The sequence below is a fragment of the Zophobas morio genome, unplaced genomic scaffold (assembly GCF_036711695.1).
Source record: "Zophobas morio isolate AGI-343-1 ecotype UQ-CSIRO unplaced genomic scaffold, CSIRO_AGI_Zmor_V1 ptg000023l, whole genome shotgun sequence".
NCBI classification, from domain to species: Eukaryota; Metazoa; Arthropoda; class Insecta; order Coleoptera; family Tenebrionidae; genus Zophobas; species Zophobas morio.
The window spans coordinates 13,027,744-13,091,891 of NW_026972128.1; the positions used below are offsets into that span (position 1 = coordinate 13,027,744).

A 64,148-nucleotide genomic window follows, 5' to 3' on the forward strand; every position below is an offset into this window, starting at 1 on the left:
CAAAAATATGTTGAAATGGCAAATCTGTACATGATTTTTTATTTTTACGCTTCCTGCTGACATTTTCCGTTGAATACCGTAGGATTTATGCCCCTAGTTCTTTAACTGAAGCGGTCAGAACGTCGGTTCACTTGAACCAGCGAAGCTCAATCACAGACACGGATTTCCATGGTTCAGCTCCTATGCTCCTACACATGCGTTCGCTCGGAACTGAGGCGATATCTTCGGTGCTTCTCGGCCAATTTCGGCGTACTCATTAAACCATTTTTCCATTATTTTACAGGACGGTAGGGTTGCGGGGTGCGTGGGTAATTAGCATGAACGTGAATAAAAACCCACGTGTTGGTGTTTTGTGTTATTGTCTCTTTCATAGGTACAGGTGAGTGAAAAATGAATCCCGAGTACGATATCGTCATGTTGCTTCTTGAAACGCCGTTTTCACGGCTAAGCGAGCTAGAACGTCGGCAAATTTTGCTAAATATCGAGCAGTCAAAACCGTTAATTCATTTAACTTCCATTGATAAGCGACAGAATCGTCAGTACTCCAAGTCTTTTAAATCAACTTGGTACCTACGAAACATATAAATGGTTCTGCCGTAATATTTACACAACATCCCGGGATATAACGATTTAAAGAATTTCATCCGAAGTGCAAAGTTACATGAAAGTTCCAAAGTACACATTAAAAATTTCATGGACTTAAAACGTTTAGAAAAGAACACAACAACTATTCCCGAATCCCTCCAAGAAAGTGCTATTTTCAACAAAATTTTGACTTGTAAAAACATTGTTGATTCAATGTGTTATGGGTGTTATTATTATTATTATTATTATTAGGACCTAGCACTGACCCGGGAATGACCGGTATTCAGGCAAGACTTCTATCATTAGTAACTAGTAAGACAAAGTAATATTACTATTATTGTCAAACTTCTAGTATCGCCTCACTACATCAGACAGTCACGAGCCGCCACTGATAATTGGACCCTGAAAACTTCATTTAAATAATTATACTTTAAGTATTTGTAAGTTGTTTCACCCCTTTTTAAAGTAAATCGTGTCTATAAATGTCTTTACCATTGAATTATGCTATCAGGTTGATTATGTTTCTTTTTTTAAAAATAACTCATCGAAGTCAGGTCGATATAAACAATTGCAACATTTTATTAAAAAAACAAAATTTTAATACTAAGTTAAAGCAACAAGTTTTAAGCGCCCTCGTATTATAGATACCTGCTTATGAAATTTTACAACAACTAATTGTTTAAATTCAGCGGACCGTTATAAAAGAATTTTACATAATAAATGCATATAAAAACGTAAAATCGACTCTCTTGAATGTTTCATGTTTATAATAAGCGCAAACAATGTAGAAACAACCAGTTTTTCAGGTGATGCTTACACATTATTTCAACGCGAGACAAATCCGGCAGATGTGCTTTAGGGAAGGAAGCTGAGCGCTTTGCCTTTTTGTTGCTGGACCAGTTACCGACTGACCACTGTCCACTTACTTGCATAATCACATCATTATAATTAATACAAAAAACCAGTCTGAAAAACCGTTAGAAAACTTTGAAGAAGGGATGCTGCTAGCATGAATTTATTTAGTTGGCTTTTAGTGGTGAAAAGGCTAAGAGGTTGTGATTGTGAAAAGTCGTCGAGGCTTTAATTCTTTGTAAGGTAATTAATAAATACTTTCAATTTGTTGATCCTTATAGTAAAGGTTTGAAAATATTCACATAGATGGCGGTTTACCGGCAAAGGGGTTATTATCTATACTTGTTTCAGTTTTCTGTAAAGCGGTTACACATTAACGATGTTTGCTTTTATTTGTTACTGACTTCTGAATTCTTTTGATTTCTGGTAATACAAAAAACGTGGATTAAAAATTGTCTTTAACCATATTTTATTAAATATGAAAATTATTTGCTTCTTAAAAGCAAACTAGATATTGGAATTATACAATGTAACGATTGTTTAATATAGTTTATACTTTTTTTTTTCTTACACTACATGGAGATAACAGAATTAAAAAAATAATGTTAGTTTTTATTCAGTTAAAATTTATGAAACACTTTTATAAAAATATAATATAAATTTATACAATAATGATTAATGCAACTTTTACAAAATAATATACCTAAATATACTTGTTCACGTACTTGAAATTACATTTAAAAAAATCAGAACTACGGAATATTCAGTTTTGTTCAAGGTGCGACATCTAGCGAAAGGAAGCGTAATATAAACCAGTTACCATTACAGGACACAGAACACAAGCTACGTGAAATGAAAACTTCTTTTCATTATCATCTGTTGATAACTATAAGCAAAAAATTAATCGAGGATTAATATATTTATTTATTTTTCTTTAAATAAAGATAGGTTTAATGTTATCATAAAGTGGTGTTCCACAGTTTCGTATTGTAACTGTTAACTCTTTAAGATAGTGATATTGATAACAGATTCTTTTTCAAAATTGTTTATATGAATGTCCTAAGAATTTATTTTTTTTTTGTTTCGTTATTATGTTTACTATGCGTTACTATATTCGGAAACATATCTACCGTAAACACAACAATAACATTTTTATAATTACATTTAATATTAAATAAAGACCCGGGATTAGGAATAATGTATGCCGTGATTGAGAAAGTTTTTTATTTAAAACAATGTTCATTAAAATCTAATTTAACGTCAAATATCGTTCGTGGGCATTTAATATATTGTATTTATTTAGAACAGAAATCTTTTTATTAACGTAGAGTCATCTTACAAGTTTTGCTGTTGCATATACTAAACTCACTTGACATTCACCTAGTAAAACTTTACAGCTCCATTGTGGCAACAATACAGTAATAATCCTTGCAGTTTGGGTCCATAAAGCTTACAATAGCCAGTTTGATTTATAAGGATTGTTTGGCTTAAGCCGTTTAAATTAAAAGTTATACTAGGTGTATGTCGACTGAGTTTAGTATATATTTTATTTCAAATCTCGCTATAGCACTACATTTTGTGACAGAAAACGGAACAAAGCAAGGCAAAAATGTCAAAAAATCTGTGAGGTAATTCATAACAAAGTCCATAAATTTAAAGACTGGCAGGATTAATAAACAAAACTGAATGATAAAATTCAAAGTAATACAAAACAATATAGTGTACTCAAATTTAAAACATACCTACTTTGTCAGGGTCTAAAAAAAATGTGTGCCGCTATGTAAAAATATCGAAGTTCTGTGTTTATTTTTTAATATTTAAAATATCAAATTTAAAACAATAATTATAATTTGTGTCATGCAGAAATTTGCTTTGCTGTTCTATGGTAAAGTGTGAATTGAAAAAGATATGCAAAGACTGCAGGCATTCATATTAAGAATGTATTTAAACAGGTATTAATATTTTAGATACCATAAAAGTTAGAATATTTTATCTTATTATAAACGTATCTTCATAAATTATTAACATTATTACTAAAATGCATTTCTGTACTTATGTAATAAATAAACTATGCAAATCTTTCACGAAACGTGATGAATGGTCTAAAACTAAGTAATTTCGCCTTACAAAAATTTTTAGCAATAGAATTATGTTTAAAGTCTGTGTCACAATATTTTGTGAAAAGAGAAACATAGGTACGCGTCTTGTAATATCACTTAAATCAAATCAAAAATTCTAAAACGTTACAATTTTCAAACATCGATATTTCAATTTTTTTATCCATCTTACATTATTTTTGTTCTCTTTATTAGGATATGTCTATGAAAAAAATAAAAAATAGCAATTACTATAAACTTTAAATACAGAAAATTTTTAACAAAAAAGAAACGGGAACAAAAAACAGAATAAGATGCAGTAATAAAATATAGGGTGTTCCATTTGAAAAAATAAACTGTGGTTAAAAAGCCTAAGAATATGTAAAAACATATAGCCTTAAAAACAGAACATTCTGTACAGTAGAAAATACTTTTAATCAGTGGCGGCTCGTCAGGGGAGGCAGGGGAGGCAGTGCCTCCCCTGGAAAAATTGACTATTAATTTTTGTTTCAATATCTGTTGACTTCAAATATATTTTAAAGATACAGCAAATAACTTTTATGGAACACTGTGATTTATTAAAACGCGTCTTGGTAACATATTTTGAAGTACGCGCTTTCGACAGGAATAAGCGCTGATCATCGCCGTGTAGGCCAGCTTCAGACAGAGGCATGCCTCAGATAGACGGATATCTTCAGTATGATTAGTCAGTGGTGCTAATATGTTTTTGAGAAAGACAATAGTCATCAGTGCTTTATCAAAGCGCCAGCGGAGGCACCAACGCCTACCGTCCCTAAGCCAATCAGATCAAATTTTTTAATCTCACGGTGAAACTGCACAATGCTGAACAGGGATGCTGAATGCATTTAGTGTGCATTTAGTTGTGCGTTAATTAGACGCGAGGAAAGGTGTTCACTGCATGTGCATTGCCAAGGTTATGTATTAAAACTTTTAAGTTAACTTGGAAACAGTAGGACAATAAAAATGTCAGTTTTGCAATGCTGATGGCAACATAAGAATCTATAATCTCCAGAATTTCTTATAAAGTTTAAATATTTAACCACGGTTTCCTTACGACGAACAAGTATGTAGGTATGTTAAAGATTTAGAACTTCTCATGCAGATTTGAGCAGAATTTTATTAATTAATTAATAAGTATATTTAAATCAGCCCTATATCATATGAATTAATATTTAATGCTAATAAAGCAAATTCTGTAGTCTTTAGACCTTCTCGTTGGTTTGTGTGAAGCAGTTAAATGTATTTTATTCGAGAAGTGTATCCATATAGAAATATGTTACTGACTCAGAGCTAATGTATTGTTTTCATAAAAACGAATAAACAATCTGTCTTTTAACAAAAGTAATTGCCAACATGTTAATTAATACCTGCTGATTTTGAAACGAAATTGTTGCCTCACCTAACGAAAAGACCACGAGCCGCTACTGCTTTTAATGTATGGTCCTCAAAGAACTGTACCAGTTTAGTCTTTAACTTTTTTTCTATTTCTAATAACAATTAATGAGATATCGAGGAGCACCCGCTTAGTGACTCTCCCTGTATATAATTTTTTAAAAACGTTTTCAATAAATAAACAAAAGCTTTTAACAAAACTCGGTTCTTTAATTGTGCCTAAACAGCATAAACTATATTTTCGAAACGAAATACACTAAATCTAAACGTCTATTGTTTTGTGAAAATCCTACTAGTGAACTATCTAATTAAAGAATGCAAAGTTTGAAAAAAGGACACTGTAAAAAAATGCAATTTTACCACACGTAATTACCCATATTAAAGAAGTGATTTTACCATAATTTTCAGGTAAAATAAAATTTCATTTGTGATTTTACCTTAATTTTAAGTTGAAATTTTATTTTACCTAAAAATTGAAGTAAAATCACCTCTTTATTTATGAATAATTATTACATACACGTAAGGTAAAATTACACTTTTTCTGTACAGTGTAAGTCGCGGAAAAGGAAATTGACTGCGTTTAAAAAAATGTTTAGAGATTTTTTTTGAACAATAAAAGAATAAAAAAAAGTCTCCCATTTTAATCTTTATAGTTCATATTTTCTAAAACGAAAAAATAAGTCTGTCCGGCAACACTCTCTTTTACCCTATATAGGTACGAATAAAATTATAACAACGTTGTTTAACTACAAGTTATCTTAAGTCAATTAAGCTATGTTTTGGAATAATTTTGGCTTAAAATTACTATTTTAACAGACACAAACGAAAGAGGTTAACATTCAAGACAACTATTAAAGAATTAACAAAAGATATGCAGACTACTGTTTAAAAAAAAACTGTTTGTGACTACCTTGCAGTTAATTAATTTGAACATATCGTTTTTCTGCATCATAGGTATATGAATAATTATAATAACGGTAAATGTCAAATTTTCGTACATTATTAAATTAAAAAATATGACACAATTGCAAAATTGATTAATAATAACGATAAGAACATGAAAATATGTTACGAATAAATGTATTTTTTGAAATAGGTAGATTTATTAGTCGTCGTAATTTAGCTTCCCTTTTATCTATTTAAACTAATTATAAGTAGGGGAAGGGGGCCTAAAGCGGGCACTCTCTTTAGTTTTGGCGTTTCAAAAGATGGTGCGCCCTAACCGCGCGGACATAGTGCATCCCCCCCCCCGCATACTTCACATCAGTCGCCCGGGTCTCCTGCGAGTACCCAATTATGTGCTGTGATAAATAAATAATTTTCACATGATTTTGAAAAATATTGCAAAGTGCGTCACATCTGTTTTTTCTATGTTTGTGATTTTTAAGCTAAAAATGAAATTCGTTAGTCAATTTGTTTTTATCCGGCTGCCATAAGGTAGCAGTGAACTGCTACTTGTCGCATCATTTTGAGTTTAGATGTTGTTTGCAATTTTAAATGTCGAAATGGGCAAAGCGGGCAGGGCAAAGCGGGCACTTGTCCGGTTTGTCCTTCTAGTGTATTTACTAAATATCTATAGTTGTTTCGAAAAGAAGAACAAAGGCAATGTGGAGTCTGTGAAACAAATTATAAAAGAAGAACTTGCTGAAGATAAAACGAAGTCTAAGAAGTGAAAAAACCAAAAAGAAAAAGACGAGATATATCGCTTTAAAAAAATTATATTTCGAATTACCAAACTTCGGTCCAGGGGACCTCCATATTTATATTCATATCTAGTCTACAGTTTTTACAAAAAAAAAATTATAAAGTTGAGCAACTTTTACATCACACTTTAATCGGCACATTGATGCATTTTTTGACGAAGTGCTGAAGAGGCTTGCATTTTGAGATAGAAGGTCCTCTGGGGAAAAGTGTCAGCTTTCTTTTGATACCATTTATAATCCTAAAAAATCCATGACTGAGGTAAATAACTCTCCAAAAGTCAAAATCTATTAAAATGAGCTTACTTAACTTCTGGTTTGGTTGCAGACTTCAGTATTTTTAAAATGCAGTTCCGGAAACCCCGACAATGTTTTCAATGTATTTAGTATAGAGCGAAACCGAACCAGACGCCAGCCTTAACCATTGCCTGGTTTGCCCTAGCTGAATGCCCGCTTTAGGCCTCCCCGTAGGGCAAAGCGGGCAGTTGTAAAGATTTAGTTATCTGCTTCTAACTTTTTTTTTAATAAACTTTCCTCAATTTTAGTTATGCATCATTGAAAAGGGTTAAATCAAGCATTATAATATAAAAATTTAAAGGATCTAGATTATCCATAAACTATTTTTTTTTATATTTTTCCTTATGGTGCCCGCTTTGGGCTCTCTTCCCCTATATTTTATGAAGCTAAGATAATTAATAATAAAATATTCACCACCTGGATATCTTTATGTATTATACATACATGCACTACTTAATTATCTTATTTATTGGCATATTTTGCACAGTTTCCCCCAAACATCTCTAAATTCACCCTTCACATAAATCAAATAACTGTTATTTCCGGTTTCAGCATCGAAAATTCTACTAATAAATCAAATTTTCTTAGTTTGAGGCGCCGCGACGTCGACGTCAATAGAATATGCCTCCATCTGAGATCCACCTCGAATTCATCACACTAGTGAGAAAATAACACTAAATATCGATTTTAAAAAGAGTTATTTACAATGTCAACAAAAATGTTATGCGTAAAAGTACTTCTATATTTCCGATTTTGTTCTCATTATTTATTATCACACTAAAATTTCTTATAGAACTATTAATGTTCTTAAAAAATGTGACACCATAAATTTTGAGGTATGTTTAGAATAAGAAGAAATCGTAGAACAATTTACATGCAATATACATCTTTTTCTTCTGTAAACGTACAAAAAAATTATACATTTGAACAGATTACTGAATTGAGTATTATGATATTTATCCTATACTAATATTTTGAAAATCAATAAAATTAGATGGAAATTTGAAAAATTTACAAATTTTGAAGAAGAATAAATAAATGATTTTTTCCCTTATACTATCTATTTATCTTTTTCACTAAGGTAAAATACACTAACTTACATAAAGTTTTTATCTATAATCAATTACCATGGTTTCAACGAATTGCCGTAAGTAGTTTTCATAATTATTTCGTTCTGTACAATATATTTGTGATCAGGAACTGAACTAAATACTAGTCTAATAATCCCCCAAGTTTCATTTGCAAATTCCTGGTAGAAAATTAAGTAACACGACCAAAAGTTTTTAGCACATAAATCCCTATCGCCAACGTTAAAGTTTTCTTTCTGGCATCAATCAGAATAAAATTAACTTTGATTTGAAATTTAGTAGGTGTAGAAATATTTAGAAATTATTTTTTCAAACACAGTAGCATGTTACACAAATATCTTCAATTTCAAAGTAACAAAGTTAATTAGTTGTTTTATAATATCTCAAAAACGCTACAAATTTTTTCAGTTCTATTTTTCTACTATTCTACGGTGGCACAAAATGGCGTCACTTTTTTTAATCTGATCTAACCTTTTGTAGGTTCCAAGATCGCAACTGTGAAAACGCACCCACAATTACCATGATTGCTTCATAAATAAAAATAGCAATATTTGTGTATAAATCGATATAACAGAGTAAATTCTAGACGTGCTTGGCTTAAAGATGGTGCTTTGCTCACCCTCATTTCCATCTCCGGCATCTTATCTAACCCTCGCCTTATTGCACCCCCCGATTATGAAGGGCGTCGTTCATCTTACTGTTCATTCCTACTGATTATCGTCTTCAAACGACCCCTTAAGCATATGATTCATCTGTTAATAACAGACACGAGGGTCGCCGTTAAAGCAATCTAAACACTTGAAAGATTTAGTTTACTAACTAGGAGATTATATCCATTCAGCAGAGGCTTCTTCGAGAAAATCTCTGCATCAGTATTGATAAATTTCCGTCAAAAACAGTTGTTCTTGGCCAAGACGTCAGCATAAGCAAGCTGTGGTTGTCAAAGCCTGTTGTTGACAAATGCAATGAAGGGAAGTCGCCAGAGACGTCGCCTGGAAAGTAAATTTAATTACATTTCAACACCAAGAAACGATCGGGAGGTTTTATAGCGGACATTTCTGTAACAAACAACCCAATTGAGGCAAACATAAAACTGCGCAAAAAGCATCACAGAACTAATAAAAGTCGACGAAAATCTAGAAGTATTGTAAAATATAGCCACTTTGCTTGAGATTTAGCCAAGTCTCAAGCGAAATTGATCTTTAAGTGTCGGGATATAAGGGTGCTATTAAAAGTGTTTTCTTTATGTGGGGTAATATTTCCAATACATAAACCCCTTTCTTTGGCAACAGCAGCTGTGAGGGGGAAAGAATGAGATTTCAAGGAACCCTCGCTCCATTTTCTCAATGTTATAGCATTATGGATTGTCAGGATTTTCTGCAAGATAAACAAAAATATGTTTTATACAAAAAATGTTTTTACACCGAAAAAGTGTCCAAACATAATAAAGCCAGTTTTTTATGAACTTGTATAACCTGTTTGGTCGGAACAAGTACTTTTGTTATGATCGGTCACAGATTTTATTCACGAGAGATGAACATCTGTCTTTTCAACGTGCGTGGACCCAAGTGTTGTAACGCAGCTTCTGCGGGATTACTAAAGCTAACAGTAGTTATATATTCGTAAAATTTACTGGCGACATAAATAAACAGAAGAATACTATTCAGGAATGAAAGCAGAAAGTTGAACGATGGGAGGAGTTGGAACAATAGTATAAGTAGAAATAAATGAAAAAATGGTCTATTATACATACTCAATACAAGAGAAACCTGCTACCTACTTCAGAAGTAGCATTTTCTACCAGATAAAGCACTTGTTTTTTATTAAAAAGAGAAAATCTTTATTTATTATCAAAAAAACTAAATAAAAGCAAAAGGGCGGAAAGATATAGCAATTGAAATAGAAGGGAATTAATCGACCAAAGGCGCCATGTTAATTATAATATACACTATCTATTGGTCAGTGTTTCGCTTCTAGAATAAGCTTTTTCAGGGTTGGGAGAATTTGTTGTCATGAAATTACAAAATTAATTGAAATAATGTACTAAGGTACGTGAAAAAGAAAATACTTTATTTTAAGGGTTAAAACAGGAGGCACAGCTTCTTATGAAAACATTGATTTAATCTTAAAATTGAATTTTAGAAAGCTTAAATTACAATAGTGGTGGGACATTAAATGATAATTTTATTTTGATGTAGAAAATTAATTGCTATTTTTCTACTTATTTTTGTACAAATCTAAACAGTTCCCATAAACGCTGCTCAAGTCCTACTGCTAATTGGACCGTGAATCAAAGCACTGAGATTAAATGCCGAGTGATTATCAATGTTTGTGATTTTTTTTGTCAGATTGGCGATATATTCAAAATATTATGATGACATACCTTATTGATAAATTAAAATTTATGGCGCGTAGTCAGTAGCGGCCATCTTCTCATTATACATCTGTAAAACGCGCTCATGTCAAAGCTGACAGCTGTGAATTGACATATTAGCATTGCTACCAATAATTCAGAATTGCCAACACAAAAATGTATTTACGATATTCTTGTATCCACTAAAATTTTGTAACACAATTATGAGGGGTTGGATGACACAATAGGGCTAGTTTACAACTGTAAAATGACTTGTGCTGGTTAGTCTTTGGTAAGAATATAGTGGTTATAATTGAGAAGATTAAAACCCACAGAAAAGAAATAACAAAAGAGTATATGTAACTAGTAGAACATAAAATTACTGCAAAAAATACAATATAAAGGATACTATAATATTTACACATAATAAATAAATAAAAGACAATAATAATCTAATCACTTCAAAAAACAAAAGTGATGAATTACCGTTATTAATCGTAATTATAATGTTGTGTGGAGGCGTTTTCATAAAAGTTTACCACAAGCTCTCAAGGTGGTAGTTGTATTTTCTTATGCTTGGCCTGAGGTCGCCCTAAATCAATTCAATTGAATTAAAAATTACTGTACTATCTACATACTTTCCGAGCGGCGTTTCATTAGCACTAGGGTACAAAAAAACAGGTCTCCCATTTCCGTCTGTATATCCGCCGTCTGCCCTCTGCTGTTTGTGGTCTGTCACATGTGTCGATTTTTACTTCCCGAGCGTAAGCAAAGGAAGTATTGTAATCGAGTCCGTCGGCCGACTCTTTACTTTTACATTTTCTCGATCTTTCATGACCCCTAGAAGACGAAGAAATAGGTGTTCCGTTTCTGTCTGTCGGTCCGTCTGTCTGCCGTCCCGGATTTTATTAGACAGATCTCCGAAAGTACTGGGCCGATTGTTGTCAAATTTTGTATTTATATTAGGTATATCATGTAGCTCGTAAAACGCTAACCAAAATTTGTCTAATCATGCCCACCACTAATGTGATGACGTCACTTCAAAATTGTACATAGTAATTGGGTTTTAGATTGTATCAAATAACCTAGTCCTACACATGTAGCTTATGACTCCGAATTGAGATTTTAGCCGAAACGTCGAGATTTTTGGAAAAAAAACCAAAATTATGAAACAACATTTTGACATTTAATTTGGAATCTACAAAACCGAATGCGTTGAAATCTTGCAAATGGTTTACAGTTATAATAAGCATGAACAAATTTTAATCACAATATTTTAGTTATCCCTTCCAAAAAATTGATGACGTCACCCCAAAATTTTGCTGAATAAATCTTATCTAAAATGTACAAAATATGATGAGTCTCTTCTTGTGATTTATCAGTCCATTCATATTTTTTGAGTATGCATATACGGGGTGACCCAAAAAAATTAATGAATGCGTGAATTTATTTTATTGATTTAATCAGGAACTACAGAACCTAATGCTTTGAGATTTTACAAATGTTTTAAGGTTATAAAAAGCATAATAAATTTTTAGTTAAAATATATTTGCCTATCCCCTCCAAAAAATTGATGACGTCAGCTCAAAAGTTTGCCGAATAATCCTATCTAAAATGTACAAAATATGATGAGTCTATTCTTGTAATTTATCATTCCATTCATATTTTTTGGATTTGCATATACAGGTGACTCAAAAAAAAATGAATGCGCATATTTATTTAATTGTTTTAATCAGGAACTACAAAACCGAATGCTTTGAAAACTTGGAAATATTTTAAATTTATCATAAGCATGGTAAATTTTTTATCAAAATATATTTGCTCATTCCCCCTAAAAAATGAATGACGCCACCCCAAAATTTTGCTGAATAAAATATGATGAGTCTCTTCTTGTAATTTATCATTGCATTAATATTTTTTGGATTTGATTATACAGGGTGACTCAAAAAATTTAATGAATGCGTAAATTAATTTTTTGCACTCATGATCTTTTTTGATGGCTTTCGTGCATTCACCAGGGTGCGGGAGTTCGAACTTCCCGCACACGTGCATTTTAACTTCCCGTTGCCATGGTAACCTTAAAATACTCGCGTAGTGTCAACATTGTGATGTGTTGACGGCGCCATTGTTTATAAATAACTCACAGTTAATTTCTTCAGTTTAAAGGTTTATTCGTTGCAAAAAATATTGTACACAACACGTTCGTGAGCCTGCTTCCCGCATTCACGCAAATGCGGCACTCCCTTCGGTCGTGCCGCAAACAAGCGTTCATGCGGGAAGCAGGCTATCCCGAACTAGTTGTGTAAATTACTATTTTTGATTTAATCAAGAACTACAAAACCGAATGCTTTGAAATCTAATGCGAAAAAAAAACATAATAATAAATGCAGTCATCACGTTTTCGACAGCGAGGAAAGTACTGTCTAAACTCTTTAGACCAATTTTTGTACACTGTTTTGGAAATATTTTTTTCCGTGGAATACGAATTCTAAATGTATTGACAGGAAAATAACGTTCAGTCTTTTCAAAACCGTACGGTTCGCATTTATTAAAAAAAATGGCCAAACATTACTTCGACAGAACTTCCCTGGGCCCTAAAGTGCACTCGATCAAATATAGCTTTGAAAAATTATCGAATTTAACTTTTAGAATGTAATTTTTTTTAATGGTGACTCCTATGAGGTAAAATTAATATATGTGTGGATTGTTAAAGTGCATCGTATGCATGTGTTTCTAGTGCGTTTTTCCATATAAAAATTCTTTTATGACGTCAGCAATATTATTAATAACAGTAGCATATATTATTTTTCCAAAAAATCTGTATGTCTAGGGTAATAACTAATAACTTAAGATGGTTTTATAAGTCACACATGCAGGAATATTTTATTTTATAAAATTTAAATAACATTTAGGTACTCAGCAAAATTCTAAGATGAGGTCATCAGTTTTAAATGTTGATCAACGATTTGCCATGTTTCCTATAACCTTAAAACATTTTGAAAGAAATCGAGATTCCTAAGGTAAAAATTCAACACGGATTCATAAATTACAAGTGGAGGGGTATGTTAGGTTATAACATTAAAAAAACATTTACTAATGATAACATAATAATCGGTCCGGTAGTTTAGGAGATTATCAGTTATAATATATTAAGTGCATCGCAATGTTATCGATAATTTTGAGCAACAATAACTCGAATGCTTGTTGCATTGAAAACGCACGAGTGCTTTAGCACGAGTGCATTTTTCTTAGGCAACAAGCATGAGAGATTATTGTTGCTCAAAATTATCGATTTCATTGTGATGCACGCAATATATTCAACAGATTATTGCAAGAACAAACATTTTAAAAATAATTTTATAATGATTTACGAAGTAGTTTGGTGTGCGATACTATGGCGACGCAAGTAAATAAGAACAGCCATTTTGCAAAATTTGTGTGGGTTTAAAAAACCATGTCCAATTTTCGTTTTGGTCGTAACACGCCAAAAGAAATTGATGATTCTATTACAAACATTACGCCGCTAAATACGAAGAACTCACGAAATTCAATCTGGAGGCAATTTGAGAAGTTTTGCGGTGAACGCAAATATGTTTTTGATGGAAACACTTCCACGGAAAAACTAGCATTCATCCTCAAAGATTGGGGGTACAATATGAAAAAAGTCGATGGTAATGACTACAAAGAAGCAGTAATAAAAACGATGTGGAATGTAACGGCAAAGCAGTTGCAAGAACTGTATTTCAATAAATTTGGTATAAAGTTTGATCCTTTTGTTGACCTGGAATTCAAGGGTAGTAGAAATGCACGCGACGCAAAACGCCGGAACCTACAAATACAACCGGAAAAACGCAAAACTAGTTCCTCAATTTTGACTCTAGAAGAATACAACAAGATTCTAAAGATTTATAACGAAGACACGCCAGATGGTTTACAGAAAATGTTTTTTTATGTGGCTGGATTAGAATTAGCTTGGAGGGGATGTGAAGGTGTTAACGTTACTATCAAACATTTTAAGGAAGAAAGTGATAATTGTGGTTTGCCTACGGGGCGAATAGAATACAATTGTATTTTTTCCAAAACAGCTCAAGGAGGTAGCCATAAATTAACAGACAGCAAATGGCTTGCAACAAACACCACAGATCCTAGAATTTGCCCTGTTAGGTAATTAAATACTGTTTCAAATACAAAATAATAATTATTTTATTATTTAAGGCTCTACAAAAAAATGCTGAGCAAGAGAGGTAAACATATAACCACCGATCGTTTATTTTTAACGCCAAATCCTGCATGGAGAGAACCTAGTTCTGTAGGATGGTTCAAAAATTCACCCGTTGGAAGGAATGAAATGGGGAAATGGACAAGAACCGCCGCAGAAGAAATAGGCATCGACATAAAGAAAAAGAAGATTAGTAATCATTCATTACGGTCAACTGCAGTGTCGCAACTTGCAAAAGCGGGAGTCGGTGAAGAACAGCTTATAAAGATTACCGGTCATGCCAATACTTTCTCCATCAAACCATACCTTCAGCTCGATGGAGATCATCATTATCAAATGATTGACAAATTACGCGCCAACTCAACGGCTATGGAAGAGTCTAATAACAAATCCACAAATTGCGCACCGTCTGCTTTGGTACAAATGTCTAAAAATATAGTTACTACTTCACCAAGCACACAAACCCCTGTAAATTACTACAACTGTACCATAATTAATTACAATTCTTAGTTTCATAATTAAATATTTGGTTAGTAACCTCTTGTTTTTTTTTGCAATTAACTGGTACTTGCTTATCTTATAGTTGGCACATCTGGCTAGTGATAATTATCGGTAGTGGTAATTGCACAGTGTGCAATTATCACGTAATTGTATGCTGATTGGTTGAATTTACAAATATTGACGCGTTTGATTGGTCAGTTGACATCATGTGACATGTGAGTGCAATAATCTGTCTAATAAAAATCGACACAGAAGTCAGACAAACGGAAACGAGAGACCTATGTTTTCGTACTCTAGGAGTCATGAAACTTCGAGAAAACATAAAAGTAGCTAGTCGCCCGTTGGACTCGATCACAATATTCCCTTAGTTTACGCTCGGGAAATAAAAATGAATTTTTTGATATTCGACATCTTCTATTTTTCCAATTTTCATTTTGTCCCTTCTGCTTATCGCCTATAAAACTTCCGACCGTTTACTTTTCCTCAAAAAATGTTACCACGATATGACTGTTCATCTGTAATTTAAAACATAAGGCTAAATGTGAAACAAATACTCGTACAACTGCTGCAAAAAAACTTACATGTTATTTTAGGATCTGCGTATTAGACTTGTTTGGAATTTTGACGAGGTCTTGATTTAGTGATTACAGATTACAGAAAACTGACTAAAATTATTTCATTAATCCTCCCTAATAGTTGATGTTTTGATCTCAAAAGGTTACGTACCTATAAATGTTTATTAAAAATATAGCAGTTCAAATTTATCAGTCGCTAACGAGTTATATAAAATTTAAACTTGAACTTTCAACAATTGTTCTAAATAATTATTAATAATAAAAATTTATATACTCCCTATATTTGATAAAATTGTTCATTGTAAAAGTTTACAAAACACGTTATCTTAGAAAAATTGAAGAAGCTGTTAATAAATATCTGATTTTACATTTTTATATATTTGGCGTAGGTATCACTTTATTACCATTTTGTTGAACCAACTATACATTCAAGGAAAAGTATGGATATAATTGTACTAACTGCGCTTACGCATGGTTACATATAGTTGCTCAAAATAAAAGTATTCTTTATTTATTTATTACTTTTCTAAAGAGCAAGAATACCAATACAAAACGAAAAAGGCAGAATAAATAAATAATAATAAATCCATGCAACGCCGAAATCTAAAATCATGGGTTGTTTGTAATCAATAAGAAAACTTAAAATTAATTAAATTAACTGATCTAAAAAGCAATAACTCTTATGCCGTTATATGCAACAGAAATTGTACCACGAATGACGTGTTTACTAGATATTAATATACATGGGTACATGATGGTGGTCATCAAGTTAGCCTTAATTTTTCGTAAACATCCTGAAGTATATCTACAATAAATCTAAAATTTTATCGATGATAGATGACAACGTGGAATGGTACAACTTAACCTCACTTTTTCGTGTAATAAAATGAGAACAATTTAAATGCGCAGAAATGTGAAATAAGTCACAGCATTATTAAAAACATTTCAGCACAGAAGAAACTATTTCAGCATTTGTAAAACTGAAACGACAATAAATAAAATAATGGCAGATTATTTTTTCTATTTGCGCAATAAATAATGAAATTTAGAATTATTTAATTAAATTTGCTCATTCGTTAAAATAACTGTTTCTTTAATAAATCAATTTGTATTTGATAAAAAATAACCTAGCATTTCAAATGTTCCGTAAATTACTAAAATGTGCATTAGTTCATAGTAAAGTGGGCATTACACTCCCACTCTTTAAAAAACGTGTCATGTGCTTCATTTCGCGCCAGTTCGGCAGGGAAGGAATCCGCCCTTGTAAACCCAAAAAAGCATTAATTATTATTATTCAATAAATTAAAAATGTAAATTAATTGAGTTTTTTAATGAAAAAATGTTTATTTTAATGTTCTTTGTTAATTTTTTCAAAACTTTTAATTTGTTTAGCTACTTTTTTGCTATGAATACCTTATGTTTTTGTTAATTTTGTATGCATTCATAAAATACATTTTAATACAGCAGGTCTATTTTTCTTTGTTATTTTCTATACAGTTTCAATAATGTACGCAGTACAGAAAATCATTGCCCAAAACAATAATTTTATAATTCCAATTTGCACTTAATATAATACACAAAATGCAAAAACTTATGGCGCAGCATAGTAAATTTAATGCACAAATGTTATTGGGCATAGTATAAAATTTAATGCACAAAGTATTAAAAATAATCAAAAAACAGTGGCAACTTGATAAATTCTTCAATTGAACACCCGTCGTTGTTTAAAACTGAATGACTTAAAAATTAAGAATATAAGTTTAGATTAAACTTTATTATATTTAAGTTATTAGTTATTAAATATTCTCCCCAGAAGGACAAATATTTTGAACTTTTTTAAGTTAGTTTAATAAACGCTAAAAGTAAAAAATAAATAGAGTTATGACAAGTTATAGACAGCACCAACTGATTTCAAACTTCTTGCCAATTGTTTTTATACAGCGTGTTATTGAAAGGTACGTACAAAATAAAATCGGCAATTTGTCTCGAAGTATGGGTCCTAAAAGTTAAAAAAAAGTCAGGTAAAAGTGTTCTCCTTTTAGAGATAAAAATGATTAAAATTTATATACAAATTCGTTGTACGCCTCTGATAAAAAGATCATCTCTCGTTTCTATACCAACATTTAGTCTTGACAAAAGTTTTATTGTTACAGTTGCTAAGAATTACTAAAATAAATTAATTTTACCTATTTATCCTTCAGTAGCGTCTAAAAAGATTGAATAAGGGTTAATTTTCCCCTTATAATTTTAATCACACAAAACAAGTTTTTCAGACTGCTTAGACTTCGCGAAGAACTGCCCATTTTGTTGTACGTACCTTTCAATAACACCCTGTACGTAAGTACATGTGCTGTTGGAAGTATGTTCTTCATTCTTTTACACTAAAGTTTATATAAACATTATATAGTTATATTACATATTATACCTACATTAAATAAGAATAGTACCTATAAGAATTTGATAATTATCAGTGTCATAATTTTCGAAGTCTTACAGGAATTACTTAAAAGTAGAGATGTACCGACTATAGTCGGCCGACTAGTCGGCTTTGTCAAAACCGGTTAAAATTGGTTTAATCGACCGAAAATTGGTGTCAAAGTGTAGATAATCTTCCGCTAGTTACGATTCTGAAATCGCCGTCACGATATCTGGTCCAATAAACACGGAAAGCGAATTCAAAATTTCCAAAAATTTTCCAAAAAAGTGGTTAAAATTGGTTAAGTATTGTATAAACTGCCCTAAATTGTGTTATTCTTTATTTTTGTAGTGAGTTACTACAAAAAATTAAATGTTAAAATTATCCAAACAAATTTAACACAATTTTTGGAAAACAAAGAAACTTTAGTTATTCTTTTTATTAAAATAAAACAAGTTTTTAAGGTAGTCAGAGAAATTGGAAAAAAACACACTGTCTGTTGCATTTATAAACCGGTTTTAGCAAAACGGAACAGTCGGCCGACTATAGTCGGTACATCTCTACTTAAAAGTTCTATTTGTTTTCTTTTTCTCGTTAAAATATATTTCTATCGAAAAATTGAGTATTTCATTAGCACAACATTTTCGGCATTCTCCAACGTTTTTATTTACATCTCATCAAAAAAATCATTTCTCATACACCAAACTGCCATTTCGTACGTTAGGTACGCAAGCCATCATGAACCGACTAGATACTCCAGAAAAAATATAAAAAACTTTTACTATATGTGCATCGAAAACCCCAAAAAAAATACTTCAATATTACAGGAACTACTATAAATATCTCTTAAATATTCATTTCTAAGAAAATGAAATGTAGCTTTTGTTACAAATCCTATTTATAAACAGACAATGTGAAACGCGAAAAAAGAACTTTATTACCAGACAGCGTCATAAATTTACCCTATTCAAACTGCAATATTTTTTCCTTTTAAGCACGATCCTCATCCTTTTAAGATTCCCACCCAGGATAACATAATTTTAATCGTGCATCATAAATCATGTCCGTTAATCAAGACAAATATGGGCCCGAAAGTCTAAAATGTAATTTACAAGATTAATATCAGAGATTCCCAAATTCATCTTAGAAGTGCAAGAAAGTTGGCACAAACAACCACAATTCTCACGCATCGAGCCCCTAAAAAAAGGAACTTAAACAGCAGACCTTCGTCGTCCCCCATTCCATTTCCTTTGTAAGCGGCGCCCCAAAACCGAGCAATAGAGGGTTGCTAACATCATCGATAGCAATATCGGAGTCCGCATTGGATAAAAATGCCCGTTCCTAACATGGCGGACCCTTAACTCAAACTTGGCAACTATCTGTAATTATAAGAGGGCCCCTTCTGAATGTTATGAATATTGAGACGGCCACAAGCTATAATTAACATAAGATCTGAAATTCCACTTCGGCGGTCGAATTTCAAACTAGCGCATACTTTACGGAATTATCGATTAGGGACCAGTCTTTGTCTTGGAGCTTCTCTTTCTCCGCGCTACCAAAAAGTGCAAGGATTTTGCTTTTAGTGGTGTCGAACTTTAAATTAATTCACCAAGTGTTTGTGTGTATGTGGTATAATAAAGCGAGGAACCCCGAAGCTCTCTATACTTTAGTCTTACTGACTTGCAACTTCCCAACTCTGTAAGCTCGAGTAAGCTTCTCGTTTAGTTCCTAATTTGTACATAAAGCAAGTAAAGCTGCTACCGCAGGGTTCTTACCTACAACTTTGAATCCATCTTAGACCTCAGCTGTGTTTTTGTTGGAGTTTGATCGGTATTATCGAGTCTTGAGCAAAAACCGCCAACTCCAGAACAAGAGTTTCCGGCACAAGCTCGATAGAGGACTCAAAAACATATTCATTACTACCATGGAACATAGGTTGATTCAAATTTCACCTTACTTTTATTTTATAAAATTTCTTTCCTCTTTTACCCGACAAACTATTTATAAAAATTATTTTTTTTACTATACGAATGTATCACAAATATACTGCACAGCTATGAGGTGTTAAAATATGTGAATATTATAGAAAGAGTAATACGTAGTATGTAAACAATGAAACAAACTGTTAAATGTAAATTACCTTTGTTTATTTATAACATATTATTATTTAAATTAAATGTATAAAAACATTTCAATCTACGGTTTCTCCTATCTAATTTTTACGCTTAAAATATACACCAAATTGCAAACTAACTTACACAAGACAAAAGTCTGGTGGTATATACAAACCGTATAAATAATTTAATGTAATGATTTATATTATAATTAAATCATTTTAATTAATACCTCATTATTTAGCTACTTTTGTTTCCAGGGAAAATAAAGCTGTTTAACGGTAACATAATGTTTCAAATACATCGAAATCACGGATAAAACTAATACATTTTTATTCACACAACCATGTGAAAATAAACAACTACTAAGACCCGATTTACAGAAGCTCAATTAAATATTTCATTACGATTAAATTTTTAACAGGGCCTTAAAGTACCACGTGACCCACTCTACCCCAATCCGCCGCTAAACGCCTCGTCAAATGCGTGATTAGGTTAGATAATCTTAGTTAAAATATTGCATAAACTTGCACTAAAAAAATTGTTTACCATAGAAGTGGCCCATCAAAAACGAAACGAACCCAAAACAAAAACATTCTCAAGAGAGACATATATTCTACACTATTTTTGTGGGCTGTTATCTTACCTTTTAACAGGCGTAAATTTTACCTCCAAAACTGTAATTTAAAGCAGTGACAAAAACCACACCACTTGACCGGTTTGAAAGTTTTCTTTACAACGCTTTTATTTTTAAAATTGCTTTATTAAATACTTTTCCAGAAAATGTACTCAACATATCTGAAACTAGGAAAATATTGTGATAAAGTCTTACATGTTTTTTTAACGTTTCGTGATCTCTAGAGAACGAAAAAATAGGTCTCCGTTTCCATATGTCCGTTCGTCGGTACGTCTGCCCGTCTGTCTGAAGTTTGTCGTCTGTCGCCTATAAATTATACGTGTTTGGGAGTGTCGGGTAGATGATAAACGCTAATCAAAATTTGTCTGATCATCTCACCAACAATTTGATGACGTCACCTCAAAATTTTGTATGACAAATCCCATTTGAATTTGACAAAATAACAAAACTCTTATACTTGTGGTTTGCGAATTCGCCTTGATTTTTTTAACTTAGGCATCTAAATTTTCGTAAATTGTATAATAATAATAAGTAAATAACCTTTTATAACAATATAAGAGGAACGCAAACCAGTGACCGAATAGCCTACTGATCAAAGCGTCGTGCTAATAACGCGAAGGTCAGGAGTTCAGCCACTTTTTTTTCTTACACTGTGACTATATTTTTAACGTACCTATCTATTGGTATTTCACAAAATTAAATTTTATAATGTCTGGAAGAAGATGGATTTGTTGGACTGTTCAGGGACGAAGGAAGCTTTAAATGGCCTTAGATATATTTTTTGATTTACCTTAAATCAAATCATTACACGGGCCTGCGATGAAAAACTTGTCTTAAAATAAACAGATGAATCTAAATAGATTTTCGGATACTAATTACCGTAACAATAGTTAAAAAAATACCACCACGAACACTCGTACAGTTTTCCAAAAAAAAATAAATTAGTTTTTCATATTTTTTCCAAATAAACCTTACGTGATGGCAAAAATGAAGTTCATATTCGTAATTACATTTCACTGTTGTGAAAAGATATTAAACTACTCTCACGCTAGCTGTGGAAGCTAAATTAACTATCGGCTCAGCTGTCCTGAAACTACTTGTGTTGCTGGTGAAGTTTGAGGTCCAGCTTGATCCAGTGCGAAGGAATTATAATTCTTCATAATCAGATGGTCTTAAAAGCTAGGTGAAGCTCAGAAAACTGATTTGTGCATATGACGATCTAGCGCTAGCTAAATTTAGTTATTCGTCCCTTGTGGAAATCTGATAACGTCATCTCAAAATATTTCTTACAAAATATGCGTTGAAATTCAGAATTGTTTTTACATTTATAATTAATTTTTATTGTTTGAATTGTTTGTACAGGATGTCTCAAAAATATTGATGAATCAAGCAACTTACTTTGTTAATGTGTTAATAAATTCCAGAAATTCTGAAAACAGTGCTATTTTTATTTAATTATTTAATTATTTAATTAATATACTTATGTATTTACCTACATTAAAATGTTGAGGATATCATCGCCAAATTTTACTGAAAAAAAATCACGTTTTTGTACTTTAATAATCCATTCCTATTTTGATTTTAATATATAGACGTTATGAAAATAGAAAAAATTGTAGAATCAAATTTTACGTTTTGTTTAAGTGGCTAGACTTGCTGAGATAGTTTTAATACATATATTTATTCATGTCCCCCTAATAAAAATTTGTTTAAGGTTATTTAGACAGAACTTCCCGCGCCCCTGAAGTACAATATATCTACCTTTTGCAAGACACTATAAAATTTGATTTTTCTAATTTATTTTTATTATAATCCTTCTAAATTAAAATAAAGATATGTGTGTAGTGTAAAGAAGCATGCTCTACGTGTGAAATTTTCCATTACAAGATTTTGTGATGACCTCATCAAGAACACCTATATCAATTTGAATAGTGCAGTGTAATACCTACTAATAATAACATTACTGTTTATCCCAATTTTCGTGAAAATGAGTGAGTTGTTCTTGAATTGATCGATTAAATGGATTGCTTTAATCATTAATTTTTTTGAGTAAACAAATATTTTGCACATTTTAGGTAGGATTTCTTCGGTAAAATTCTCAGATGACGTCATACATTTTTGGCGGAGGGGATAAATGAATCAATTTTGATTAACGATTTACCATGTTTACAACGTTTGTAATATTTCACAGGATTCGGTTTTGCAGTCTCAAAGTTAATTTGTACTATGTTGTTATTTTAATTTTGATTTTTTTTCCAAAAATCTGGATGTCTAAGGTAAAAGAATCAAAGAGGGAATCATAAACTACAAGTGCAGAAGTATATTATTTTATAAAACTGAAATAACATTTACGCGTAAAAATTTTGAGGTGATATCATCATATTGTTGGTAGGGATGATTGGACAAATTTTGGTTAACGCTTTACTATTTACATGATGTTCTTAAAATACATACAAAATTTGACGACTAGTAGTTTCGGAGATTATTTATCTAATAAAAATCAATATAGACGTACAGACGACAAACAGACCGAAACGGGAGATCCATGTTTTCATACTCGTCGGACTGACTATTGCAACTTATGTCGGGAAGTAAAAATTAAAAAAATAGTTTGAAGTTGCATCTTTGTACTATTTTCTTAATTTTCATTTAGTTTTCACAAAAATGCTTACAGTTTTGAGTTTTCCCAAAAAAGTTCATCCACTTACTTCCCGATCGTAAACTAGGAAACTATTGTACCTAATAGAACCCATCCGGCGAATGGCTAATTTGATGTTTTCTCGACCTTTCATGATCCCTAGAATATGAAAAAAGGAATTTCCTACGTCCGTCTGTCTATCGTCTGACTGTTTGTCGTGTGTCATCCTGTGTCGGTATTTATTGGGCAGACAAAATCCGAAACTGCTGGACCAATTATTGCCAAATTTTATATACAGGAATATCGTGTGGAGGGTAAAACGCTAACTAAATTGTTTGCGATCATTCCCACCAACAATACCATGACTTCACTTCAAAATCGTGCGTGGTAAATGTTATTTAAATGTCACAAAATAACATACTTTTATATTTAGGTATGGTTTATGAGTCAGCCTTCAATTTTTTTATGTTAATTCGCTAAAATTTGTTGAACAAAATAGTATTGCAATAGACATGCATTAATAATTTAATATAAGTATTTATCCTTATCAAAAATTACTAAACAAATCTTTATTGAAGAATACATATATAGTTTAAAACGTCAAAACAACAGAATTCTAAATTTGTATACTTGATAAATAGGTTGTGTGATGACACTGATGAGAAATGTATGTTCCTTCCTTGTAATTATAGCTCTGGTGATAACAAGAACTCGTGAACATTGAATTGTGGTGTTTTGTTTGGTAATTCGAAATTAGATCACGCGTATTTAGAGCAAAAAAAACCGGTTTAAATTTGTGTCATTTCTTTCTTGCGCCACTAGAAAGTTAAGTTATGTTTTAAATGGTTCTAAATGTTGACTACTCTTCGATTGTTGCATTTTTTTTTACTTCCCGAACGTAAGCGAAGGAAGTATTGTCATCGAATCCATCGGACGAATGGCCACTTTTATGTTTTCTCCACATTTCACGACCCCTAAAGTACCATAAAAGTAGTTTCCCGTTTCCGTCTGTCTGTCTGTATCCATTTTTATTAGGCACCTAATCTCCGAAACTGCTGGACCGATTGCTGTCAAATTTTGTATGTATATTAGAAATATCATGTAGATGGTTAAATGTTAACCAAAATTTGGCTAATCATCCCCACCATTCTAAAATGATTTGAATGTTAAAAAAAAATATACTCATATATTTGTAGTGTATGAATCTACATTCAGTTTTTTCGCTAAACGTTCAAATTTTCGCAAGGTATAATAACATTTTATTTCTGACACGATTTGAACGTCTCTGTGGCGCAGTGTATCGGAGATAATGGCGACCTGCGGGACTGCGATTGTGGTTCGATGCCGAACTTGACCCTTTCCTTTTTTTTCTTGCATTGCTATGACGCTGTGACTACTTTTCTTTTATGCTGTGACTAGAATTATCCATGTTGTCATCATAAATTTTTTATTGGTCAAATTAAGAATGAGTCACCCAATTTTCTCGAAAATGTGAAGCATACGCACGTCTTTATATAATAATGATAAAATAAGAATTATAATATTCAGAACATTGTTAGATTGTGGTTTAAATAATAATTTTAGTCTTGTTTTGAGAAGACAAACTCATTCAAATCAAACTAACTTTTACGTGACATTTTTGAGATTACCTACTGCTGAAGAACAAGGGGTGTTAGTTATGACTCTGGTTTTTACTTTACAGCGGTTATACCAATTTTTTATTGATCAAATTAAGAGCCTCATTTTTTAGATTTGCTTATACAGGGTCAAGAAAAATTAATGACTCAGTCAATTTATTTTATTGAATAACTCAAGAATTAGAAAACTGAATACTTTGAAATCTTGTAGACATTTTAAAGTTATTGTAAGCATGGTAAATTGTTAATCAAAATCTAACTGTTTATTCCGAAAAAAAAAGATGACGTCATCTAAAAGTTGCAAAATATGCTGACTTTTTACCTGGGATTTTTCATCGCATTCATATTTTTATATTTGCTTAAACAGGTGGCTCACAAAAATTAATGAAAGTTAATTTATTTTATTGATTAAATCAGGAACGGCTCGCTCCATTTTCCCAGAAAATTTTGAGAAAACAATACTGTTATTTTTAGTATTATACTGCACCAATTCAAACTGATATACGTGTTCTTGCAAAAATGTTGATGACGTCATCACAAAATCGTGTAAAGAAAAAACTTAACTCGAAAATGTTGGAAATGTTTCATTGTACTTCAGGAGCGAGGGAAGTTCTGTCGAAACAACTTTCGACCATTTTTTTTGTAATAGTTTGCGCATGAGAAATACTCTCGTACTAGAGGACTTTCCGTTAGCACGTACCTATATTGCCAGGTAAATAGTTCTCCCATTTTTCGTGATAATAAGTTCGATTTCAGATTATGAATTTTTACAAAAAACGTATCTGACAAAAATCTCATTTTTTTCGAATTGAATATCGTTGGGTGATTATGTACCATATGATCGATAAAAAGTCCTCTAGTATGCCATGAAATTATTTTTTAAAATAATAATGTTGGTACTGACAGTTATTTGAGTGGAACTGTTAAACTAAACAAGTAACACGTTGGTATTGCCAACATCATTATTAAAAAAAAATTCAAAGCCTATTAGAGGGACTTTTTTCGATTGACTTATGCGGAATTAATAGGAAAATTGAAGGATCTTAGTTCTTCCTATGCCTTCATAAAAAATTGGTATTGCAACAAAACAAAAATTTTTTTAGGACATACAACTACTTAAAAAAAATTGTTTTTGAAGAGAGTAATGTTTTCTATTATACCGAGAACGTATTAATAATCGTAATTGTACAACATTTCATACTAACACAGACCAAAAAGACGAACCATGTTCTTTTTCTTGAATACCATTTGAATTGGAACCATTTTACTGTGAAAAAGACGTCGGTGATACTATGATAACAATGGATTTGCAACTTATTTTGTGAAAAACAAAGAGTTTGTCACTATAAATTTTCCTTTTTCATTGTACATTAAAACTATATGTATTTGATATTTTTATATAAATGTTTAACTAGTGTAGTAATCTGTATCACACACTAACAAATGTAACAAATTCCCGGAAATTGTATTTGTTTGCTCTTCAGCCGCTTGACTACATATGCACTTGAGTAGGATAACCAAATATATATATTTAATTATTATTATTAACGTAAGACACACACACACCTTTGAAAATATTGATAAACAACTAACACAAAGTCACAATTCTTAAAATGGTTTCTAAAAATGTATACCTAATCATGATTTTTTTTCCAAAAAGCAGATCTTTAAAACACTATTGTCTTGGAATTTACAAAAACAGTAACAACCGAAGCACTTTCTCAGCTGAATTGCCAATTAATACTTTAATTAAATTATTCGGACTATAGAAAGGAGCGTGTGGTCTGGTTGTTAGGCAGAGTGCCGATATCGGCCCCTTCGGAGGCAACAGCCACTGCAGCAGGAGAAGAGAAATGCTGATGACTGGGCAAAGCAATAAAACTTTGCATCATCTATATGGGATAACGAGAGGAAATAGTCGTAAGAGGACGGGCGAGAAGAGAGACGGCATGCCACGTGATTATGACTGGAGTTAATCCAAGTTGAAATCTCTTGCAAACCGATTCAAACAGTCATGTCGAGGACGGCCATGAATAAATTAAGGCCGTAACTGGTGGGGTGCCCCTCGAGTCTTGTGGATTACTGGGGTCCTTACCGGATCCTTGGGGAACACTTCCCGACTACGTCTTACAACCCGCCCGCTATCTCCCGGTAATTGCCTGCCGGCCTCTCAAATATACATAAAACTAACTGCTTCAGGACGCTTTGTGAACTTGGAAGGACAAAGATATACCCGATGGTATCGCGGATGGAGGAGTATTATTGTCGTGGAATTGCGCTGATTATTGAGGACTGTTAAGCGGTCGCTTTCATGGTTCTTGACGACGGACGTTAAAACCGGGACGGCCGTAAACAAGATTTGCGTGGAGAAATGGAATAATTAGCTATAAATCTGACGATTTCAGCTCTTAATTATCAATTGTTGTAGGAATGCATAAACAATTATAACAAAAATTTCTCTAAAATTGGCACACACTCTTTTGTTTCTCCAATAATAAACTAAAAGTGAACAATTTTAATTTCCTCCACGGAGAAGTTACTTGAACTTTTTTTTCTTTCCATCTGCCTGTCCGTCGTCTGTTGACGATTTGATTACATGTAATCTCTGAAAGTTTCAAAATTCACTACGTGTACTTTAAAACAATCGTCACCATCATTATTTTTATCTCAAAATGTTGCTGTATAGATCAGACTTAAATTTTACAAACTAATAAGATGTGTGTGTTTTAATGTGATTTTTTCATTTTTTACTCCAACCATCTAAATTTTTGAAAAAACATTCAAAATTGTACAAAAAAATTGGAAATATAGTTTAGAAAATACAAAACCGACTGCCTTGAAATTTTGTAAACGTTTTCAGGTTGCCATAAACGATAAATCGCTAATAAAAATTTATCTATTTATCGACTACAAAGACTTGCTGATGACATTACAAAATTTTGCTAAATAAATCGTATCTAAAATGAGCAAAACGCTGCTTCTGAGCTTATGGGATATCGATACACCCATATCTATATGTATATTTCATAAAAGAATCAAATTTGCATAGTTAACTTTTAAAACTTGGCTAAAAAACTCGATTTGTTTTTCGAAGGTGAAAGCAGAACTTTAGACTTCGCTTTTTAATTCGTTATTTTTGTTTATTGGTTTTTTATTACCTATATATATATTTGTAAATGTAATTCACAATGTTTTCAATATTTTAAAATTACCACTGTTATCTCTCAATAATTTCACTATAAATTATTTTTTTAATGATTCGAAAACCCCAAAACACATCCCATAATGAACGCTTGGATTTCACAAGTTTTTAAAAACTTTACATCAAAGTGTCTCGATAAATATTGGCAAGAACTGCATGAATGAATATCAACAAGTTCGAGAATTATTTGGAAAAGAAATATGACAAGTACCTTTAGTTTGTGTATGTTATGTCCCATATTTTTCCGCTTCTTTTACTATAGACTATAAATAGCGCCAACGAATGAGATTTTTAAAAATTCATAAACATACTTATTTAATAACTTTAAAATGATATTAGCATCAGCTATTATTTAACAGATTAACTTCAAAACACAGTTTAACTGAATAGATACTTCAAACTACATATAGTGCCCAAAATAACGACGTATATCATTAAAACACTTGTTTAACTTCAAAGAATCTTTAAAAAGTGATTTAAAGTTGTATAAACAGAAATTCTGTCGGCTCTGAAGTACAGTCGAGCAAATGCAGTTTTTTCGAAAATTAAGAAAATTTAATTTGCATATTTTATTAATTACTTCCTGAGTGTAAGAGAAGGAAGTATTGTAATCGTCGGCCGATCCTCTACTTCTACGTTTTCTCGACCTTTCATGACCCTTATTTTTATTAAACAGATAATCTCAGTACTGGGCCGAAATTTTGTACATATTTATATCATGTAGATGGTAAATCGCTAACCAAAATTTGTCTAATCATCCCCACCAATAATGTGATGACGCCACTTCAAAAATTGTACATACTAAATGGGTTTTAACTTGTATGAAATAACATAATCCTACACATGTAATTTAATTCCGTATTGAGTTTTTACTCAAAACGTCAAAATTTTCAAAAAAAAAAAACGAATGCTTTGAGATCTTGCAGATGTTTTAAAATTACAATAAGCATAATAGCTGTTTAATCAAAAAATTGATGTCAGTTCAAAATTTTGTTGAATAAATCCTATCTAAATTGTACAAAGTATGATCACTCTGTACTTGTAATTTATCATACCATTCATATTTTTTGGATTTGCGTATGCAGGGTGGCTCAAAAAAATTAATGAAGCCTGAATTAATTTTATTAATTTTATCAGGAACTAGAAAACCGAATACTTTGAAATCTTGGAAATGTTTTAAAGTTATCATAAGCATGGTAAATATTTGTTCAAAATGTATTTGCTCATCCCCCCCTAAAAAATTAATGACGTGACCTCAAAATTTTGCTGAATAAATCCTATCTTAAATGTGCAGAGTATGGTGAGTATTGACTCGTGATTTATCACTGCATTAATATTTTTTAGATTTGCTTATTTTTTGTCTCAAAAAAAATTAATAACTGAGTCAATTTATTTCATTGAACTGAATACTTTGAAATCTTGCAGACGTTTCGAAGTCATTGTAAGCATGGTAAATTTTTGGTAAAATTTATATTTTAGAACCGACGTCCAGTTAAATAGATGTATTTTTTTTGATAAATTTCAAAGTCTTTGAATCAATTATGTGATTATTTTTACGAGTATATCCGAAAGTAAAGGCACAACAAACTGCACAGATGGCATTTTCTCATTTTTTTATAGAAATTTGACCATATACAATATACTGCGTCCAGTATACTGGATGCGGTCTGTCAGTAAAAACCACTGTGTCCAATAAACTGGACGGCGGTGGTTAAAGTGTTCTTGTACGGGTTATCATAAAAAAATTAAATTCGCAAAATCAAATGATTTCGATCATTTTTTTATGACGACACCTATAACTTAAAGTAAAGAAGCATGCTACGCATTGTCGTAAACAGCACCTCCTTAACCCCTTCGCAGGACTGACAATATAAAAAACATTTAAAGCAAATAACCAACGGGAAAAAATATATTGTCAGTACATGCTTAATTTCAAAATAATGCAACCATTAGATGAGTACGTACATACCTAGCTGGTTGACCATAATAAGCGGAAGAATTTGAATGATTTAGTCTCCTTAAAACAGAAAAGGCAATTAAAATTATTAATTAAGCTACTGGAGTAAAACATTCTGAATATTATTTTTCGTAAATAGCTTTTATGATAATTCTTATTTTATTATGATAAAATATAGGCAGGAACAACATTACTGTATTCTCAAATTTTCGATAAAATGGGGTGAATCGTTCTTGATTTGATAAAAAAAAATGTGACCAATGAATCAATTGAACCAGCCACGGAGTTCACCACGTTCACATCTGTTATAGTGGTAGTTATACAATGTGATGATGAAATTTAGATTTCTTTGTGAAAATCTAGATACCTAGAGTAAAAAAACCACGGCAGATTAATAAATTGCAAATATAGAAGTTTGTTATTTTATAAAATTTAAATTGTATTTACTAAGCAAAATTTTGTGGGAACGCTATCAAATTGTTAATGTCATTTAACACGTACACGATATTCCTAACATACATATAAAATTTGATAACATTAGTCTGGTAGTTTCGAAGATTAGGTATGCCTCTAATAAAAATCGGCGCAGACAGACGACAGACAGACAGAAACGGAAGTTCTATTTTTTCGTAGTCTAATCGTTATGAAAAGTCGAAAACACATGACGGTAGCCAGACGTCCGATGAACTCTATTACAATACTTCCCTCGCTTATGCTTGGCCTTTTTCTTGCAATATGTGTAGACTTTTTTCCCATAATTACAAAATCCATACTTCCTTGCAAAAATGTACCATTTTAAGATTTAAGTTTCGTGTTGTGAAAGGGGGCTATGTATATTAAGAAAAAAAAGGCAAAATATAGGCCCCACCCACCCGCCCTATCTCGATTGTGATGATTTTTTTTTATTAGTCGTAAACCGAGCGGCGGAGCTTAATTGTACAATGCCTATTTTTCTACAAGAAGTTACCATGTGATATATGTTCTTAAGTAATCGTGTTATACAAAGAAAACTAAATGTATTAATTAAAAAAGAAAACCAAAACCCATCCGTCTCGATCTCAATCCTGTGAATTTTTCTTTCGTTGTCAGACCGAGGGGCGGAGCGTAATTGCAAAATCGATATTTCCCTACACAATTTAACCATTTTAAACATGAAAAAATGACTACACATATTAAGAAAAAAATGCAAAATGTAAGCCCCGCCCACCTGCCCTATTTCAATTGTGATGATTTTTTTATTCGTCGTGGGCCAAAGAGGCGGAACTTAATTGCAAAATCCATATTCTCCTACAAAACAGACCATTTTAAACGTGTTTTAAGTTTTTAAGAATAAAATAAATTATCACAATCGAAATGGGGTGGGTGGGCGGGGTTTATATGTTTTGCTTTTTTTTCTTAATATATATAATATTCTTTATACAACACGATATTCAAAAACATGGTTTTAATTTCTTGTAAAGAAATAAGTATTTTGCAGTTAAGTAGAAAAAATCATCACAATTGAGATACGGCGGGTGGGCGGGCTACATTTGACCTTTTTCATTCAATATGTGTAGACTTTTTTCACAACGTGAAACTTAAAACATGTTTAAAATGGAAAATTTGTATAAGGAAATATCGATTTTGCAACTAGGCTCCGCCCCATAATTGCAATGTTTAAACAATGGGGTTGACTTTTATAAAATAGTGTATAAACACAGTCAAAGTACAAAAAAAAAGGAATTTATTTGTCACAAACGTGAACTGTTAATGTTAACGTATATAGAACGGCGCACGCCCCCGTAATCAGGTGCTCTTCATACCGCCCCTTCTTTTTGAGAGTGAACACGTTCTGTTTTGTACTCGTCTTCAGCGCAAGTTTATTGATATGTTATTCTGAAATTATTTTACCTCTACCCAACCTAAACCTTTCTGTTTGCCATTTTCTTGTCAATACAGACAACATCTTTTAGATATCATCTTCTGTGTGTCGTTGCAGCCGAAACAGTTACGTTATTGGACAAATCTGTGCTCAAGACTGGCCTTGAACGGAAAAATCAAAATCTAGTTCTCTGTAAATGTTAAATACATAGAGTCAACTTGCTGTTCAAAACCTTTTTATATTTGGTCCAGACTTTTAAAAATACCAAAATTACAGTGTTTTATTTAAAATTTATAATGTAGTACACAGTTTTCATAGATCTTTAGTTGTGTATTTTTATATTTCAATTTTTGGCATAACCGTTTGGCTACTCTCATGAAAATTTTGCCAAATGGAATCATAATAACAGCATATAACGACTGCGGTTTATCCCCAATGCAGTAGTCGTTGGCTTTTACAAAAAATATTCGATTTTACTGCTGCCATATAACTTTTGTAAATGTGGACTAGTATTTTCAGATAAGGGGACAGTCAACAATCTGTGTAACTTTGAGGTCGAACTTAAGAGAATAAAAATAATAGCTAAAAACAATGGTTATTCGGACGAGATCATAGATAATATGTTAAAAAAGAAAATTAAAAAAATCACATCAGCATTAATATATCCTTTAATTAAAGAAACCAATCAGTATAACATTTTAACTCATTTTGGAAAACTTTCTATTAAAACTGCAAAAATACTGCAAAATGCAGGCTATAAAATTTCCTTCCGTACCAACAATTCTTTACATAAATTAATAAACAATAGTAAAGACAAGTCACCTAAGAAATCGAATTCTGGAGTTTACATGCTAAGTTGTAGTGACTGCCCCTTAGTATACATCGGACAAACAGGGAGAAAATTTGAGGAAAGGATAAAAGAACATAAATCAGCATTTGTCAACAAAAAATCAAATTCTACGTACGCGAACCACCTTATCCAAGAACAGCATAATTTCAACGACGAATTCAAAATTTTACACATAGAAAATAAAGGCACAAAATTAAACGCGTTAGAATGTCTGGAAATAAATAGGTACAATAGATTAAATACACTAATGAACGACCAAACCGAAATAAACAAATCTCCCTTACTTAACATAAATTTGAAAACACCATTGTTAAATCAGGTATAAATTCAGGAATAGCTCTGTAAAACCCCAGTTTCTCTTCTGCCTGAAGACGGTACTGTGTACCGAAACACGTGTAGCAGTGACTACAAATATATTATTTAAACTCTGAAAGTTTTTTCATTATTATTAAAATTAATATGGAGTTTAAACACGTATCAGCCTCATCAATACAAACATTCATAGCTTACTTTTGTCTGAAAACATCCTGAACGGTTTATGAAAGAAAGTTTCGCACTGTAAGTACATTTTCAACTTAAATTTACTACAATGACACAAATGATTTTTTGAAGAAGTTAAATAAATATCCAATTTAAATTTAAAAGTTATTTTTACCGCAAACTATGAAAACACTTTGATATTTCTTATTTATCCCGCAAATTTATACGTTTAAAAAAAAAATCCATTAAAATATTGATTGCAAATATCTAGATATAAACGTGTGTGACACGTAGCAGTTGGTAGTTCTAGTTGTATCAAACTGGAATTCAAAGATATCTGCAGGGCCGCCGCTAGAACTTTTGGCGCCCGAGTGCAAGTTTAAATTTAGCGCCCCTCTTCAATATAGATAAAAAAATTTTAAAGTAAAAATTGTATTAAAATCAGTGGAAAATTAAGGGCCAGTCTTTAAAACGTTAGAATTAAAATTTTATTTTAGGCAAAAAATGAACAAACAAATACCTTTATCGAACACAAATCTATTTTGCTAATAAAAAACATAAATACATTTGTATCCATATAATATAACTGAATACAAAAAAAAGAAACGAAAAAACCTAAAGCATACAAGATAATATAATTAAATATTTTTTTACTAAACCAAATGAATGTTTTTAGATTTCATACTGGGAAATTCTGCAACTATTTTTTTATGTCCAAATTGTCTAACAGTTCATGTTCAATTGCAACAATAGATAAGTTACTTAGCCTGCCTTGACTCATGGTTGATCCGAGATAATTTTTTATTATTTTCAATTTTGAAAAGGATCGCTGGCCAGATGCAACCGAAACTGGTGGTGTAAGCAAAGTTCTTAATGCTATTGATGTATCGGAAAAGTTGAGATTAAATTGTTTTCACACCAATACGTAAAATTTGGTGGGAATCTTCTAACGGTATAGCTGAAGAGTGCAGTTTTAAAGCTTTAATCTTATTAAATACGGCAATGTCGACCTCACCAACGGAATCAACTGCAAGTTTTAAATGTAAATCTTTACAGTTTTTTAACATGTCTTCTTCTGAGGACTTAAACACATTATTGAAAAACCCAAATACATTATCATATGTGTTTACTTCCTCAAATCTATTATTTAAAGAAGACAAAGTTTGGTTCAGAATTCGGTAAAAAAAATGTTTTTTAAAATTAATTTTTGGATCTACAACTTCGTAATTCTGCTCGTGATCAAAATGTTTCGGTTTTCTTCTTGGGCGCACGGTTTGGATTGGCGGAAAAAATGGTTCAACATTAATTTCATAGGCAAGTTTGTCTGTTTCAGTTTAATTTTAGCAAAACTTTCATCTGAACGATATTTGGTAAAGTAACCTATTACATCTTTAAGTAAATTGATATATACTTTGATGTTGATGTTAGGATTCTGCATCATTTTAGTTAAGATGTTGATTTGATTCAAAATACTTATCAAATCAAATTATCGTTGAACAAATAACTACCACGAAGAAGTATCTTCGGGTATTTCCAGCAAATCATCAAAGATTTTGCAAATGTGATACGTATAAATAAATAAAATAAATTTAGCGTCCAAACTACAAGTGCAAATAACAATTATGTTGCATTTGCCACCTTGGACACCAACTAATTTTTGGAGCAATGTTCTTTAACACCTTTCTGTGAATTACTAAAATAATTTCATTTATTGCTAACATCTCCCTTGACGTTCCGACAAACAATTCTGGAAACTTATTCCTTTATGCTTTACCGATCTACAAGTTTGTTCACCATGCACTATAAAAAACAGATGTTTATTGATTTACCAATGACTGGATGACCTAAACAATATTTCTTTCTTTGCTTTCTCCCAAAGTTTCAATAAACCCTTTTTTCGAGTTGTACATTTTTTTATATTATTTTGGAAATTTTGAAAAGTGCTGCTTTGCGTGCCAATTTGCCGCCCCCCTTTGGCAGCGCCCGCGTGCGGTGCACGCCTTGCACCCCCGCTTACGGCGGCCCTGGATATCTGTATTTTTACTTCTCAGATAGTATCTGAGGGAGAAAATTGTGTTAAAAAGTTTCTAATAACACCATGACTGCAAATTTTTACGTTGCTGTCCAAACTCTATAAACTTTTTTTTGAGTTGACCCAAAAATGGTACAAAAATTTTATGTAAATCTTGTCATTTGTATACACACGATACTTCAATTATCACACTTTCTGAATCTGTTTATTGCTTAAAAAGTAAAAACTGTAAAAACTAAATAAACACACACCAAAGAAAATGAAAAATTAGTTCTTAAAACATTATCATTTGTCCCATGGAATTAAACGTCAAAAGAATAGCTTGCGTTGCAGAAGATGTACAAACGTTACTTTAGAAAATCTCTTTATCTGAACAAAATATGTATCTATTTAAAAAATGTATGTATGACAATTAATCAACAATAAAAGTATCTTGTATCTGACATAATTAGTACAAAATATTTCACAAGTTTCAACCGATATGAAATCTAACAGCAGTATAGACAAATTTTACCAACCACCTTCGTGTTCTGTCCTCATTTCTCCGTAAATAAAATAGGGACTTGGACCGAAGACAAGTGTTCCGATTCGTCCGTATACCCTGCCATTCTTGACACCAGTAACGCCTAGCTGTCTTTGTACACAATAGATAAAGGAATTCAACAGCTTCAATACAAACCAAAGAAGCTTCCATTGATAAAATGTGTGGATTGGCACTCTTTGTCTCAAATCTTTTCTCCCGTCTACCCTAACCAATACCGTTGCACGATCTCTATCTATTGTGGCTATAGTTACTACCTAAGACTTCCATCTTTCCCTTCATTAATGCCTCATGGGCATTGAGTTTCAGTTGGAAGCAGTGGCGGCTCGTCAGATGAGGCAAGTGAGGCGGCGCCTCACAGCATAAATCTTAAGAACAGATTGACTTAATTTATAATTAAAAAAGAGTTTTCAATGCATTTTTAGTTACAAAAATATGTTGAAATGGGAAATCTGTACATGATTTTTTATTTTTTACGTTTCCTGCTGACATTTTCCGTTGAATACCGTACGATTTATGCCCCTAGTTCTTTAACTGAAGCGGCCAGAATGTCGGTTCACTTGAACCAGCGAAGCCCAATCACAGACACGGATTTCCACGGCTCAGCTCCTACACTCCTATACATGCGTTCGCTCGGAACTGAGGCGATATCTTCGGTGCTTCTCGGCCAATTTCGATGTACTCATTAAATCATTTTTCCATTTATTTTACAGAACGGTAGGGTTGCGGGGTGCGTGGGTAATTATCATTAACGCAAATAAAAACCCACGTGTTGGAGTTTTGTGTTATTGTCTCTTTCATAGGTACAGGTGAGTGAAAAATAAATCCCGAGTACGATATCGTCATGTTGCTTCTTGAAACGCCGTTTTCACGGCGAACCGAGCTAGAACGTCGACAAATTTTGCTAAATATCGAGCAGTCAAAACAGTTAATTCATTTAACTTCCATTGATAAGCGCCAGAATCGTCAGTACTCCAAGTCTTTTAAATCAACTTGGTACCTACGAAACATATAAATGGCTCTGCCGTAATATTTACACATCCCGGGATATAACGATTTAAAGAATTTCATCCGAAGTGCAAAGTTACATGAAAGTTCCAAAGTACACATTAAAAATTTCATGGGCTTAAAACATTTAGAAAAGAACACAACAACTATTCCTGAATCCCTCCAAGAAAGTGCTACTTTCAACAAAATTTTGACTTGTAAAAACATTGTTGATTCAATGTGTTATGGGTGTTATTATTATTATTATTATTAATATTATTATTAGGACCTACCACTGACCCGGAAATGACCGGTATTCAGGCAAGAGTTCTATCATTACTAACTAGTAAGGCCAAGTAATATTACTATTATTGTCAAACTTCTATCATCGCCTCACTACATCAGACAGTCACGAGCCGCCACTGGTTGGAAGGTATGTATCTATACGTATTAGAAATTATATATGTATGTTATGCTGTCACAGAATATTGTGATAGCACGTGTGTGAAAATCTATATATTTCACTGCTTTGCTTTGTCTGTAGAAAATGTAGATCTTAGGTATGTGCAAAGATAATGGTATACCTTTGAATTTCAAGCACTAGTAAGGAGGGTCATAATCTAATGTAACTATATTTATAATTTGATCAGGTGTTTTACATTAGGTTCTTCTCTTTGCTCTAAGAAGTATAAAATAATTAATACATTTTTTATTTCACCCGACCATATATATATATATACATGTTTTTTGTAATTGCAGCACCCAAAACGTATGTTCGTTGCAATAGTAGCACCCGATTTTACAAAGTGGCACCCGACTTTGGGTGCCAGTTTGTTTTTAAATGGGAGTCGGCTCATTAGCGTCATCTGACATCGAAATGAAAAACTACGAAATTTCGTATTGGTGCCACTTTTACAATATATATTTCCGCTTATATTCCACTAGTTGGAAGGTGTACTCACCAGAGGGCGCCCTTGCATATACAGATTTATATCCAGATATAATAGCACCACAAACTGGCACCACGATTTACTTGTATCAAACTGGCACCCGAAAACTGGCAACACTGCATTCACGGCATTTACAGAGTATTCGTATTCGCCGTGAAGTTTTTCGTTTAGTTGTAATTGTGAAAAATGTATTCAAGAAGTAAAAGATTAATTCATCTGGGAATACAACAACTTAAAAATGGGAGGATATCGTTCTATTTAATTTCGTATTATCTTAAAAATTAAATTTCGCTTAAAATACTTTTTAGTTCTTAATTATAACTACATATATGCCATAAAGTAGAAAATTCTAAATTTTTGAAATACAGCCGGTAACTTCTCAAGCTTACAATTAATCAGATTTAGTGAAAAACAGAATTAAAAAAAACTTTACGTTTTATAAATTTACAGTACCATGACTTCTAAATATTTTGCAAGACATTTACAAAGGCAGAGAGAAAAGTTAAAATAATATTTAATTTAGACAAAGTTGGAAAAGAAAAAAATTGTTAACTGTATTAAGAGACGAAGGAAACTTATAAAGCACAGTTTGCGGAGAAAATAAGTGGTTACAGTTTGAAAAAATTAATGAAAAAAAAGCAAATACTATTAATTTTAAAAATACGGTATTGGAAGAAACTGAAATCGATCTGGAAAGATGAAAATGACGAAGAAGAAAATACAGAAGAAACAAAACAAAACCGCGGACCGCAGTTATTAGGTTTTCTAATTAGTGACCACATGACCTGGACCGGAGCTTAGGTTTTTGGGTGACAATATGCTAGAAAAATTACTCCTATCTAAAATTATTTATACAAAACTTTACAATTTTTGTATGTATGTATCTGTGAGGTGGTGAAAAATGACATTATTTTAAGAATTTCACAAAAATTGAATATATCGTTTTTGATACAGTAAAAAAAAATGGTTGAAGGTTATTTCGACAGAACTTTCCTGGTCGTTGAAGTATAGTCCGACAACTAACTCCCGCTCCATTAAAAAATTATAAAATTGATGTTGCGACGTTAGTTTTGTGCAGTGGTTGGAAGTAATAAGTAATGAGTAATTGTAATGCATTACTTTTCAAAAAATGTAACGAGTAATTGTACCGAATTACTTTTTTTTGAGTAATTCAGTCACTTCTACAATTACCCAAATATTTACCCAAATACTCAAAAATATTGTTTTGTTTTTCTCTGCGAATCATTTACTTAACCTGCTGGGTTTATTATACCTAGTTCGTCCCCACAAACAGAAGATTAACCCAGTAGGGAGTTAAAATCTAAAAGGAGTTTAGCCATAATATACATAAGCTCTTCATCATTTTAAGGGTGAGCTAAAACATACTGCAGCATAAGGAAATTCATATAAAGATCTGCCCAAGTTTTTGCCAAAAGTATACGTCCGATTGTAATAAACTTAACACCGTTGAAATGTGCGTAAAAAACCCTACCCAGAGTACTTTCCGTTTTTTAAATTTTGTAGTCAAAAAAAAAACTACAACGCATTCAAATTGTGGGGAATATGAGATTATCTGGTTTTCGCTATTTATGGATCAATTTTAAATTTTCAAAAAAGTACATTAGTAGAAATTGTATTAAAAAATCCATTGCGCTTTACAGAAATAAAATATCTTAATAAACAGAAATAAACAGGGGCAGAATATTTAAAAATTGTGGTCAAACAAACTTTAGGCCATTTTTCTGGTCCACTCAAATCTATAAGAAGTAACCGATAGAGCCCGTCCTTTTAAACCCTTCATAGTCCGACCATAATATTTTATGAGGGTGTCCACCCTCTAAGGTTTTCTAAATTTTATCTGTAAGTCACAACTCCAAGAGGCAATTAAAGACAGACTTTTAAGTTTACATTATCTTGTAGCCCCCTTCTAAGTACTTGGGAACATCCTTTTTGTTAAAGATTGGTGGACTAATATTTACGATACATTTACAAGCCAATAAGATATTTTGAAATCTCCCACCAATGCAAATTTTTGTTTAAAAGTTGTTACAGTTGGCATCGAACTTTTATTGGTAGCTAGAGTGGAATGAAATTAGGCGCAAAAGAATTGGCTCTTCAATTTTTTAGTAAAATATGTAACATGTTGCCCCACAACAGTTCCATCTAGCGCCGCAGTGGAAAGGATGTTTAGTATTGGCGCGGTGTGTTTTTAAGACAAAACGTCATGCCTTAGATGACGGAAATTTTGAATATCAGTTATTATTGAATTTAAATTATGAATATAGTCTTCTTACATGAAGTAGTTATTTGTTTTATTTTATTTACTGCAACAAATGGGTTAGTAAAATAAATCATTCACTCCCTTTTTCATCCTAACACGTTTTTTCTTGACCCTTTGGAACCATACAACAAACATCTAAAATAGTGTCGATCAAAATTTTCAAAGTGCAAAAAGTAATTGTTAAAGTAATGCATTACTTTTTAAAAGTAATTGTTCCAATCACTGGTTTCGTGATAACCTCTATAAAGTAAAAACCAGTGGCGTAATTAACATTCCGCAGTCCCTGCATCGCAGATAATCAACAGGAAAAAATGTAGATATTCTCAATTTCTCAGTACATGCTTACTCTCGACTGCTTATGTAATTAGACGACTAAAAAGTTTAGATTACAAGCATCAGCTGTTAAAAGAAAATTAAACTGATTTTTTTCACCTCAAAGCAGAAGAGAGGACTGATTAATAAATTAATCACATTCAGTTTTTTCCCAAAAACACTTATAAATTTGAAGAACATTTATCCCGCAAGATTATAAGATGATGGACAAAGTTTTATTGACGATTAACATGCTTTCAATAAACTTAAGATATTTGCAAGATTTCACAGCATTCAGGTTTTACAATTTAATTTGTAAAATATTTTTACATAATTTTGAGTTTTTTTCAAAAATCTGGGTAAATCAAGGGTAAAAACACGGATTCATAAATCACACATGCAGGTGCATGTCATTTTATATAATTTTAAAACATTTATTCGGCAGAATTGTATGATATAGCATCATGATTTTCGGAGAGGTCGTAAATAAGTAAATTTTGAGTAATCATTTATCTTCAGAGCATTCGGTTTTGCAATTTCAAAGTTAAATTGTAAAATACAATTTTTAATTTTTTCCCAAAAAATCTGGATCTCTAGCGTAAAAAGTCAACACGGATTCTTCAATTATACATGCAGGAGTATGTCTCTGTCTGCTGTCCCGATTTTTATTAGACAGATAATCTCCGAAAGTACTGGGCCGATTGTTGTCAAATTTTGTATTTACATTTGGAAGATCATGTGGAAGGTAAAACGTTAACCAAAATTTATCTAATCATCCCCACTAATTATGTGATGATATCACTTCCAAATTGTACATAGCAAATGGGTTTTAAATTGTATTAAATAACAAAATGGTTTATGAAGCCGTGCTGAGTTTTTACCCGAAACGTCCGTCAGAATTATAAAACAACATTTTGGAATTTAATTTTAAATTTGCAAAACTGAATGCTTTGAAATCTTGCAGCTGTTTTAAAGTTATGATAAGCATACTACATTTTTAATCAAAATACACTTGCTTATCCCCGCAAAAAATTCCTGACGTCGGCTCAAAATTTTTCCGAATAAATTCTATCTAAAATGTCCAAATATGATGAGTCTATACTTGTGATTTATCGTTTCATTCATATTTTTTGAATTTACTTATACAGGCTAACTCAAAAAAATCAATGAATGATCAACAGCATGGTAATTTTTTTATCAAAATGTATTTGCTCATCCCCCTAAAAAATGTATATCGTCACCTCAAAATATTGTTGAATAAATTCTGTCTTACATGTGCAAAATATGATAAGTCTATACTTGTGATTTATCATTGCATGAATATTTTTTAGATTTGCTTATAAGGGGTGTCTCAAGAAAATTAATGACTGAGTCAATTTTCTTATTGATTAAATCGAGAATTGTAAAACTGAATACTGAACTGAATGAGACGTTTTAAATTTATTGTAAGTATGATACATTGTTAATCAAAATATATCTGTTTATTTCTCTCAAAAAATTGATGATATCATCTCAAAATTTTGTCGAATAAATTCTACCTAAAATGTGCAAAATATGATGAGTTTTTACTTGTGATTTATCATTGTATTCATATATTTTAATTTTACTTAAAGAGGTGGGTCAAAAAAATTAATGAATGAGTCAACTTATTTTATTGATTGAATCAGGAACGGCTCACTCCATTTTCTCAGAAAATTTTGGGAATTCAATACTGTTTTTTTTTAGTATTACATTGCACCGACCCAAATTGATATATGTCTCGTTGTTTTTTCTTGCACTGGTAAATACGCTGTGACTACTTTTTTTTGTGCTGTGACTAGTATTATCCATGTTGATGATTTCATTACAAATTTTTATTGCTCAAATTAAGAACCAGTCATCCCATTTTCTGGAAAATTTGAAAAACACGTCTTTATAATAATAATAATGTTAAAATAAGAATTATATTATACAATCAGAGCATTTTGTTCGATTGTGTTTTAAATAATAATTTTAGCCTTTGTTTTAAGAAGATAAACTCATTCAAATCAAACTAATTTCTATGTGACATTCTTTCGATGTATAAGCATATTATAAACACTTGAGCATCAGATTGATATTACCTAGTGTTGGAGGACAAGTGTTGTTAGAGATGGATTATTTTAAGTTCAATATGGTGAGTCATCAGAATCTAACAACAGACTGTCAGTCAGTAGCGTAACATGCACAATTCAGAAAAGGGGTGATTTTTAAATTTATGTTTTTAAATCGCAAACAATAATACCTGGTAACATAAATTTAAGTGAACTGCTTAACACGCTAGCACGAGTGCGGATGAATCGATTAGGCACTAATCTAAACAGGTAAAAACTCATCCCAGGTAGAAAACTTCACAATGACAGAGAAACGATGACGGACGCATCTCCTGGATATGTTTCATTCTACTTCAGAAGCCAGGAAAGTTCTGTCGAAAACACTTTGACCATTTTTTTTTTTAATTTTAAATGTCTTTCCTTTTAAGTCATGCTTAAAATTAAAACAATAGTGAATTAAAAAACTATATCTATAGAGGCATGCTATTTTACACAACCCTGTTTCTCATATTATTTTTCGCATTTTAATTAGGATTTGCTTATCAAATTTTTATGCCAGCATTCGACAATTGTCAACAATAGTCTCTTACGGAATTTTACTTTTTAATACTAATAATAACAATATTCGTGCAAATTCCCTCTTAACTTATGGTGCCAAAATATACTACATTTACGATAAGTGGGTACGAAGCACCTAAGGTGTTGTAATATGTTTGTTTGAAAGAACACAAAAAAGTGGCAACAACGCAAGGTGCCACAAAAGCATTGATTGTCTCAATTTACATACAGATGGGTGCCTTATTACTGTTGATTTTGATTGTGCTTCATTTACATTATTTATCAAATCAGTATATACACCGGGCGTCACAATTACATTCATCCTACAGGGTGCCACTTAATACAAAACTTATGTATATATATATATATATTTTAATAAATATGGCAAGCCAAATAAAACGCAAATTGACAAACTAACTAAAATAAGAAGACTAATAAAATCATCAAAACATATTCGGGCCATTTAAAATTTTGAGTTAATATAAGGGTACTTTTAGGAAGAACCATAATAATAAATGTTAAAAAATGAATTCACGTTTATTCTTGTTAACGGCAGTTATAGTCTTTTAAATTACTAGACATCATCTATTATAAATTTTAAATAGCATGAGAGACTGAGTGACTCCTCATTTTAATTTTTATTTATTACGAACGCCACCGTGTAGCTTCTGTTGTTCCATAATTATGAGTCAAAAAATACAATTTTATACGTTACTTAAAAACTTTAACATTAAAGCAAATCCACTTGATTATATATATATATAATACTAGCTGACCCCGTGAACTCCGTTTCACCTACAATTTAATTTTGAATCTGCAAAATCGAATGCTTTGAAATCTTGCAGATGTTTCAAACATATGATAAGCATAATAAATTTTTATTCAAAATATATTTACTTATCCCCTCCAAAAAATTGATGGCGTCAGCCCAAACTTTTGCCAAATGAATCCTATCTAAAATGTCCAAAATAGGATGAGACTATATTTGTGATTTATCATTCCATTCATATTTTTTAGTTTTGCTTATAGGGGGTGTCTCAAAAAAATTAATCACTGAGTCAATTTATTGTATTGATTGAATCAAGAATTGTAAAACTGAATTTTGAAATATTGCAGACGTTTTGAAGTTACTGTTTGACATTGTAGGTTTTCAATCAAAATATATCTGTTTATCAAGCCCAAAAACTTGAAGACATCATCTCAAGATTTTGCCGAATAAATCCTATTATTATTATTATTATTAAGACCCACCACTGACCCGGAAATGACCGGCATTCAGGCAAGACTTCTATCATTACGGGTACTAAGACCAAGTAATGATATGCATTGATTAGATTAACAGAACAACTTTCGAGATTCTAGAATTACAGCATACAAATTAGTCTGCTATTATTCTCTAATCTCACCCCATCCCCAAAAGTCTAGCCTAACTACCGACCATTTATCCGCGCATCACATGAAAAGTGACCTACACTATTCTGACCTACTGGTGCTAATCTAATCTGACTGACATGATCAGACTGTTCAAGAAACTTACGAACAATATGACATGTTCCTAACAAAACAGCTTTTTGAATTTTGACAATTATTGAATCATTCAAATGCAAAGACTTTAAATTCTCAACTAAGCTATTTGGAACTACACCTACATTAGAGATAACTAGGGGTAGAATTGAAATTTTTTTAAGATTCAACATGGATTTCATTTCTATCGATAATTGTAGATATTTTGAAATCTTGGTGTCGTATGTTTGAATAATGTTGTTTGTGTTAGGAATAGCAATGTCAATGAGAATGGCTTCGTTCGTGTGTTTTTTGATAAGTATGATGTCTGGTCTGTTAGCTGTAATGTTTAAGTCTGTAAGTATTGTGCGATCCCAGTATAATTTGTATTTGTTATTTTCAAGGAATGGAGATGGAATGTAAGTGTAATAGGGTGTCGTATCTTCGATTAAGTTCATAAGTGTTGCTAATTCTTTGTGAATGATTTTGGCTGCGTTGTCGTGTCTAGCTTTGTAATCAGTTTGTGCTAGGATGCTGCAAGAAGAGATTATGTGCTGGATCGTTTCAGGTTTTGCTTTGCAGAGGCGACAGCAGTCGTTTTTTATGTTCGGATCTTTGATGATGTATTTTCTATAATTCTTGGTATTGATTACTTGGTCTTGAATAGCAAACACAAATCCTTCTGTTTCGGCATACAAACTTGATTTTTTTAACCAAATTAATGACATCTTCTTATTGACATGATTTTCTTCTAAGTCTTTGTAGAATTTTTCATGTAGTTGCTTTTGTTTTAGCACACTTATTATTTTATCTATTGTGTGGGGGGTGTGGATTTCTTCGGTGTTCGACAGATTTAAGGGTGTGTGGTTCAAATCTGCTCTTGTGATGGTGCGAAACATTTCATTTCTTTCCGCTCGTTTCAAGAAATACTTCTTCAAATCTGAGATTTGTCTCTGATATAAGTTTTCTAAGTTCTGGAAACCCCTTCCTCCATTCTGTCTTGGTAATGAGAATCTTTCAATCGACGATTTTGGATGATGCCTTCTATACTGTGTGAAGATTTTCCTTGTTGCGATGTTTAAATTTTCAAGATCAGTTTTGGACCATTTAATGACTCCGAAAGAATATGTTAATAGTGGAACGCAGAATGTATTTACTGCTTTCATTAAATTTTTTCATTTAACTGTGTCTTCAATATTAATTTTAATTATTATTATTATTATTACATACAATGTCCTACAGGCCGTAGCCCAATTATGGGACAAGGTTCAAACATGGCTAAAACAAATGGTTGAGTAGCATCTTTTAATTTGGTTAATTGAGCAGTTAAAAATATCTATTTTGTTCTCAATATTATTATAATTAGACAGCATTTGTGTAAGTGGCGAACTGATTCCACTGTTCGTACGTGGTGTGTCGAAGGAGAAAGTGTTTTTAGTGCGTGCATTTATTCTGTTGATCTTAAATTGAGTATTGAAAAGTATTGTAGGACACTCTACGACTCCAATAATTATTTTAAATAACAATACAACAGAGTGCTCAATACGTCTGGTGAGCAGAGAAGACATATTAAGTCGATTGAGGAGGAATTCTTGAGGATGACCTCTAGGTGGGTAAACACCATCTAATACGTATACTGCCGTTTTCAGAAACCTCCGTTGGATTCGCTCAAGAGCAGAGATATGTATGTTATAAATAGGAGACCATACAACTGAAGCATACTCTAAACGAGATCTACAATAAGTAATATACAAAATTTTCAGTGTCTCTATATCTGCAAACTCGCGCCCATTGCGCACAACAAAACCTAAGGACTTAAAGGCAGATGCAGTAACAGATTGGATATGTGAGCCAAATGATAATTTTGAATCGAACACTACACCAAGATCACATACAACTTCAGGTTTAGTAAGAATAGTGCCATCTATATTATAATCAAAGAGAACAGGTGCTACTTTTTTCGTAAAAGTCATAACATAACACTTGTTTTTATTCAGTACCTGATTATTGTCTTTACACCAATTAAAGATTTTATCAAGGCATTTTTGTAATCGTAGTGAATCATCATGAGTATTTATGACACTATAAATCTTTAAGTCATCCGCAAATAAAAGTGCATGCACATCTACAATTTCTACTATATCATTAATTAATATATCGAAGAGTAAGGGGCTATCTAAAATGTGGAAAATATCATCAGTATATTTTCGTAATTTATCACTGCATTCATATTTTTTAGATTTGCTTTTACAGTGACTCAAAAAAATATATGGATCAGTCAATTTATTTTAGTGAATAACTCAAGAGTTGCAAAAATGAATACTTTGAGATCTTGCAGACGTTTTAAAGTTTTTGTAGGCATGGTAAATTGTTAAGAATATTTATTTATTCCCCCCAAAAAATTGATGGAATGGCTCACTCGATTTTCGCAGTTAATTTTGGGAATACAATACAGTTATTTTTAGTATTACACTGCACCAATCCAAGGTGGTATACCTACGTGTTGATAGTAAATGTTGATTAGGTCATCACAAAATTGTGTGAAGAAAAGACTCAACTCGAAAATGCTGAATATGTTTCATTATACTTTTGGTGCGAAGGAAGTTCTGTCGAAACAACGTTCGATCAATTTTTTGACAATGGTTGATATAAATAAAACTCAGTAGATGCTCATACTCGAAATACTAAGTATCTACTCGAATATCAAATCAAAATGTTTCTAGTTTTTCTAGATGATACTAATACTTCAGTAAGTAACAGTTGATGCTCAAGTAGCATCTCGATACAACAAAAAAGGACAACAATGACAGTGTTCAACCATCAAGGCAAAAATCGAGTCACCAAAATATAAGTTAGTATGGGGTAGACACCTTGAGATGGGAATCTCTATGGCCAGTGTTAGAAAAAACGCACTGCACAATTTATGCATAAATAAAAGTTAATTACATGAAAAGTTTTCGATATTCCTGCTCCTAATGTGTTTTTCAAACTGAATGCACCTTTTGACGACGTTCCACATTCATGAAAGTCACCATGTTTAGTTAAAATTCACTCTTACAACGATCCTACTGGTTTTCTAAGCTACTTTACAGACAGCTCAGTTATTTGCCACGCCGATGCTCATTTCTAGATTAAATGCTCACAAAACGCGTAGATGTTCAGTTTGTGGCCGGGGAGATACAATGTTTCCCAGTAGGTACTCAGTACATAGAGTAGATGTTCAAGTATATAAGAGTAATAATGAAGTAGGTACTTCGTACTTCGAATATAAGTATCTACTCAGTTTTATTCATACCATCCAATGTCTCGCTTCAATGTTTGACTATTATGTTGATTATGAGCACAACGCTGATCAACTTCCATAACCGTTTTTTTACGAAAAAACAAAGAACGATTTGAAATGCAATATACTTTTTACAATCGCACGATAGAATTAGTTTTGTATGACACGTCAGTTAGACGACAACCATTGAAATTAATTTGAAGTGGCGATTCCCATAAAAAATTTTTAGGATTTTTTGATTTTTTAGCTGTTCTTTTAAGTTTCCCCTATTTTTTTAATTTATAAACAATCCCCGTAATATAAGAATTTCTTCAAATCGGTCAAGCCGTTTTTGAGTCTTAGAGAGACTAATAGGAACAGCAATTGACTTTTATTTTATAGATGGTTAATAAATGGGGGTTGGTGGTAGAAAGGTGAAAATCTAGGGTTATGTATATTTTTTGATACCAAATCTTAGAAAAATAAAAATAAAAAAATTTGTCAAAAAAATAGACAAAAATTTTTTAGGGTGGGCCACCCTTATCACTTAGGGGTTTAAAAAATAGTTTACAACCTATTGTCAGACCTACCGAATAGACATACAAAATTTCATACAAATCGGTCTACCCATTTCGGAGAAGTTCGGTTACAAACATTGTGACGCGAGAATTTTATACATAATGCATTATTATTTTAGAACAAATTTCATTACCATAAAAAAGGTTATACTGACTCGACCTTAAAAGATAGACATATGCTGTCGCGGACTTTTCTTTAGAACTTTTAGAGGGGAACAATTTCGTCATACATGATTTTTACGTAACTTTAACCGTTTAAGCAGCGTAAGCAACGGAAGCTGTCAAAGGAGGAATAATTTTCCCGTTTTTCCGAATTTTTCATTGCTACTTCGCTCCTAATGATCGTAGCGTGATTTTATAAGCCTATATGTAGATATGATACATGGACTATCCAACACAAAAAGATTTTTTGAATTTGAACCAGTAGTTTCTGAGATTAGCGTGTTCAAATAAACAACAGCTTCAGCTTTATTATATAAGTATAGATTATTAATAATGTTAAGTACCATAGGTAGTATGAGAAAATTGTATTGAAAACTTACAGAACCATTCCAACCTCTGCTTAAAATTCTCAGTCAAGATGGCGCTCCACCCTGGACTCACATTAAAACTTTTTTATAGAAAAAAAAAAGATTATACTCAGATTTCGTTTTGTTAAAATTTTCTTATATAAGATATACTTAATTTTTTTGTTACTAGTAAATCAGATAAGATAATTTTTCGTTATAGATTATTTTAATCCATTTGATTTTCTTCCACACTGTAAAATACATTCCTGTTAGGTATTTTCCAAATGATAAAAGAAATAAATTTATGAAAAATCCTAATCTTCTAAGACCTATAAATATCTTCATCTTTTATAAAATGACAGCAAAGAAACATTTTTGGGATTAAAATCTTTTGAATTACTTATTGAGAGCAACTATAACATGTTCAGTTGACTCGCTTATATACAGAATACCTACCTACCCCAGATTCCATCCTTAAAATGTATTTATGCAAATACCGTCTTAAGGAAGTAATTGTGCTTTAGTTAATAATGCTCTGATATAACAACATTTATGCATATTGCACATGTGGTCTGATGCTAATGATTTCGTCCATTTGCAGAACTTCATTACAAAGCAGTCTCCTCGTCGTCAGCGGCAAGCAAATTACCGGAGGAAGGTTGAGTAGTTTTTCTTTACCAGTACAGCAGAGTTAGCAAGTTTGCAACTCCCGGAGCCAAGAGATTCTATCGCAAACTCATCCAAGTAACTTGTTCGCAAGGCTTCCTTTAAACTAGCAAACGTAAGTGAGTGAGCTGAACAATAATTGATAGGAGTAGCTGATATGGATAGTTTTCAGGTCGCCAAAACTTGAGCTTAGAACTTGAAGTCGGGACTCGATAACTTGTTCAGTTTCAGGCGTTTTAGGGATGAAACCGATCATGCGGTAATGCCATGTTATCATAATAAATTTGCAACTTTACTGTTGTAGTTTCATGTAAAATAAACTATACACGTTCGATAAAAATTATTTTTCCTTCCACTTGTTGCATGTAATGAAACTTTGTTGGTATTAATGTCATCATGTAATGTTTAGGTTTTTTGGACATTTATTGCATGAATACCTCTGACACAATTATGCTACATACATTCACAGCTTTTGGATAACTCGATCAGATCCACCAAAGTTCCCATGTTCACTTCCTAATTACATATATCTATTTATTGCATAATTAGTTTAGGACCGATTCAATTACGATGCAAAGATGTCCTGAAGGGTCTTGTCCGTCTTTTATGTGACCAAACTTCCATAACTCTGGGTTGAAATTAGATGAAGACGCAGCCAGAGGCTGGTGGTTGCTCTCAAACTATACAGTGTGTCTGATGCTCTGTCAGAAACGGTAAATTAAAGTAAATCTCTACGGCAGGATTGGTTTCCTTAGATGTGTTCAAGCTTCAAGCATGCTCCTTAGTTATTCAAACGGCTTAACTTCAAAGAGGTCTTACGCAATAATAAGACTAAAACTTCTAATTATTCTATCACAGAGGTTTAAAATGCTTACGCTGCTCAACTATTTCCATTCGTTTTAGTCTCTTGTACTAAAGCATGGAAACGATTTTGATCAAATTCCTGTAAACATCTTCCGAAACAACCGAATCAATACGAATTTTCTTTGTTGATGCTGGAATTAATTTGTCACGTAAATAAGTTAATGGAAATAACAAACTCTTGGACAAAAAAATCAGAATATTGATATTTATAAATATTCACAAAGTTTGAAATACCTGAAACTAACTAAACAATTGTTGTGTAGGTATTGGACAACATCAAAATGATCTATCTTTATTTACCAGGAAGTATTATTAATTTCTGGACTAAAAATAGTTATATGCTTTTAAAAAAGTCTTTTTTGAGATCTGCAAACAACTGCTCTATAAGAAGTCACAAAAACTAAAATTGTACATAGGGTAAATGTGTACAAGAGTGCGCATATGTATAAGAGTACGCACTGATGATTTCTGCTTATTAGTGCCATCTGGGTAAGATGAAGTTATACCATTCAGAATTTAATGTTAAACCTGAGATAAAGGTGCAAAAGTGACCTGAATATAGTTTATAGTTTGGTCGTACTGACGATTTTATGTTCACACGTTGTGTGGATGTAATTTTTACCGCTCATAGTTTTAGTTTTTTGTAAGGTACGTACCAGTTCTTTTATTTTACAGTAATAATTTTCATTAGTTGTAACTTTTAAGGTGTCGTTATACACTAACAGTTTTACACTTTCTGTCCATCAAAAGCTTTTAACTTTGAAAACATTAGGTTATGTACAAATGTACAAGAGTGCGCAGCGAGGTATTGTATAAGCGTGCGCATTGCTTGCAATATGTAGTCTAATAGTCTTGGAGATACATATCATACGGTAATGAATTATTTAACTCTACTACTTTGTACTGCTTCTCGAGTTGTGGGGTGGTGGTTATGGCGATTTTTTTTTTATTTTTACTTCCTGAGCGTGTTGTAATCGAGTCCGTCGACCGACTTTCTATTTTTACGTTTTCTCGTCTTTTCAAGACCCCTAGAGTACGAAGAAATAGGTCTCCCGTTTTATGTGTAGTCTGTAGTCACTTATTCCCATTTATTTTCACCTTAGAAACAAATATTTTTTCATAAAATGTAATGCGTACTCATAAGCGTTCAAATGCGCACTCTTGTGCAATGAACTGTCTAACAGTGCGCATTTACACATCTTGACAAAAATTGAAATTACTCTTAAAATATAGTGGTGTTGGGGCGTACAGTTAAATATATCTGATCTCTAAACATGTATATAACGAACCCATATCATAAAATTTGTCTATCCAAAAAAATTAAAAAGTTGTTGACAGTTTTACACTAAGTGCGTACTCTTGTACACATTTACCCTATTATTAAAACGGCAATGGACCTAATTTCAAAGCATATTTTTTAATAAACTTTCATTTAATGAGCTTTTGATATGTCGTAATAATATTTTTAGTGAAGGTGTACAACCGTACAAATAAAATTCTATTAATGCTCTGTGATTACTAAAACACAAAAAACCCTACATCTTTCTTAAGATAAAAATAGGAATGAAATAATAAACTACAGGGATATGTTTCAAATGAGATTTTATTAATATTTTTTTTTATAACGTGCTTAATTTATTTAATCAATGTTGTCAAAACAGTACCTACGGCAAAATATAAAATTTCATTTTACAAATTATAGTTTGACAATAACCCGTATTAGGAAGTTAAAAATTATAAAAATATAAATAAAAGAGCATGTTAGAATACACCTAAATTTCAAGTGAGATTTGCTTGACAAAATTTTAAAAAGACATCATCAAATTCAATAGTTTTATACACTGTCTAAATTTAAATTTTTTACTTTTGACAATAAATTTATAAAATCATAATAAGTTTGCATTCTGATAATGCCAGTTAATAACACCTACACTAAAACAGATGATAATATAGTGATACTAAACACTCCCTGTTCAAAAAATCGCAAAAATCTACGTCATTTACCAGTTCTTCTTCTACTCAGCTCCGAAATTTCTTTTCTCGATAGTCTTTGACAGAAGAACTAAGAAGAAATGATCATTTTTAACACCAAAAAAATTGTACATTTCGGTGCAAGTACCCAAGTTGTTGTTTTATTTATGTATAGATTCAATAGATTGTGACAACAGAAAAATTCTAATTGCAAGCCTTTTTAATAAGTACCGAATAAATTTGAATTTCCATTACCAACAACAATAAGATTGGTGATTCGAGTTTGGAATAATTATTATTTGAATTGTCACACAAATGTCTTAACACTATCAATATCTACTTTAAGATTTTGCTCAACAACTGTACTGAAAGAAGGTAAGTACCCAGACTTAAAATGTGTTTTACCCATTTTCCCAGAACTATTAATATTTAATATTTTGCTTTACGTTTAAGAATAGTTTTCACCTTTATTTATATAATATCAAGTTTACAGAATTATTTTATTAATTAGTGATAATTATAATCTTTATTAGGTACCCTTTTCAAACTTTCCAAACTACAAAAATCTAACAATTCTGGTTCTAGCTAAGAGACAATTCTGAGATGATCATCATCATCATCTAGTCGAATTTTCAGTCTTTTTTTCTTCAGTTATCTGTTATCTTTGATACATAATGAATTAATGAGAATTCCATTGATGGCAACTTAGTTTTATTCACTTCTGTTGACTTATTAACATCAGGAGACTTAGACAAAAGACAAACAAATTTTGTGGAAATTATAAATATATAAATGTAAATCGTCTTTGGTAAAACTGATTTAAAATGAGTTCAAAACCTATTTCGTACCTAGTTCTTTGGTATTATAAATTCATCTTGTATTGCGAATTGTCACTTTTCATGATATTGTTGGTTGCCTATACACCGACTTTATTGTCTTCATAATTTAAAAGTTAGGTACTCCTGTAAAGTTTAGATAAATAAGTAAAAACTATTATTCAACACTTGTTATATTAGAAAGAGAGCATTCGTGTTCATAGACAATTTTGTTATAATAGGCAAAACTTACTAACATTTTTTGCACACAGCGCTGATTTGAAAATATACATGATTTGATTTTTTTTGCTATAATAAAAAGTTCTCATTAAAATTTGATTCCTGGATACATACTTCCCCGAAAATTCGTCCTTTTTTACAGTGGAATGACATGCAAGAACTAGCGTTCATCCTTCTAAAATTTCAATGAAGAAAGTCTGATTGTCAAACCTCCTTCAAAAAAACAAGCTTACATATTTGTTCTCCAACAGCATGTCATATTATCCAATTGTAATTTTGAAATATACAGTATGACCTTGTAAACAATAAAAAAAAAACTTGGTAGAAATATGAAAGATCACAATTTATTACCATATTTAAAATACAGGTTATTAAAATTTGTTTTTACTACAATAATTTACCTAATTCGCACTGCAGCACGTAACTTGGCAGACCGACTTCTGGGGTTATCTTCAATTTCTTCATACTTTGGCACCACAACATGTTTGACTAAGCTCATCCAATTACATTCCATAACATCTTTGACTATACTGTCACCAGCAGTACTGTGGTGACTACTAAATTTCAAAGGAAGTGGATTCGCAGTATATGCAATAACATTTCCTAGCAAGTGGCGCTTCACAATTGTGTCTTCCAATGAGTGAAACGTAAGAGTTACTATTCTACCCCCTAGTTTCAAATATTTATGGGCAATAAGTAAACCATAATTAATTTCATTCAGCTCATTATTTACAAAAATTCTTAAAGCTTGAAACGTTTTTGTTGCATTGTGTGAAGGTCTCTGTAATTTATCCAGTCTAATTTCATCATCAAATACAGAATCTACCAGATCAGCCAAGTCTTGTGTTGTCATCAAGTTTTTGAACAAATAGCGAGCTTCAACTATAGTTCGAGCTATTTTCTTTGCTTTTTTTTCTTCTCCATACACCTTTATGATTTTATAAAGATCTTCTTCAGTAGCTACAGCCAGCACATCAGCTGCAGTGGGATCATCGGGAAATCTGTCACCATCCATTCTCATATCCAACGGACCATTATGTGAAATAGAAAATCCTCTAGTTGGGGTATCAAACTGCATTGAAGAACATCCAAAATCAAATAAAATAGCATCAATAGAATTTTGTCTAATGTTGTTACTTTTTAATAAATCAGGGACTTCAGAAAAACGTCCTAGCAGTGGTATTACTTGGTTAGGAAACTCTTCAGATATTTTTTTTGCATAACCACATGCAACTGGATCTCTATCTAATGCAAGTAACTTAATACCTGGTGCACTTTCTAATATTCGTCTGCTATGACCCCCAGCACCAAACGTCATATCCAAAATGACCTGATTTACATCTGGTTTTAAAAAATGTAGAACTTCTTTAGACATCACAGGAACATGTGCAGCCGCAGTGCAAAACTTTCTTGACAATTGTTTAAACATACTATTCATTCTTTGTTTTTGAAGTAAACAATTTTTTATAAAACGGTTTGTCTTCTTCTTGTAACTGTTGCAGAAATTCGTTTGATAAGGCTACTTTACACTGCTCTGCAGTCAAACCAGTAGCAGATGAATTTAAAACTCTGGGATACCTATGTTTATGATCGTTATTAACTAGACGTTGCAATGATAGGTACTGGCTATCCCAATACTTTTGATTTGCGTTAAACTTATCTTGCTTATATGCAAAGTTAATTTTGTTTCGAAGAAACTCGCCCAGGTCTCTACAAAAAAGAAACCAAAATACATTTTTTCCTTACAACAATATTGCTATTGCTATAACTTTTTAACATCACACGTAGCTCCTACCTGCCACTTTTACCCTCTTCGGCAGGCCATTTATCCAACAATTGCAAAATTCTTTTGTAACGTGCAGTTCCTGCAGCCATTTTCTGACATTAGTTGGTAACTTTTTACTTTTTAGGGAAGTTTGGTTAGTTACATTGAGTAACAATGTGAAAGTCCAACTGCTTTAGGTAATTTTTATTTATAATCTCAGAGAGGTACCATGGTTGGCGTTACATACAAAATGTTCATGAGAAATTTTTGAGACATCACTGATGTTACCAAAAAAAAAAAAAAAATTACACTTGAACCTAGAAGCCTGAAAATTTTCCAAGTTTTGATAAAAATACCAATTCAAGAAACCTTTAAGTTAAATATTCTTAATAATAAAATGTATGAATTATAAAATATACATATTATGAAAGGTAAAAATGATAATAAACACGCTTGCTGATAATGTCGAAGTCTTGCCGAAGAGGATATCTAAAACTTCAGGTGTAATTCCTCTACACTCACTCTTCTAGATGTTCCACACTGCATTTGATACGTGGGCAGTCCATATAATACTTTTATTTACAGGTACCAAATTAGGATGTTCTCAAATCCGAACGTGCGAGTGTTTGATACGTGATAAGTAGAGCTGTGCGGTTGAAATTTAAACGCTGCGAATTGACCCCCACTCCGGCAGGCCAGAGGCTTGCATCCGACGTTATGTATCGCGAAGAAAATTACGCGAAAAATAATGTTAACGGCATGTCAGTTGATGATTTTAAAATCCATATTCACGAAATAAGAGTAATCATAATTTTAATAATGTTCAGGTGTCCGTCTCGCTGACAATAAAACTATTTGTGTGAATTATCAAAAATAATCCACAACTGAAAAGCGAGAAGCGAGCAAGGCAAGGCTGTGTAGCGATCGGCACTGTGGGCCGATAGTGGGGGTAAATAAATTTCAACCGCACAGCTCTAGTGATAAGATAATAAATCTGTTCACTAAAAACTTCACCAAAAATAAAGTAGATCTTCATTTTTATAACAAATATTTGTAAAATAAATCTGTTTTTAGTATTTACATATTTCTAACTGTACACCACAAATTTTACTTGTTTTAGTTACAATAATAATAACCACTAATTTTTGGGTAGCAGAAAAGGCGAGACAAAGTGCTAACAGCTTTTGTAAACATTAGCAACAATAAACTTACTTAGCAACCTTAACGGAATTAGTTTTATACGGTGCAATGAACCCGCAGTACCAATAACAGCGACTGAGCCCCAAAAAGACAGTTCATATGTTTACGACAACCTTTATTAAGGATTAGCCGTGTTGCTCTTGTCTGTACTGTAATCAAATATTTCTAATAATGTAACCCTTCAAAATTCATACAACTTGATTCCAGGAATAGATAACATACATCATTTTTTAAATTTCCCACGCAAAATGAACTGTTGAAACGTCATATTTCATCTGACATATCTATCATACCGGCCGGTCACGCAAACAAAAAGCGCCTAGGAAACTGACACTTGACTGCTCTCCAGGATTTTGAAATAAAGGGAGTTCTGTGGAATTGTGATTGTGGCAGCACATGATAAGGGGCTGCCGTCCCGAAAATTGCAGTTAACCATTATTAATTAGTTCATATTTAAAGAATGGCGGGTATGCTTACCATAACGAGTAGAAATTTACCACGATCTGCCTTTAGATTTCTAAATAATTATTTAGAGAAATCTGCGACCCAGGTAAGTGATGGTTATAAAATGTTTGGGTCAAAAATAGCTAAAGTAGCCAACAGTTTTATATGGCTCCATCAATTATTGCATTATGTAACATACTTTACGATTAATGAACCATATATTCGTTAATATTATTGTTACAAAGTCATTACTTTTTGGGTTATGTAATAAAGTGGTTTATGGAATTATGTAGGTTCCGGTGCGGTATAGAGCATTCCACCAAGGAATCAGAATACGAAAAACGACGATAAAAACTATTCATGCAGTATTAGCAAGGTAATTACCAAACGTCTAACATTAATGTATAATTCATTTATTTTTTCTATTATAGGCCAACAACTCTTTGTGGCAGAGAAGTGAGATATTTTAGGTCTTCTGCTGCACTTTTTGAAGAATCTAAAATTGTAACTGTGCCCCCATTCGCTGATTCAGTTTCAGAAGGTGATGTAAGGTTAGTAGATTATAACCTTTTTTGAACTTTCACTTTCAAACTTTAATCTGATATTACGTCCTATTTGATCCCACCAGTATTAACTTTATTGCAACTTTTAAATCTTATCTCTTTATTAAATCTTATTGTGCAAATAAAGATAATGACCTTTGCTTTGATAATTAAATCAGCGCATCATCTCTCGAATTATTTATTATGCGAGATATTAACCCAAATATGTTATAAGGTGGGAGAAAAAAAAGGGTGATCAAGTTGCTGAAGATGACGTGGTTTTGGAAATTGAAACTGATAAAACTTCAGTTCCTGTACCTGCACCAGCACATGGTATTATTGAGGAATTGTACGTGGAAAACGGCGCCACCGTAAAAGCTGGCCAAAACTTATTCAGGATGAAAGTAACTGGTGTTGCTCCAGATAAGGGAGCGCCGGCGAAAGCTCCCGCCGCTGAGGCGCCACCAGCGTCTCCTCCACCACCAGCCGCAGCTGCACCACCACCCCCAAAACCTGCAGGTATTTCGTAGTAATTCTCAAATTTTTAGATAAGTTGAGGAACATAACTCTAAAAATACTAAAAAATCTTTAACCCAATATTTTTTAATTCTTGGGCGATGTTATGCATACAAATTTTTTACTAATTATCAGAACCTCCCAAACCAGCCGCTGGTACCCCACCGCCGCCGCCGCCACCAAGACCAGCTGCCCCCCTGAGCTCCATACCAGTAGCTGCCATTAGACATGCTCAAGCGATTGAAGCTGCCACCGTCAAAGTACCCCCGCAGGATCCCACCAAAGAAATATCTGGAACTCGAACCGAACAAAGAGTGAAAATGAACAGAATGCGACTAAAAATTGCCGAAAGGTTGAAGCAAGCACAAAACGTTAATGCTATGCTCACCACTTTTAACGAAATTGATATGTCGTAAGTATACACTCACCACAAACATCCCGGTCTTTCGAATACTAATGCGCATGCGCGTAGATATCGTGAATAAACGGTCATTTATTTAATTTGTTGCAATGATAATAAAAAAGTTGTTGCAAACTATGGGTGAATTCTAAACAAATATTAACAGGTTTTTTTTTGTATTATGTAATCATTATTACACTCGTTAGTAAGTACTAATTTTTCAAACTGAAATGTAGTACATAAAATTTTATTCTTAACTTGGCCATAAAAGCTAACAGCTGCATTTCTTGGACAATTAACGTGTACAGTCATAAAACTTTATTCGAGATTTTATTGCCCAAAAATTAGCCATTGAAAAATATAAATGATCGGTATTAAACGATTGTATTTTCTGCACTTGAAAAAAAAGCCTTTGGATTTTTGAAAGCCTAAAAAAGTGTCATAAAGAAATGTTTCGTCTTTCAGATGAAATTTTTCGTCGTTAAGTTCAAGTTGAATCAACTAACTTTTAATAACATGATTTTCCAAGTAGCATTTATCCAAATTTTTAGCTTTTTCGTTCCCAACATTTTAGGAAATAACTACCAATGTAACTACTAGTTACTATTATACGTAGTAGTAAAGTTATTATACGCAAAATAAATTGAGTTTTTTCTTTTTTGTATTCATATTTTTTTATCCAATATATTTTATATTTGCTAAATATACTGTATAGTCGTGTCCAAGTCTATTAAAATGCTAAGCCGCATTAATCGTCATCAAATTGACTTTTTTGGTATTGATTTTTAAATTTTTAAGACAATGAATCGAAAATCCAAAATAAAGTGAAACATTATAATATGTCACCAGAGGGTAGTTATTTAAAAACTGCAAATTGAGTGAAGAAGTTATTTCAGAAAAAGAAATTTTAATAAATCTTTTTTGTTGAAAGAGAATTAAATGTATTTAAAAAACAAATAAAATTACAATGACACTGGAAGAAATAACACTGTTTCCCTAATTTACTTGTATTTAGTAACATGTGCTTGACAGATATACTTTCAAAGTAAAAAAATCACAACTTCTGTAAAGGATTATCGCCGTTAATAATTCTGTGAAGTAACTATAAATTTAGCGACTAATATTGAAAAAATTCCACAACCGATTTTATTTTGTGAATACTTTAATTATGCAGCTTTATTATGGAATTCCGAAAAGCAAACCTAGATGCTTTTCAGAAGAAGTTTGGATTGAAGCTGGGCTTCATGTCGGCGTTTGCCAAAGCATCGGCTTATGCTCTTCAAGACCAGCCTGTAGTGAATGCTGTTATCGAAGGACAAGAGATCATTTACAGAGATTACGTCGACATTTCAGTGGCTGTGGCTACGCCTAAAGGTCTCGTCGTCCCTGTCATCAGGAACGTGGAGAGAATGAATTTCGCTGAAATTGAGATGGCAATAAACGCACTTGGAGAGAAAGCTAGAAAAGGTAAATGTGCCAAAGCAATGACGTGGAATAATAATATCCAAATTTGGGCTTTTAGGACAACTGGCTGTGGAAGACATGGATGGCGGAACCTTTACTATTAGTAACGGAGGCGTATTTGGTTCACTTTTAGGAACACCAATTATCAATCCCCCACAATCGGCTATTCTAGGAATGCACGGAATTTTCGAAAGGCCTGTGGCTGTTAAGGGACAAGTGAGTTTTTTTTTTGTAGTTAAAAAGCTACTAAATTTTTTTATTTAATTATAATTTTAATTATATTTCAGGTTGTCATCCGTCCCATGATGTATATAGCCCTAACATATGACCATAGACTTATTGATGGTCGTGAAGCTGTGTTTTTCTTACGGAAGGTTAAGCAAGCTGTGGAGGATCCAAGAATTATGCTAGCTGGTCTCTAAGAGATATTAGAAAATGTGTCAAGTACCAATACAAATTCTCACAAACATTTTCTGTATTTGTAAAGTTAATAAAAGAAAAGATATTAACATTTTATCAGATTTGTATACAGGTGACGGCTGGAGCTTTTTAACTTTACAAATTACAGGTGAGTGCACGCTTTCATCCTTTTAATTTAATCACTCGTAAAAATCATAAGTAACTTTTTTCCAATCAAAATTTCATTAAAGTAATGAAATTATTGTATAAGTTTTATTAAAGTATTGATGTATGTATTGTGACCCTTTTTTGTTATAACTTTGTTGTTTATTAAATAATAATGACGTTACATAGAGTTTTTGTTTTGGTAGAATTTTTTCCATGTATTGGCTGTCATCAAAATGGTTAAGAGGAAGTTACCACTAAGCAATTAGTGGTATCTAATTTAGAAATATGTTATGAGTAATGTGGTGTGTTATTTATTATATTATTAAATACAAAGCTTGGAAAATTACTGAGTTATTTTATTCAGGATTGTTGAAAAAATAAATTATTTGACATATTTAGTAAAATTGGACGTAAGCGGAAACTCTTATCATTTGTAATTCATAGTATTCAATCTCCAAAATTTTCTAACTGTGTGGAGTCTCCCACATTAATGTTTTATATATAAAAATGCTGAGTTGAATAAACAAAATTAAACTTATTTTAAAGTGCGCTGTCACGTGTATCTCGTAATACTTAGGTTTGTTATTAAGTTGGAAAGTTGTTAGAGTCATAAAATATGTTATACTGAAATAAGATAACCTGCCATGTCTGTGAAGCCTACGTGTGATATTTATTTACAACTAGAAAATCTCGTTTAACTATAATAAATAATAATCACTTTGTTGGATTAGATGATTCCGTTTAAAAGTGACTTTACGTATGCCACTGTTCAGGTTCTATTTGTTATACACCCCGCATCATTAATTTAATTCAGCATGCTATTCTCAAATTATTTTACCTCTAGTTTATAGATGTTTATATTCTCTTCGACTTTAGGAAACTCTCACCTAGCTCGACCAGAGCCTGAAGTTCTCTAGTTTAGCAGGTATAGTCTATGATCTCTCGGTGTTCTGCATCAAACTTTTAAAAATATCAAATGTCAAAGTTGAAGAATTAAGTTCGCCATTCTAATGAACAGCATATCTCATAGATAGATAGTTAAAAAATTAGTTATTAATAATTTAATAATTGCTAGAATACGACTCACGTCATTTTTTATTGTTAAGAGATGTCATTTTAAACATGTCAGAAATTCGAAGTTAATTCTTCAAATTTGAAAGTTAATATGTTCAAATATTTAGTTCAGGAATTTTTTTAACCTTTTTTTTGGAGTTCTTAAGAGTCTTCTTAACAATGTGCCATCAAACTTAAACGTCATTTTTTTATCACCCTATATTTTTTAAATATTATTGTTGCCAAAATATTTGAAATTTTTTTCATCAATTAAAAAAATCAAAAGGAGAAAAATATGTAAACATGCACGTAAGAAAAACAGTACATAAAAATATAATAAAATATGTACTTACAAAATATATAACAAAAAGACCTCAAAAAAAGTATTTTGGTAACACAAAAATAAGCCAGTTATCGAGCAAAAAAAAAAGTTAAAAAAAACAACACCCAATTTAGAATTGATGTAAAATTCTAACCTTTAGGCCTCTTCTTCTGCTACAATTTAGCGAATTCCCTCTTCTTCATTTATGAACCCACTGCAACAAATACACATGAAATTTATTTGTCCACAAAAAAAATACCATAGAAGTTACCATCAACTTTATACCCACTAATTTTTAACACCGGTGCAAATCAACATCACACAGTTAGTTTTAAATAAATAAGATTCAAAAAATATTCCCAAGAAACTCAAACATTGAAGACAATAGTTTTCAGTTAAAATGATTGTCTGAAACTTTTTGCTGATTCAGTCGTGATCTTCTTTTAAATGTAGTTAAGTACGACCCAAATTAATACAAAAATGTTTTTAAAGAAATTCCAAAATTTAAATGTTTCACGAAACAGTAACGATCATTGCAATGAATAACATTAATAATGGCAGCGATGCTTAAAACGTATAGACGGTCGGTAATGAGATAAAAACCAAAATTGGATTTAATTCTTAAGTAATTAACATTGATAAAAAAAACTACTAATGTGAAATATTCCAAATTATTTCGGCCAAAAAGGCAAATTTTAAAGAATAAATGCCTGACGAGATACGTTTGCATTCTTGTTGAAACAAATATATTAAGTCGTTAATAAATAACAATTTGTACAAAACAACTACCTAATTCTCCCTTAACATCCTTATTTTTATATCAATTTAGAATAAAAGAACTGAAGAAATAAGGCATCGAATAATAAACCGATATATATAATAGCAACACTTACCCTTTAAATCCTGGTTTCCTTTCCTTCCGCGCCGATTCTTGCAGACTCCTTCCTCATGGGCACATCACAACACTCACCTTTCACTTTAAGCCCGAAACCAAATTATTTTTAATGAAAATAAACCACGTAAACTAACTTGCACACCGCACACACTCGCTCCGACCAAGTCAAAACCAACAAAACTCCTTTGCGTAATGGGAAAAACGAACAAAAAATTCTCGCCGAACACCGTATCAGACATTTTTTGCAGAGTTTTTATCGGACATAATACGACAATGGGCAAAAACGTGTTCGTACTACATTTATTTGTTTTCTTTTAATTGTTCTTAAATATTGAATTTATCATAAACAATGCATATTATTTACATATAATTTATTTTTGTAAACTTCGTAAATTTTACAAAAATAAATAATTATTTAACTATGATTCAACGTCTCTTAATTGCTTTATCACTGAAAAACATATTTTAAATGTGCACCTACAAATTAATACTCCACATTTATTTATGGATATTGTTATTATTGCTTTTAACCGAGGAGGCTGTGATCGCTTCTGTCAAGTTGACACAGTGAGTGAAAAAAATGGCCAAACAGGTGAGTTATTTTTGTTTTTATAGTTTTCACGTTTTATTTACATCATTTAGGTATTTGGAATTTTAAAAAATATGTTTTCTAAAATAATGACGATCCCCGCTCATAGAAAGGATATCGTCAATTTTATAGCGTAAATATTATTTTTGTCAAATAAAGTTTTGGAAAAAAAAATTGTTTATTTTCAAACGTCATATAACTGACACTTATATGACGGTCTTACGGGGGTTTAAGTGTCATTTCTATGACACCGTGTTTGAGCGGCGCATAAGTACAACTTATACTCCGCCGGCGTATAAATAAAACATTTATACTCCGCCGGAGTATAAATATGTGAAAATCATAGTGGTTGTCAACCATAGTAACCATGGTAAGTGAAATCAAGGCAATTCCTTAATAAAGCACGAAGATAGGAAATAATCATTTCAAAAGAAGATTAATCGTTTGAAAATAAAATATTGTATTTCATTCGGAGTTTAAGTGACTTTATGTGACTCGTATGGACTTAATTCGCCTCGCTATTGCTCGGCGTTTAATCGTCCATACTCCGTCACGTAAAGTATCACTTAAACTCCTAATAAAATAAATATCTATTACATGGCTATTGATGGCTATGTGCTAAATTTCAGATTATTGCCAATTATAAAAAAAAAATAATAATAAACGGTCTCCTTATTGTTACTTTTACCGATGAATTCTTTTCTATAGTAGCTACCGCCCATATTATTTTATGTTTTAGAAAAAGAAGAAAACGGCAGCGGTAAAACGAGAATATGAAC

General features: G+C 32.0%; 4 protein-coding genes across 4 annotated transcripts; 2 read left to right on the top strand and 2 right to left on the bottom strand.

The window, feature by feature from the left end:
* The first annotated feature begins 13,936 nt into the window (after positions 1–13,936).
* Positions 13,937–15,141, top strand: LOC135134650 (uncharacterized). Its single transcript, XM_064063381.1, has 2 exons — positions 13,937–14,548; positions 14,600–15,141. Exons 1-2 carry the CDS (start codon positions 14,040–14,042, stop codon positions 15,111–15,113), a joined length of 1,023 nt encoding a protein of 340 aa, XP_063919451.1. The 5' UTR covers positions 13,937–14,039; the 3' UTR covers positions 15,114–15,141.
* A 38,793-nt stretch (positions 15,142–53,934) lies between these two features.
* LOC135133952 (probable methyltransferase-like protein 15 homolog) lies at positions 53,935–55,050 on the bottom strand. Its single transcript, XM_064062518.1, has one exon. It carries the CDS (start codon positions 55,048–55,050, stop codon positions 54,010–54,012), a length of 1,041 nt encoding a protein of 346 aa, XP_063918588.1. The 3' UTR covers positions 53,935–54,009.
* Positions 55,043–55,508, bottom strand: LOC135133953 (ubiquinol-cytochrome c reductase complex assembly factor 2). The gene is made up of 2 exons (XM_064062519.1): positions 55,408–55,508; positions 55,043–55,322 (listed from the first exon to the last, which is right to left on the bottom strand). Exons 1-2 carry the CDS (start codon positions 55,485–55,487, stop codon positions 55,043–55,045), a joined length of 360 nt encoding a protein of 119 aa, XP_063918589.1. The 5' UTR covers positions 55,488–55,508.
* Positions 55,509–56,926: 1,418 nt separating this feature from the next.
* LOC135134267 (dihydrolipoyllysine-residue succinyltransferase component of 2-oxoglutarate dehydrogenase complex, mitochondrial) lies at positions 56,927–60,691 on the top strand. The gene is made up of 8 exons (XM_064062891.1): positions 56,927–57,127; positions 57,315–57,397; positions 57,453–57,572; positions 57,799–58,082; positions 58,215–58,491; positions 59,654–59,946; positions 60,002–60,159; positions 60,231–60,691. The coding sequence occupies exons 1-8, from the start codon at positions 57,038–57,040 to the stop codon at positions 60,363–60,365; spliced, it is 1,440 nt and encodes a 479-aa protein (XP_063918961.1). The 5' UTR covers positions 56,927–57,037; the 3' UTR covers positions 60,366–60,691.
* The last annotated feature ends 3,457 nt before the right edge of the window (positions 60,692–64,148 follow it).

Bases quoted from the DNA above. Each gene is read 5' to 3' on its own strand.
- LOC135133952 (XM_064062518.1), bottom strand. From the start codon at position 55,050: ATGAATAGTATGTTTAAACAATTGTCAAGAAAGTTTTGCACTGCGGCT.
- LOC135134650 (XM_064063381.1), top strand. From the start codon at position 14,040: ATGAAAAAAGTCGATGGTAATGACTACAAAGAAGCAGTAATAAAAACG. The intron at 14,549-14,599 runs GTAATTAAATAC...TTATTATTTAAG, and splicing joins CCTAGAATTTGCCCTGTTAG to GCTCTACAAAAAAATGCTGA.
- LOC135133953 (XM_064062519.1), bottom strand. From the start codon at position 55,487: ATGGCTGCAGGAACTGCACGTTACAAAAGAATTTTGCAATTGTTGGAT. The intron at 55,323-55,407 runs GTAGGAGCTACG...TCTTTTTTGTAG, and splicing joins GAAGAGGGTAAAAGTGGCAG to AGACCTGGGCGAGTTTCTTC.
- LOC135134267 (XM_064062891.1), top strand. From the start codon at position 57,038: ATGGCGGGTATGCTTACCATAACGAGTAGAAATTTACCACGATCTGCC. The intron at 57,128-57,314 runs GTAAGTGATGGT...GGAATTATGTAG, and splicing joins TAGAGAAATCTGCGACCCAG to GTTCCGGTGCGGTATAGAGC. The intron at 59,947-60,001 runs GTAAATGTGCCA...TTGGGCTTTTAG, and splicing joins TGGAGAGAAAGCTAGAAAAG to GACAACTGGCTGTGGAAGAC.